We start from the raw sequence: 65402 nt of genomic DNA on the forward strand, positions 1-65402 counted from the left end.
CAACCTATGAAGCTAAATGCAGCATAGTTTAACAATTATGGCCAACATACATGAAATTTTGTCAGGCATGGCACTCATGGAATGAAGGCAGGGGTTCGAAGTTGGTTGATGAAGTATTGGCAGATTCATATTCACCTTCAGAATCTCATGGATTTCTATTTTTGAAACCCAAAGGCATTGCATATGCATGGGTCAAGTTTCATATTGGCAAGCACTTAGAATTGCGTACAATTATATTGGATTTTTGCCTCAGTTTAGGTGCACATTGATGTGCCCATTTTTTTTCACAAACATGATCCAATTGGTATTTGGTATAACAAACACAAGCAACATATACAAGTTTTGGCATGCAGCTAGCATACTAAATTCACAAAACGTAAGTGGGGATAAGGGAACCAAGGTCCCAAGAAGGAGTTGTCCAAAAGATGCAACTCCCCACACAAAACTCTTGTCTGGGGACTTGGGGGATTTCTATTTGTGTGGTAAAATACCTCTTGGTCGAGCTGGGCTAAAGTACAAAATGACCGAGCTAAGCTCGGGTCCAGGTGGTCGGGTTGAGCTCTATATCAACGGACAAGCTTGGCTTGAGCCTTGGGCGGGATGTCTCCGAAATATGGGTGCATGATAACTTTTTTAGAGTTCCAATTGTTCACTTTTTAAAAAATAAAAATAAAAAATTTCAGAGAAATATTTATCTCAATGACTCTCACATAAGGAATAGGCCAGGAGATTGTATAAATTTCGGTTTGTGTTCAGGTTCAAAGTATTAATAGAACATGTCGAGGCAATATGGAGAATTGGAGAAAATTTCAGACCACACCATTTATAAAATGATTCATATTCCTCCTAAAAAAAATATATAGTCTATCATGAAATATATAATTTTTTCTTTTATTAAAAAGAAATTAACTACATATGACTTTATATATAGCCAGTCAATGAATTGGTAATTGCGTAGGCAAGAACCTAAGGTATATAAACCCTAATATCCCCTCAACAAGAGCCTTGATTAACTGACCGAGAGGAGAAAAGTATCCTAAACGTGAAGGGAATGGTAAAAGTTAAAGTTTATCGTTTTCATTCGACTCGTTGTTTACATTTTTAATCAAGGCTCATAATTGTCTTCCTATTTTTAAGAATAAGGGCATAAGGAGAATTGCTGATGATCCTGCAAAAACATAAGTCATGTGTAAAGTGCTATGTAAATTGATCAATTATAATTAAATATCTTATGTGTTTTGAAAAAAATCAAATATTTTGTGCCTTAAGAATAAAGAAATAGAACCCATGTTAATCTTAAATTTTTCTAGTCCTACAATGAAAGGGCAAACTCTAGCTATTGATGCCAATCAATTTGCTCATTATACGGTTAAAAAAAAACTGGATCTCCTTTCATATTTTTTTTCCTTTCTTTTCTTCTATTATTTTTTCTTTTGTCAAACAGTAAAAAAAATTGTTGACCATCAATTATTTAGGCAGGTATAGTGAGCAAATTTATGGGTACCAACATCATTTTCTCTATGAAAATAGATATGATCTTCTTGGCATGTATGGATTTTGTTTATAAAGTATGATTTTGGCACTGTAGTTTGGATGAAGTTCCAATTTGGTAAAAGTTTCCGTTCTCGTGATATAACACTGTAGTTTTTTACAGTCTACGTACAAACAAAGACATCTTTACCTGCCACGGCACTTTTCAAGAAAACACTGCAAGGAATATCTTCATGCCGTTGGAAGTCCTGAAATAGGTAAAGGAAAAAACTAGTTAGCGAAGATCTGTTAAAGAAAAACTAGAGCAAATGTGATTAACATTATTCCTTTTGGGAAGACTAAAGATCAACTAGTAGTCGTTTAAATATATATATATATATATATATATATATATATATATATATATATATATACAGTTATTCTCTTATCCGGATGTCCGCACGTTATTATCGTGCGGATCCTATTGTAAACAGGCAGGAAAACAAAAAGGGTTAGTACAAAATACACTGCGTCCGCACGATAATAACGTCCGGATGTCCGCATAAGAGAATTTCTGTATATATATATATATATATATATATCAACTAGCAGACTAAGGACAAGGATGATTTTCCTGGGGCGGGTAAAGTTAGGAAAATGGGGTATTCATTGTAAATTGTTCTCCTTTAACCTATATTTATGGCAAACCAAAAATCACCTGATATATGAGCAATGCTGAATATTTCAATAAACAAAAAATTCGGGTATATGGTGAATGCTCTTAACTAGTTGATGTACAAGTCGAAATGAACTACTCATACCTGCTCTTATCTTGGAATCTGATAGTGATTTGGGTTTGAGAGGTGGTTTTTGCCTATCTGTTTTTAACCTTTCTACAACAAGAGGTTTGGCCAATGAGTTTTCACTGGCACGACGCATAATCGCTTGAGCCTACAATGACAATATCTATGGAAATCAATATAGCAAATGATTTTACATAATTATTCACAATTTGGTAAGATATAACATTATAATAAATTGTTTGAGAAAATTATTTTTAGGAAAAAGAAGTTGAACAGTCAAATATGGCAGTCACAACATAGACATCATGGATTTCAAGCTTTGGGCACATTATTATTTCCTGAAAATTAAAAATTTAGGTTCATTTCTTTAAACTATTCACCTTAGCAGGAATATTGTCATAGACATTGATAATCCCATCATAAAGTATTGTAAGTTGTTTTGAAGTCCTGTTGGCACTACTACAAAAAACACTTTGCGCGACGAATGATTTTTGGTCGCGCAAAGGAAAATTTCGTCGCGCAAAGTTTGCGCGACGAAATTTTGGTCGCGCAAGTTCTGTCGCGCAAAACTCGTAAAGAAAGGGTTTGCGCGACGACGAAAATTCTTCGTCGCACAAAGCCACTTTGCGCGACGAAGGATAACAACTTGCGCGACGAATCATGACGACTTTGCGAGACGAAAATAACAATTTTGCGCGACGGAAAATAACAACTTTGCGCGACGAATACTAATTACTTTACGCGACGAATATTATCTACTTTGCGCGACGAATATTATCAACTTTGAGCGACGAAAGTTAATGTCGCGCAAATGTGCTTTGCGCGACGAATGTTAACATCGCGCAAAGGTTTGCGCGACGAATTATTCATTTTTTTTATTTTTTTATATTTTTATTTTTTGAAAATTTTAAACTAAAATAAACTAATTTAATAGTTTGCGCGACTAAATATTTTGTCGCGCAAGGTTTTTGACATTTTTTATTATTATTTCTCTTATATCAATTTCATTATATTAATTTTTTAAATTTAATTTAACTGTACGATTTTATTTTTCTTAATTACTTTAATTTAAATTGACATATTCAAAATAAAATTACATAAGAAAAATAGTGGTCAAATTATCCAATATACATAATATTCAAAATGTACACTTAAATTAACAAAGTACAATAATAAAATCTACAAGCATCTTATATCAAATCCTCAACTTTAGCCTCAACAATTCCCTACACACAAAAAAAACAAATATTGTCAAATAACAAAACAATAACATAAAATAATGACAAATAATTGGCATAAACTCAAAACTAACTCCAAAAACACATATTAATGAAAAAAAATTAAAATTTACAGAGAAGTGAGTGTGAGAGAATTAGAGAAGATAGTGAGAGAGAGAGATGAGAGAGTGAGTGAGAGTGAGAGATGATGAAAAGAGAGATGAGAGAGTGAGTGAGAGAGAGAGAGAGAGAGAGATAGTGAAGAGAGAGATGAGAGATTAAGTGAGAGGAGTGAGTGTGAGAGAAATGGTAGGATTTGGGGAGTGGGAAAGAGAGAGAAATGGTAGGATTTAGAAGACATTGAGAAAATGATGGAGGAGTTATTTTGCTTTTAAAGAACGTATCACTTTGCGCGACGAAATAATATATTCGTCGCGCAAAGTGTTTAAAAAAAAAATTTAAAAAAAATTCCCATTTTCGGTGCCCGCCAAATTTTTTCAGTTTTGGGCGACGAATTTCTGGTCGCCCAAACTTTTGCGCGACCAAAATATTCCCGCATCCCATTTTTGGTGCCCGCCAATTTTTTAGAGAATACTTTGCGCGACGAATACTTATATATTGGTCGCGCAAAGTCGAAATTTTTTTTAAAAATCCTATATTTTGTGCCCGCCAAATTTTTAGAATATATACTTTGCGCGACAAATAATTATATATTGGTCGCACAAAGTCGAAATTTTTTTTTTTTTTTTATTCCCATTTTTGGTACCCGCCCAAATTTTTAGAGCAAACTTTGCGCGACGAAAAACATATATTGGTCGCGCAAAGTCGTAAATTTTTTTTAAAAAAAATTTCCCATTTTTGGTACCCGCCCAAATTTTTAGAGTATACTTTGCGAAACGAAAAACATATATTGGTCGCGCAAAGTCTTAAATTTTTTTTTTTTAATTTCCCATTTTTGGTACCCGCCAAATTTTTAGAGAATACTTTGCGCGACGAATAATTATATATTGGTCGCGCAAAGTCGAAATTTTTTTTTTTCATTCCCATTTTTGGTACCCGCACAAATTTTTAGAGTATACTTTGCGCGACGAAATATTATATATTGGTCGCACAAAGTTGTAAATTTTTTAAAAAAAAATTCCCATTTTTTTGCCCGCCCAAATTTTTTAAAAAAATTTAAAGCTACTAATAAATATATATACTATTCAATTTCTTAAGTGTTATACGTTCAAAATAAACAAATTTAAAGCTACTCAACGATCCAACCGTCAAACTTGTTTGTTTATACTTCGAGATCATATACGCCAAAATTCAGAAAAAATAAACATTAAGAGATCAATTAATGGGACAAAACATTTCGACGGTTATAAAAGAAAAATCAAGATTTAACGGTTATTTCAACTCTGATTTTGATGATTTTTTACAGCTACACTTCTTGACCCTATATGAATACAATGACTGCATTCGATCGTCAATTTAAAGTATTTACACTAATAGATACCACAAAATCTTATGTTATATTTAATAAAAGTATAAATAAACTCTTAATTGTTAGTGAATATATTGTTTTGATGGGATATGTATTCTATGAAACTAGTTTCAACGATCCAACCGTCAAATTTGTTTGTTTATACTTCGAGATCGTATACCCCAAAAATCAGAAAAAGTAAATATTCAGAGATCACGTAATGGGACAAAACTTTTCGATGGTTATAAACAAAAATCACGATTTAACGGTTATTTTAACTTCGATTTTGATGATTTTTACAACTACACTCCTTGACCCTATATGAATACAATGACTCAATTTGATCTTCAATTTAAAATATTTACACTAGTGGATACCACAAAATCTTATGTTGTATTTAATGAAAGTATAAATAAACTCTTAATTGTTAGTGAATATATTGTTTTGATGGCATACGCATTCTACGAAACTAGTTTCAACGATCCAACCGTCAAACTTGTTTGTTTACACTTCGAGATCATATACGCCAAAAATCGGAAAAAATAAACATTCAAAGATCAAGTAATAGGACAAAACTTTTCGATGGATATAAACGAAAAATCATGATTTAACGGTTATTTCAACTCTGATTTTGATGATTTTTTTATAGCTACACTCCTTGACCCTATATGAATACAATGAATCAATTCGATCGTCAATTTAAAATATTTACACTAGTGGATACCACAAAATCTTATGTTACATTTAACAAAAGTATAAATAAACTCTTAATTGTTAGTGAATATATTGTTTTGATGGCATATGTATTCTATGAAACTATTTTCAACGATCCAACCGTCAAACTTGTTTGTTTATACTTCGAGATCATATACGCCCAAAATCGGAAAAAATCAACATTCAAAGATCAAGTAATAGTACAAAATTTTTCGACGGTTATAAACGAAAATTCACAATTTAACCGTTATTTCAATTTCGATTTTGATGATTTTTTACAGCTACACTCCTTGACCCTATATGAATACAATGAACCAATTTGATCGTCAATTTAAAATATATATTTTCTAACAAAAACCCAATCCGAACTACAATAATATATGTTTCTAACAAAATAATTTTTTTATTTTATTTATTTTTGTACAGACTTTGCGAGACGAAGATTATTATTTGTCGCGCAAAGTCATCCAAAATATTTTAAAAATAATTTTTTATTTTATTTATTTTTGTAAACACTTTGCGAGACGAAGATTATTATTTCGTCGCGCAAAGTCATCCAAAAATTTTTAAAAATAATTTTTTATTTTATTTATTTTTGTAAAGACTTTGCGAGACGAATGACACTTCGTCGCGCAAGACTTTGTGCACCGAATTATTGTCTTTCGTCGCGCAAAGTCATGCATAGATTTTTAAAAATAATTTTTTATTTAATTTATTTTTGAAAAGACTTTACGAGACGAACCACATTCGTCGCGCAAGACTTTGCGCGACGAATTTAAGTGTTTCGTCGCGCAAAGTTACTTTTCGCGACGATGCTTTGTCGTCGCGCAAAGTGACTTTGTGCGACGATTTGTATTTCGTTGCGCAAAATTTAGTCGCGTAAGACTTTGTGTGACAAAGTTTAATTTTCGTCTCGCAAAGTCACTTTGTGCGACAAATTGTGTTTCGTCGCGCAAAGTTTGGTCGCGCGAGGGGTTTTTTTTACTAGTGTGGATTGATCATCACATCTGTGTGTGTACACACACAACAAAAATTGAAGTGGACTAACTTCAAAAGGGAAACTAATGTTATAACACAAGAAATAATTAGGGTAACGATTTTGGCACTCCTAATTTAGCTTATAGAAATTCAATTTAATTCCTTTTAAAGACTCTCAGTGGACGTTCCAAAAGCATAAACGGAGAGTGCCAACATCGCTACCCAAACATAATAAGCATATATATAATGACGAACGTAAGGAAAACATACCGCAATCGAGGAAGCAACCGTTGCTCTAGCAAAGACAGCCGGTGTCCTGGGAAATTATTACTACCAAGAAATTTAGGTGGTAATAAAGGGCGGGGTGATGAAAGCCTTTTGATAATTTCTTATTCAAATTCAGCTTCCATGCTGGTTTTAGCCACGTTATTTTGACTTCTTGTAAGAAGATACTTTCTGAAGAACCAAACACTTTGAGACATATTATTCTCTTCATCCATTGATCTTAAGCTGATGTCTCTTTGCTGGTCATCTGGGGTCCTTGTAACTCTTTCAAAACCAGAACTATTTTTATTTTCATCTTCTCCATACAGTTCTTGGTCTGTTTTCATGAAGAAGTCCTTTGGTATAATTGGAGTGCTACAAGCCATGATATATATATGTTGCTCTCCCAACTTATTCCCAAGAAGTGAACAGAAGACTTCAAACATATCTATATATATACACACTTGAGAAAGAAAAACAAAATTTCTGAACATCGAACCCATATAAAGGAAATGAAAATTTTATATATATAGCCAAATTCCCATCATCCCATGACAAGCACAAAACTGAAATGGTATACAGGAAACCCCTCAAATATTACTCTGTGTCTGTGTCGAGGACAAAGATTGGTTGTTTGAAGCAGAACAAGTTCAAGGTAACTTAACCTGCATGGTGCTCATCGACAGTTTGGCAGCATCCGCTGTGATGTAAGTCCCTGCCAATATCTTTGTTAGTAGAGGAGTCAGGGCTACTGCCCCAAGAGTTGTGCATACCGTCATTACAATAGATAGAGTAACATCCCCTTGAGCAATTAAGGTCACCTGAAAGGCTATTTCATAAAAAAGCATTGAATGGAGTTGAATAAATGGCCTTGGCAGGCGCTAGGCGGGGGCTGGGCGGGCGCTAGGCGGTCTCTAGGTGGGCGCTGGAGAGAGAGAGAGAGAGAGAGAGAGAGAGAGAGAGAGAGAGAGAGAGAAACGAGGATGACGATGGTGCTATGAGGCGAGAGAGACAGGAACGAGGATGACGATGGAGTTATGTTTAGGGTTTATAAATGGGCCTGGGCTTCATAAAATACAACATTAAATGGATTTTGCATTATGAAATCACTAAAGTAACCACTAACAAGTAACAAATAACGTAGCAAACTTGCGCAAAATACCATAGCAAACTGCCGCAAAATATTTAAGGGCTCTATCAACTATGCCTGGACAACAATTCCTGCATATGCAAGGCAAGAGGTCCTTTGCAATTAGAACTTCGCAGGTTATTTTATGCTATTGCTGATGCAGTTCATGATGAATCTCTTTTTCAGTGGGATAATCAGGTTCATGCTGTGCGCCACCGAAGGGCCACCGGTCCACTTTAAACATCCCATCAATCCGTTAAACCCGGAGAAGCACGGTGTGGCTAAAGGACCTCCAAAATTCTACAACGCACAAGTACTGCTAATTTCTTCTTTCCATAACTATTTTTTTAGTCTATTCTCTGTTGTTTTTTATGCTTTATTGCCCCCCTAATGGATCTGCTTTCCTCTGTTTTCACTCTTGCAGATGCACAATGCTGCCTTTCAACTACCTTGTTTTGCAGAGAAGGCTATATCTGTTTCAAAAGATGCCATGAACATCGTTTAGAATGGTGCTAGGAAATCAAGGATAGCTTATGTATATCGTCTGTGATGCAGGCGCATCTGCCGTGCAAAGTGAAGGAAGACCCACAAGGACATCTAATCCCCCCAATTTATTAGCATATTATTATTATGGGAGCATTTTTGCTCACCCACATTAACCATAGGTATGTTCTGTTAGAAGTTGTCATATGTTGAATTTGTCTATGTTAATTATGTTGTCTAGTAGTCAATTAATGTGGCTAGTAATAGTCAATTAATGTTTGGCACCTACTATGTTTGGCACCTACAATATTTGGGGGGCTTGACTAGTTTGGTTGCCTAATTAGTTTGGTTGCCTAACTTGGTTGGTTGCCTAACTTGGGGGGCTTGACTAATGTCTTAGGAACTTGTATATATATGTGTTGATTGTAAGTAATGAACATAAGTGAAAATCAGAAAATATTCAACAACTCTCATTCTCTCTACTCTTTCCACTTTCTTCTCTCAATATTCTCTATGTTTTGACCTGGTATCAGAGCAGCGATCTTGCTGACTCTAGTCTTGAATTGTTGTTTCCATCATGGGAGAAGATGATTTTTCCCATGTTGAAAGTAGCACCACCGATCCTACTACTTTCACCGAATTTGCTGCTCAAATGGCTGAGTTGATGAAGATACAAGCATCAACATCGAATACGACCCCGACCCCGACCCCGACTATTACCTACGAAACCTCTCCTGCACAAATTGGCATTAAGTTGGATGGCTCCAACTATGCCTTATGGTCTCAAGTTATTGAGATGTATGTTGCTGGCAAGGATAAGCTGGGATATCTCACTGGTGAACTCCCAGCACCTTCTCAGACGGACTCGACATTCAACCGATGGCGAACAGAAAATGCAATCGTGAAAGGGTGGCTAATCAACTCCATGGAGCCAAGGTTAATTGGCAACTTCATTAGATTCTCGACGGCCAAAGGAGTTTGGGACGCAATAGCCACAACTTACTTTGATGGCTCTGACACCTCCCAGGTGTATGATCTTAAAAGGCGAATCTCCCGTATGCGACAAGGGGGAGGTTCGATTGAAGCTTACTACAATGATCTCCAAGGCTTATGGCGAGAAATCGATTTTCGCCGTCCAAATGAGATGAAGTGCGAGTTGGATATCAAAAAATACTATGATATCATCCAAGAAGATCGAGTTTATATTTTCTTGGATGGTTTGGATGATCGACTAGACAAAGCCCGAAGTGATGTGCTCCAAATGAGTCCATTTCCTACAGTAGAGCAAGCTTATGCTCATGTTCGACGAGAAGATATCCGACAAACTGTGATGTTAGGAGCTCCAACACCAACCGGAGTAGGATTGGTAACAAAAGGAACATACCGACCCTCTCGCCCAATTCCAACTGCTCATCTCCAGCTACAGACAGCTGCCAATAAGACTACTCCACCTTCTCGACCCAAGGCTCCCACAGATGGGAGTGGTTGCACTCACTGCGGGAATCCAAAGCACACTCGAGAAACTTGTTTTAAACTACATGGTTATCCAGATTGGTGGGATGGTCTCAAGGCTCGTAAACTTGCTGCTGGAGGAACGGGTCGTGCTGCCCTTGTCACCTCGGATCCTCTGGTAACGTTAATTCCTCATGAAGAGTCTACCTCAACATCAGAAAAGGACTCTTCATCTTTCAGTAACTCAGGTAACTGTGGATATGTATTTCATACATCATATACAAGTGACTCCACAGGTTGGATTATTGATTCAGGAGCCACAGATCATATGACGTTTGATCCAACCGATTTTCTAAGCACAACCACACCACAACGAACAAGTATTGCCAACGCAAATGGTGTTACCTCTCCTGTGATTGGTGCTGGAACCATTGGCCTCTCTCCATCCCTTACTCTTCAAAATACTTTGCTTGTCCCATCGTTGTCTAATAAATTGATATCTGTTGGCCAAGCTACTGAGCAACTAAATTGTTGTGTACTTATGTATCCCGATTTTTGTTTATTTCAGGATATTCTCACCAAGGAGATCATTGGTCGTGGTACTAAGAGAGGGGGGTTGTACTATGTGGATGATTTCAGTATGGGAAGGGCACATAGTGTGAAGCACTCATCGACTTGGAAGGATCGACAACTTTGGTTATGGCACCGGCGTTTGGGGCATCCGTCTTTTGGCTATATGAGACATCTATTTCCAGATTTGTTTTCGAATTCCTGTACCACTGATTTCCAATGTGATACTTGTATCTTAGCCAAGAGTCACAGAGTCTCTTATCCATCAAGTACAAATAAAAGTGTTGCTCCATTTGCTTTGATACATTCTGATGTTTGGGGTCCTTCACCTATCTCTACAACTTCTGGCTTCCGGTGGTTTATCACCTTTGTAGATGATTGTACCCGCATGACTTGGCTCTTCATGATGAAAAATAAAACTGATGTGTTCCCTATATTCCAGTCATTTCACAAGCAAATTGAAACTCAATTCTCTACCAAGATTCAAGTCCTTCGTTCTGACAATGGGGGTGAATATATCAACCATGATTTTCAGACTTACTTCCAGATACATGGCATCATCCATGAGACCACTTGTCCTCAAACTCCCCAACAGAATGGTGTTGCGGAACGAAAAAACCGACACCTCCTTGAAACAGCACGAGCTCTTTTGATTGGCGCTCATGTTCCTCGCCACCATTGGGATGATGCTATAGTCACCGCAGTGTACCTCATCAATCGAATGCCTTCCAAAGTTTTAGACTTCCGGACTCCATTACAAGCACTTGCCCAACATGGGCCCTTGCCCTCCGTTCAGATGCTTCCGCCCCGAGTTTTTGGTTGTGTAGCATTCGTCCACCTCCATAAGAATCAACGTGGCAAACTTGATCCATGTGCTCTCAGATGTGTGTTTGTAGGCTATGCTGCCCATCAGAAGGGATACCGATGCTATCACCCCTCCAGTCGTCGTACATATGTCACTTTGGATGTCACTTTTATGGAATCGGAAATGTTTTTTCATGATCCGATGTCCAACTCTCCGCCTCACAGAGACATACAAAGAGAACCACTGGGCAAGGAGGCCCTGGAAATTCAAGAACTTGAAGATTGGAGCAAAACGGATCCCAAAAGTCCAGAAGAAAATGTAACCTGCCCAAAAGCGACCGGTCGCCAGGAGCCTAGCGACCGGTCGCATAGAAGTTCTGAAGGTGAAATTCGAACCTGTACAAAAACGACCGGTCGCCAGGAGCCCAGCGACCGGTCGCTTCCAAGCGCTGAAACTGAGTTTCGAATCTGTCCAGAAACGACCGGTCGCCAGGAGCCCAGCGACCGGTCGCTTCCAAGCGCTGAAGCTGAAATTCGAATCTGTACAAAAACGACCGGTCGCCAGGAGCCCAGCGACCGGTCGCTCCACAGCAGAGAGCACAATATTTTTTCCTACTTCGCCGACGATAATGATGAAGACCCCCCTCACATCTCAGTACCAGCTGATCAATCTCCTGAGAATACTCCTGAGGTACGTGATTCTACTACATCTACTGTTTTAGTTGATGAAACTGTTAGTTATAAATTACCTGATAGACAGAATCGTGGAAAACCGCCAATTCGGTATTCACCGGATAATGGCAAGGTATCAAAGTATCCAATTGCAAACTATGTTTCTGCGGAAAAATTATCTGCACCCCTCCAAGGCTTTGTACACCAGTTATCCGCAATTCATATTCCAACCAAAGTGAGTGAGGCATTGAAGGATCCAAAATGGGTTCAAGCAATGAGGGAGGAGATGCATGCTCTGGAGAAAAATCACACATGGACACTGGAGAATTTACCTCAAGGAAAACGGACTGTCGGATGCAGATGGGTTTACACTTTGAAATACAATGCTGATGGGTCAATTGAACGATACAAAGCACGACTTGTGGCAAAGGGATACACGCAGACATATGGTATTGACTATGAAGAAACATTTGCCCCAGTTGCAAAACTTAACACCGTTCGTGTGCTATTGTCCATTGCAGCAAATCTCGATTGGCCTCTCCACCAATTTGATGTGAAGAATGCCTTTCTCCATGGAGAACTCACAGAAGAAGTCTACATGGATATCCCACCAGGATACGTTACATCTACTCCTGCTAATGTGGTGTGCAGATTGCGAAAGGCATTATATGGATTGAAACAGTCTCCCCGAGCATGGTTTGGGCGTTTTACCGTGGCAATGAAGACTTATGGTTTTAAGCAGAGTAATTCTGACCATACTCTGTTCTTAAAACACAAGGGAGGAAAGGTAACTGCTCTCATCATTTATGTTGATGATATGATTATTACTGGGAATGATAAGCAGGAAATTTCTCAACTACAAAAATGTTTGGCAAAGGAGTTTGAAATGAAAAATCTTGGTGGACTCAAGTACTTCTTGGGCATTGAAGTTGCTCGATCAAAGCAAGGCATATTCCTCTCACAAAGGAAGTATGTTCTAGATTTATTGGCAGAAACTGGAATGTTAGATTGCAAACCTGTGGACACTCCAATTGTTCAGAATCACCGCCTTGGGGAATATCCCAATCAAGTACCCACTAACAAAGAAAGATATCAAAGATTGGTGGGACGACTGATCTACCTATCCCATACCCGACCCGACATCGCGTATGCTGTAAGTGTTGCTAGTCAGTTTATGCATTGTCCAAGTGAAGATCATATGGATGCGGTTCTTCGGATTCTTAAATATTTGAAGTCCGCACCAGGAAAAGGACTTATGTTCTCTAAGAATGGTCATCTGAATATCAGTGGCTATACAGATGCAGATTGGGCAGGGAATGTCACTGATAGACGATCAACATCAGGGTATTTCACATTTGTGGGAGGTAACTTGGTTACTTGGAGGAGCAAGAAACAGAATGTTGTTGCTTTGTCTAGTGCAGAAGCGGAATTCAGAGGAATGACCAAAGGAATTTGCGAACTTCTTTGGTTGAGAAAATTGCTTACAGAGATTGGATATGCACCTACATTAGGAATGCATCTACAGTGTGATAACAAGGCTGCAATATCCATTGCACACAATCCAGTTCAACATGATCGCACCAAACATGTTGAAGTGGATCGACACTTCATTAAAGAGAAAGTTGAAAATAAAGAAATTCAGCTTCCGTTTGTCAAGTCCGAAGACCAGCTGGCAGATATTTTGACAAAAGCAGTTTCTAGCAGAGTATTCCACAACTCACTGATCAAGTTGGGCATCGGTGATATCTATGCACCAACTTGAGGGGGAATGTTAGAAGTTGTCATATGTTGAATTTGTCTATGTTAATTATGTTGTCTAGTAGTCAATTAATGTGGCTAGTAATAGTCAATTAATGTTTGGCACCTACTATGTTTGGCACCTACAATATTTGGGGGGCTTGACTAGTTTGGTTGCCTAATTAGTTTGGTTGCCTAACTTGGTTGGTTGCCTAACTTGGGGGGCTTGACTAATGTCTTAGGAACTTGTATATATATGTGTTGATTGTAAGTAATGAACATAAGTGAAAATCAGAAAATATTCAACAACTCTCATTCTCTCTACTCTTTCCACTTTCTTCTCTCAATATTCTCTATGTTTTGACATGTTCACCACCACTCTTGAAAGGTGACATCTATTCAATGGTTAATTTTAGTTAGCTTTTATGCAAGAATAAAAAAATAAATATTAAAAAGGGGCCCACAACCTTAGTTAAATTTTACACCTTTTTTTCTCTTTTTCTTTTCTTTCTTTCCTCCCCCTCCCCCTCCCCCTCCCCCTCCCTCTCCCTCTCTATCCTCTTCCCAACAACTCTCTCCTTCCCTCTGTATCTCTCCCTCACTCCATTCTTTGCATCAACAACTATATAATCTTTCAATAAAAGAGGGAAAACAAAAGAACATTCAAATAAATTTTTCATAACAAAAAAAGAAAGATAAGAAAGCCAATTTTTTTTTTTTGGCTTAATCAAGAGCATCTTACTAATGACATCTTTCAACGAAATCATATATGACAGATAAATAATCCAGAAAGAGAAAAAAAAAAATAAGAAGAAGGAAAGACACCCCCACTAAATTAAACTTGTACTTTAAGACAATTATGTTTTGGGACCTTTTGAATCCCACAATTTTAGGTCTCGATAAGAAGGGTGATTGATTTGCGTGAGTAATGTTTTTAATTTCAAATTAATTTTCTCTTCCTGTTGAAAAGAGATGAATTTGAAAAAGAAAACGAGGAACAGTCACATCTTATCCTTATGCGCATAAGCAACGGCATGTCGACGTTCCTCGAACGACCAAAGTGGTGGTTGTGGTGGAGTTGTTGTTGTGGGTTGTTGTTGTAAAGAGTGTTAGAGAGGGAGAGGGTTGCAGGGAAGAGGAGAGAGAAGAGCGAGGGAGAGGGAGGAAAGAAAGAAAAGAAAAAGAAAGGGGTAAAGGAGGAAAAATGCGGAGTGTGATGGTCTGTGGGCCCCTTTTTATTTTTTTATTTTTAATTTTCATATGAAATTTAACTAAGGTTTACCATAGTATATGTGTCACTTTTAAAGGGTGATGGTGAGCATACACCTATGGTTAATGTGGTGAGCAAAAATACTCCCAATTTTTTTAAGTAAAAACCTATAACTAGGATCTAACTCATCAAGTTACCTTATCAAGCTCATGATCTGATTTATTATAATTTTTAGATTCCCAAAATACCCCTATTTAAAATTCAACACAACAATGTGGTAGTGTTTTAATTTTGATTCCCCAATTTATTGTGGTGATTCCCTTCAAAAATTTTGTTTGTAAATCAATCATCATTTATTGTCCATTTGTAATAGGGTTGATTTGCATATTTTTTATTATAGGTTTTGATTATGGGTTTAACCGTTTGGGTTATGCTGGCAAAAATATTTCCCCAAAAAAGAAGAAACGTTTGGATCATATTCATATGTTCTTATATTCAATGTACCTATTTTTTAATGTAGTATTAATGAATGAGGGCAGGCAGATCGGTGGCACCATATTTTGTACATAATTGTTGACACATCTTTTGAACTATTAGATTACTCCACTTTTAATGGATGAGATTAAACCTTTTGACATAAGAGATTATTTAAAGTTTTTTTCTCTCTCATCTATCTATTATCTCGAAAAGGTAAATTTCTCTCACCAAAGTAATGTTTTTCTCTCTCCTCGTTTCATTCCCTTCCCCGTGTCAGTAGCCACTGAGAATGAAAAAAATATCATCGATGACCATCTTATTTCTATTCCACAATTCATTAGTGGATGCATAATTTATGAGGATTTCTTGATTTTCAGGTACCACTGCCACTTCAGGGGCATTTGAATCATGAATTGTCCATTCTCCATTCACTTCATTTGTATTCATTTTGGTCATTGACTTCCTCTTTCGAAAAAATGAATCCTTTGAGCCTAGTGGCCTGCCATACTTCAGGAGTGCGATAGATGAATCATTTGCTGGAACATTGATTCCATCATGGACATCAATCCTTGCATTTGCAGCTGGGATATGTGATTTTGTCACTTTTGTTGCATTATTAAATGCATCTGATATTTGATTGGCAATACTTTGAAGGATACTGCTTGCCTCCTTCCATATAAGGAGATACTCCTCCTTATACACTGAAGACGAAATAGAGACCGACCAATCCTTCACAATTTCGCTCTAAGTTTTTGTGAATATTGTGTAGGCTCGTCAATGTGTCTTATAGCACAAAAAAGAGAGGTATTTATAGGCTATCAAAACCTCCAAGGTCTGCAAGTATGAATCCCTCTTCAAATATGATTTGTTTCATTTTCCTTTTTTTTTAAAAAACTAAGTAATCCTTATTTGAGAAGGAGATTGACTTATTCAACTTTCTAATTCTGACCAAGACACACCCATTCCATTGGGCTCCTCTAGAATCTTCTAATAAGCCTTATATTCTTCTTGGAATATAGATTAAGACCCAATTAACTGTTGGATTTTTGTGTTTATACAATATGTGGGAATGGCTTAATGGAAGAAGTGTTTAAGGCAGAATGATAATGAGAGGATGAAAAATTTGCTTCAAGGCACGTAAATGTTATCTTCAAGGCAAAAGTGTTCTTGATGTTTTAATATGGTTTCCTAATCCCAAGAGACAATTCCAAAGACGTTAAACATCTGCAGAAAGTCGCACCTAGCAGCGCGAACGACCGATCGTTTTCCCTGACGACCGGTCACTTTGCACAAAAACTAAAACAAAAGTTTTTTTGTTGTGAACATTATCCTATATATTGAAAATCTCCAACATTAATTCCCGCGTAGAAATTCCAGCTCTAAACAGCAATCACTCAAAACGTGATATCTTCCTCTTCAGACTTCAGGACCACAAACCGTAAAATTCTGTAGAAACTAGACATCTAGGGATTTCCAACAATATAAGGATTGTAACTTGATTCATCCTAAGCAAGTATACACACTTCCGTACAACCGACTAATCAACACTGAGAAAATGTGCATAATGCATCAATGATTTTAAAAATCTCCAAATTAATTCCTTTGTTTAACTTTACCTACAAAAGAAGAAAACAAGGTAAATAACTAATAAACAAGATAAACTAAGCATAAAAACTAAGAAAAGGAGTATTCAAATAACATATAACTATGAGCTTATCAACAGTAAAGTAACTAAATTAAATGACATATGAATAAAATATTATATATCGAATTTACCACTTCACACACTGGTAGTTAGAGATGCTTAATTGTATCATCCAAGTTATGTGTATCATTGTGGCTTTTATATATCTGGTATATAATAAACTATTAAAATAAATGAACATAAATGTTAGTAGCAGAAAAGAAATCATATATTTTACTAAGGGTCAACCTTAAGTAATGGTTATTACTATGGCAATCCCACTAGTAAGAATTATTGACAAATAAATATATATTACCATTAGGAGGGCCGTAGAACCGGCATTGTCCCATTATATAAGTTATTATATTGTGGGCAATATAATTGTGCTACTATTCAAGATATAATAGGGTGGGTTTTAAAATCGCACCACCATTTTTATTACAATAATATATGTTACAACGTGATGGGCAATGGAACTACACCACCATAAAATAATAGGATGGGGGATAATACCGCACCATTCCAAATTACAGTACGAAAAAATAAATGAAACAATATTAAAATTGTGATAATACAAAACAAAAAAGTCTGCATGTCGTCGTAGTAGTAAAGTGAGAGTAGACATATGACGGAGAGAAGACAAAGAAATAACCACATAGTGTTTGGCTGACAAAATTTAGAGGTAAAAAAAGAGACTATCATGTTGATAACATGATATAAAATAGACAGAGTATGAAAGTACCACTAAAAGTTGGAGTGGAATTTGTATTTGCTCTTGTGTCATTACACTGACAGAATTTTCTCTCAGATTTCTCTAACTCTCTGTTTATCACTTTTCTCTCTTTTGATTAGTGTGTCTTTCTTTCTTACTGAGACCTCCTTTTATAGGCGGAGGCTTACAACAGATTTCCCTTTAAGAGTAAATGTTACAACCACATTTGTTGCACCTATCCGTACACAAGTCTTCACCTTTCATTTACTTTTTTTCATTTCACCTCTTACTTGTGGGCTCCACACAATTTACAACATTTAATCATTTTTAAGATAAAAATTTTAAAAATTTCAATGTTGGGTGTAATGGTCAAATTAATGGGTGCATTCAAAGGCCACTTATATCAACCCTTCAATACCTGCAATGGGCCAAATTCTGGTGGATGAAAGGCTTCTCAACAGCCTTGGGCAGTCCAGAGGCATTACCCAACTTAAAACCCTTCTCATATTTTGGAGGGTGTATTTAATTGCGATTTTAATAGATTTTAATGTAATGGATCTCTTTATCATTTGATAAATGGTGAGATTCTCAATTGGACTGCCTTAATCATGCCCAATTACCAAATTTTTATGTTTTATTATTATTATTATTATTATTTTGATCAAATAGAAACTTCATTAGGTAAATTTCAACAATACAATTAAAGATATCATCATGATATCTAAAGAATTAATCCCAAGACGGCAACAAACTAACATGCTGAAAACAAAACTAAAGCGGACAAAAGCCACACTAAAACTACTAGCTCACATCACCATAATTAAGCATAATCCCAAACAAAGCCTATAAACTCAAAATAGACAAAACCTTAAACCAACCCAGGAGACTAAATCAAACCTACCACCATCACCTGAAGAAGTGTTGTTACGACCACACCCACTATCGCATAAAAACTTAAAGCGAGAATATCCATAACAGATCAATCTGGGGAAAATATGGTTAGAGCGAAACAATAAACCAAAACAACAAACAACAACTCTGACAAATAACAATTGGGTGACCTCTCTACCCCTATCAAGCTACTCTTTGATCCCAAATCTGCAACTGTTGGATTTTGCTGTTTTTGGACCTACGCCTATCAATTGCTACTCTTTGATCATCTCTGCCATGTGGTCTACATCATCCACTTACTTCTTTCTTAAGATTAGTTCACATTGAATTTTCTTTTGGTCAAATTAAATCCACTCACAAATGGCATGGATTGATATTCTAGGGAGTTTTCATATTAAAATTAGAAAGACCTTCTTGGAAGTCGGTTATTGTTATTAACAATCTTTTTGAGTCTCTAATTATAAAATACCGTAATTAGGTAGAGAAAGCGTGTGCTCTGTGCAAGAAAAGCATGAATGCGTATGTGAGAGTGGTGGTCACTTAATTCATATCATATCTTTTTGACAACTTTGTTCTATACCCCACTAGAAATCTAATGTTCTTGACAATGATGTTGTCTTTGATTTCAATGAACAGCGTTTTTATCATTGTCAAGAATAATGTATGAGAAACTGAAAACATGTGTGAATGGAATTATACAAGACATATATAATAGTGGGGGCTGGAGCAAAGGGTCCTAAAAGGCATCATTGAAATGGAGTCAATAGATGAAATGACCTGCTCAACTCATCTGCTGTAATAGTCAATACTCAAAATCTTTCCATGAAGATTGCAAGCAACAGAGAGCATGTTGACGCGCAAAGACCTAAAGCAAGAAGCTTCTAGTGGAGATACTGTGGTGGAGTTATCTGTTAAATTTCAGAGGGTGGACTCACGGCCCACTACTAATAACATTGATATTGTTCTCAACTTGACCACCTATAAAACCCAATAGGTGTGTAGTTTTATCAAAAAAGACTTCGATGATATTAGTGTAGTGGAACCATTCATTATATGTTGTAATTTATTTAGTTAAAGTTTCCAACGTGGAACTTCAATATTCTTTAACACCGTAAACAAACCAACACGCTAAATTGGGACTTGAACTTGTTCAAAATGCATTAAATATTTGTGTTTTCAAAAAGATCCAATCCCAAACATCATTGCTCATAAGAAAGCAACCCTTTGAAACTCTGACCAATGGAGCTTTCAAACCCAATTATTTATGCAAAAGCGAGTATAAGTAAGTGGGAGGTCGGTTTAAATTCAAGGACTTGGTAAAATGGCATATAGTATAATCATTAGAACCAGCACTTCGAGAGCTGAGGCTGATCTCAGTCGTTTGAATGCATGAGGCGGAATTTGACAACATATTTATCAGATTTTGTGCCCTTGCGGCTAATGATGAAAGCAACTTGTGGTGCTAGACTTGTAGAAGAGATGTCACATTTCTGTTTGACGATCATGCAGCCAATCCTATAACATTATTGAGATTGGAAACCCATCACAAAAGCATCCTTCCAGTAACAATAATCCTCTTTTCTGGACACTTCAATGCATATCTCATACTTTCTAAATCTCAAATTATGGCAGAATTTCATTTGTTTTTTTTTTTTTTTGAACCATTATGAAATCGTTTATTTACAATTAGGAAGCTACATAATGTTATGTAACACATCAGTTGGCGGTAGTAAAAAATTTGAATACTTTGATGCTTGTACTAAATAAAGAGAGCTGTTATTGGTACTCGAAATATAGTGGGGTATTGGAGTTTAGTGGAGTCCGATGGTAGCTCCCTTAATAGATATGGTGAATTCTTAACACTTTTTGGAGTTTAATGGTTGTCTAAGTCGACATTGAAATTTGAAACTCTAGGTGTAAGAGGTTTCTCGGTCCGAAACTTTCAAGCTCTTCATCAACTGTAGTTAATTATGTCATGATGAAAGGTAAGAACTTGATTTATATATATACATTGTAAAAGTGTTCTTTTTGTGTGTACGGGTAAAAATGTAAATATGTAGCTTACTAATTTGAGAATTTGAGAGCCATCATATTCACACAGAAAATGGAAAAAGGGACTATCAAAACAAAAGCAATCACTTCATGTGGCTTGGAGTTCCTTGTTTGTTGCTGTTGTATTTCTTCTGGATCTGGCTTCTTGGCTGCTTCCCTCTGGAATGAAAGCACTGTTTCTGACAAAAACAAAAACAAAAACAAAAGCAATCACTTCATGGTGCAGGTACTATTAATTTAGCTATGGGTTAATCGATTTATGATGGCTATAGACTATGGGCGTTGTTTTATAAGGCTTCAATTGTTTTTTTCCCAGATACATAGTCATTCCAAGCATGCAACAAGGTATCGTTATTAACTATAAAATATTATAATCCCAAAATGCAGAAGATTTTAGAATTTGAGCATCTAATAAAAAAGAGAGGTCCGACATCTTTTAAATTATTAGGCGAAACTTTAATTTGTCAATATAGAATGCACACTCTTAACATGTCTTCTCACTTATAGTTTCATTTAAATTTAACATGTGGACAACATATATTGTGTGACGTGAAAGCACGTAAGTGGTTGAGCTCAACACGTGGATAACATGCTCTGATACCATATTAGAATTTGTCAATGGATAAAGAAACTCAAGATTTTTTAAACTATTAAGCAAGGCTTCAACAGAAAATTCATATTTTGCCTGCCAAATCTGGAATGCAATTAATTGGAAGAAATGTGCTTTTTTTTAAACCCAATAAAAAAAAACCTACAAATATGGTTCTAATTAAGACAAAGAACAAGGCGGCTTACTATAAATAAGACAGTACCATTGTCTAGTGCTTCATTACGATTTCATTGGCTAAAATAAAGATCGATTGATCTGAAACAATAACTAATAGGAATTGAGTGATTCACTTTTTTTTTTTTTCTGTTTTTTTTTATCATTTTCACTCCATGGATAATGAATGTCATGATGTGATGTATATTGACCCAAAAAAAAGTAGGGGTTCAAATCTCTCTCTGTCTTCCAAATCGAGGATTTTGGGGTCATTGTCAAAAGGTCCACTTTTGCAAGACCTATACTATCTATGGAACTATGACAAATGATTCACACTGCCATCACAATGATAAATGATAGAATTGTAACCGCCCATGCAATCATATGCAAAATAAAGGAGGAAAAGGAATGGGAAAAATTGATAACTAGGTGCTTTAAGAAGTATATATTCAGAGAATTATAGTGTAAGAAATCTTGAATGTGGATCCCTAAATATAATGATTTTTATGGATTTGATTTTTGTTGAAACTTTATATGAATTTGTTCACATGAAAATAGAAACTGACTAATTGATATCATATACCGTGTTAGATATTTGGCAAAAATATGTGTTTTATTATAACTAGTAAAGAATTTATTTTATACAAGCGATATTGGGGAAGGAGGGTTTTCTCACACACACTATCAAGGTTTCATCATGGGGTCAAATTTGAGACCACTGATCTACAAGTCAAGGGACCTTTTTCCATTGGGGTAGGCCCGTTGACAACTCAACCAAAAAAAAACATTCGATCAACATTTAACCAATTAACTTATTGGATTAATTCATAAAAACTTGAGTATCTACAATAATGATGTCCATTAATCTTATATGGGCAATGACTGATTACCACACGTGAGAAATATGTTGCCTAGTAAAACTGTGTCTATCTCCTATGGATAATTATGTTTAAACCCTTGAATCTACTCTACACACCAATAAAATTCTTAATCATTCATTCTACCCATACTACAATGTTTAAAAACTTTTTAAAAAATCATTGATCTTCCCCCTTCCGTCCTCCACTAGGTCATGAGTCATGAGACCAATGAAAATAAAATTGAAAACTTACGAAACTCATGCATGGTTTCATTTCATGTGGGTTTTTTTTTCTTCAACGGAACTATTTACACTTAAAGGGATTAGATTATTAATATTACAAAATAAGCAACAAACAATGTAAGTGTTTGTTTATCAACTAAAAAGAAAAAGTTTAGGGTCCTCTCAAAAGGAGAGCAAGAAAAAAAACCCTAGGGTTAGGTTTTCTAGCCACCACCTCTTTTGGGAGAGAAACTCTCATGTAACGGAAATAACACTTTTTGCTATGCTCGATTAATAACGCAATGACACGTAGGATAACTTTTCCACGTGTCATTGTGTTATTGGTCGGGGATAGCAGAACACTGCTATCCCCGTTCCATGTAAGTTTTTTTGCCCTTTTGGGGTTGGTAGCCTCCCTCTTTCCCCCTTTCTTTTCCTTCCCTCACCTCTCGTTTCCTCCCACTCTCCTTCTACTCGCCCCTTTCCCTTTTTGCTTTGTTTGTTTTGATTTTTTTGTTCTTTTGTTTTGCAGGTTGGAGCCTCTAGATTTGTTGTGGTGTTTCCTTCTGTCTTCTGACTCTTTGCATACTCAACAACTCTTGCGTTGTCCAAAGAACTATGGTTTTTCTCATATGACGTTTTCTTTGACAGTTTTGGGAAGCGTTGGTGTGCTCTTTGAGAGTTTCTCTTCATTTGTCTTCTTTAATTTGCTTGTAATGATTCTTGTCTTGCCGTTGACTCTTTGCGTGCTGATTAATTCCTACGTTGTACGAATGACTATGATTGTCATCATATGAGGTTTTCTTTGGCAGCATCTGGGTTGAGTTAGTGTGCTTTTATGAGTTCCTTCTTTGTTGCCTCCTTTGCGTTCTCTTCTTGGTGTATTCTCGTGTCTCTGACCGTTCGGGTGCTAAACAACTTTTGCGATGTACAAAGGACAATGATTGTTCTCATAGAAGGCCTTTCTTTGACAGTTTGGGATACGGGGTCTCTTATGTTAGTTTTTTAGTAGTATGGTAGTTAATTATGTTCATTGTAGTGGTCTTTGTTTATGAAATTGGACCTATATCTAATTGTATGTAATTATTTTCACCATCACATACCCTTGTGATTCTCATTCACACATGCTTTACATCTGGAGCCCTTTTGTGCTTCTAATCAAATTGATTTGTTTAAGCCATATCAATTCATAGCTTAGCCAACACAGTGTTGACGTGAGTCTCCTAATTAATCAAGGAGATTTATTTCCTTGATTAATTAAGGGCTCCTTGATTAATTAAGGGATTTACTTTCCTATTTTATATAATTGATTAATCATTGTATAATTAGGAGATACTTTCCTAATTCTTTACTGTATCTAATTCCTTGTAAAGCACTCACGTAAACTCTTATATATACCTCCTTATAGAGAAGAACAAAGTTAACCTAATACATTCAAACGATATTCATATTTTTTACTTTAGAGGAGTGATCTTTCATTGATATGTGACATGTGATAAAGACCTACAATGTGTATATTAATATAGACAAATTATACGAAAGTCGTGTGCTTATAATATCAAACAAAAAATGAATGGAAAAGTGGGCAACTCACGGATCCAATAACTTTGGTCTCCAAATGGATGGAGACAATAATTCTAAGAATCACGTTGTATACATGTATTTTGATTTGAGCATTTCACATGGTTTGAATTTGGAGAATATCTTGATCATCTCTTTGTCTTGACAGAAGATTTGACCATAGATTATAGACAACTTCTGAGAAGGACCATCAACGTATATCAACAAAATCTTGCTAGAAATAGTTTTCACCATTTTGGTGCTAAACAAATCTAACATGGACCGAGATGAGTACAATTACGAATAACCCTAATTAACATCAATATTGTAATATTTGTAGGAGCTTTTAGTTTAAGTGGTACATGAGTAATATCGAGTACGTCTCATCTTTCCTTATTCTTAAATCCAAAAATAACAAATTCCATATTCTATATTTGAATAAAATTTTGTGATGAATTTCATACAATTTAAAGATTATCAATTATAGAGACCAAATTCGAATATTATTTTTTCTCTTTTCTGAATCGATATCTATAAATAAGTCACGTCGTATATTTAAGTAAAACTTTGTAATTGTGTAAATGTCATAATTCTGAACAATAAATAAATAAAGAAGTAAAAGTCACAATTAACTTATTGGGTGAAAAACATATATACGCTTGAAATAATGTTAGCTATGAATTAACATGAAAATGACTTCCAAAAAGCAGAGCTGCAGAGGCCAACAATAGTGAGACAAGGAACACATGAATGTCCCTGTCGAGGGAGGAAGAAGGCGGCAAATCTGATCTTCAACAACGACATATATATTTGTCTTTAATGGGGTCCTCATCACCAATATGTCATGCATAGACAACAATATTGACTCTTTTTACAAATTACAACCTCATATATATGACATTTTTATTCGATTAGTTCATATGACGTTTTCTTGGGTTTGAAAAAAAAAAAAAGTGCTCATATGACATTTAACTTTATGTAATTTTTTTCCTCCTACATATACAACACCAGAAATAAGTTAAATATTGGCATTAGGGCCAAAAAAAAAAATTGCATTGATTAAACATTTTTAATATATAATAGTGCTAATATCATTTTACCCCCTCAAGGTTTGGGGTCATTCTTGAAATGGGTCACGGGGTTTTAATTTTGTTAATTTATGCTATAACGTTTCAAAATTCGACCACTTTACACGTTCCGTCAATTTGACCATTTGGTCTTGTGTTAAGTGATGATGTGGCAAATATAGGGTCCACTTTTTTAGCTTGGGTGTAATTAAACATTAAAAAATAATATTAAAAATTTAAAAATTTGACTGATATTAAAATTAAAATAAAACCTATATTCTACACTCGTGATTGCGTTTCCTAAAATATGATGAAAACAAAAAAATTGAAAACAAGAGAAAATCAAGAATGGATGTTTTTCAAGAACGAAGCAAAAATAGTGTGTTGAAGTTGCAGAGCGAGCGAGTCTCCTCATTTGCTATGCCCCCTCTCTCTCTCTCTAAAATTCCAGAATCTCCACCTGCGTTTCGATGTCGGATTTCTACCACCATCATTTTTTAGGGTTCTTCATGTTTGGATAAGTCGTAGACACTCCTTAGGTTTTATGTGCAGTTTTCACCTCTTGTTTTGTGAGAGCTTTCCCCATCTCTTCTGTGAGAGTTTTATTTGTATTGTTATGGCTTAATTTTTTCAAGCTTTTATCTCTTTTTGGTTGTTTAGAGTTTGCATTTTTAGTTGGGATGAATATGCCAGAGTTTCTTTGATTTTACGTGATGGTTAGTTGAGGAGCCCCAGATTTTCTTAATTTTGATGTTAGATCTCTCCATTATTGTAATGGCTCTTTGTGGCTAGTTTGTATTGGTCATTTGTGGCTAGTAGCTTTTTGACTGAATTATGAATGCGATCACAGAATTTCTATAAAATAAAAAATAAAAAATCTAATTTAGTTAAAAGCCCCCCTTGCATGTGCATGATGTTTTTAGCATTAGCTACCCCCGAGCAAGAATTTTCTAACATTTATTATTTATATACCATGTTTAGAGTATATGTAATAGTAAGGAAAAATATATAATAATATAAACACAATTTTTTTTTAAGGACCTTTCCTATTGAGAGAGACGATAATATACTAAATTCACACACTACACGGATAATAAGACTCAAACCCAAAATCTTTCCTAGGAGAACAAATGCTCCAAACCACTACACTACTAAGTCCTTTGCAACACAATTTGATCTTAAGCATAAGGGAAAGTTGTAAAGATTTAAAGGGAAGTTCATTGGGTTCTATAGTCAAAGAGATCGGGAATGATGTTTCTTAGGCTCAAACTCTTGAAGGTTTTAAGGACGCTTTTCGGGGAGTGAAGATTCAACTTTAAAATCTACATGTTTATATTAGTCACTTAATTACTAACTTCTTTTTTCTTTTAAAATACGAATCAAGGAGGCCCGATAAGTTGATATTTAACTCCATAATTTTTGGGTTACCTTGATTACCATCTTTATCCTTTAAGCTGCCATGGCTTTCTATGTGGACAAAGTGGAGAAGAGAATATGTTGCTGGTTGGCTAGGCAGCTAGAGATTTAGTTTTTATTTTTTGGGGTTGGGCTAACATATCTACCTTTTTTTTTTTCTGAAAATTTTCGAATGAGCGCCCGCCTAGCCAATATGGAATTAGTTAGATTGGCTTAGGCCTTTAATGTGCTCTCAAGTGGTCCTGGGTTTAAATCTCTATGGTACCCGTCTTTGTGAGTTTTCCCTCCTCCCCCTTCCTAACATTGGCAACAAAAAAATGTTATTCTCCAAGAAAATCAATAAATTATGTAAAACTATAAACTTAGTAAAGCTCAAAAATAGGAATAGTGTCCTTAAAGTCAGAAATACGTAAAATGTAAGACTATGAGTTGATATTTCGTCACACTCAGACCATTCATGTTCAACTTTCTTCTTTTCTTTTTCTTGGGTCAAATTATTCAACAACAGCAAATACTTCGCATTGACGTAATGTATGGTTTTTGAACCAAACCAACCCAAGACTGAGGTTTATAAGTGCCCTAAACACAAACCTAGTTCATTCCCCCAATGAGTGGAACAACTACATTTTCTTCCCAATATTGACTTTGGGATGTTGCTCAGTAATGTCCTACCGTCAATTTTGTTATCTTTTATGTTAAATATAGGGACAAAATGATCTTTTTGTATATTTTTAATTTCCACAATCTGAATATTCCTTTCACCCAAAAAAATAAAAAAAACTAAAAAAACTTCTTGAATATTCCTTTCACCATCTGAATAATTTTAATTAACCTAAGGAGTGAAGCAATTTTTTATTTTTACCCTCAATAGTACACCATGTGCCATGCACATGCTCAAATTTAACAAGAAAAGTTCATAAAATTAATAGCATGACCATTTGTCATAACAAAACTGAAGTTGAAGGACCATGGGAACGATTTTGGAAATTGAGGGACCAAAATATCAATCGGGTCAAAGTTTAGGACCATTGAACCTAAAAACCCATATTGTAACGTTTAAATATCGCAAGTTTTGTAGAGACCATTGTCCTTATTTTCAAAATTTAGTCCTTTATATTTATGACAATCATTTTTCTTGTATTTATTATTATTATTATTTTAATACAAACGATAAGGGATGGATGGTTTCTCATACACATTACCGAAGTGCCATGGAGTTCTCCACTTGATTTGCTATCAAAGGTTTATTTCAATCACATTCAAATGGTTCTAGATGGCCAACTTTGAATTTTGTTCTTGAATACTTGATTGTATGCAACAATCTTCTTTTTCGTAAGAAACTTGTCGCTCCTCCACTGGCCAATCTGATCTTTTGGCTTTTCAACTTGGGCATATCCTGTGTGTTCTTTTCTCTGTGTATTTGCTAGCCATTTTCTCCACTTTCTACACATATAGCACAAATTCCAAATTCTGTGTTCAAAGAAACATTATTAATACTGTACTCCCTTGAAAAAGTTGAAACAAAAGAAGGAAGAACAATTTTCTTTTTTGGTTTGAGTGGGGAGGGGCCAAAGCCCAATGGAAGAAGAATTTTCCAATTTGCAATGGAACATGAAATGAGATAGAGGTAAAGTTATTAATTAAACAGCATATACCACCACATAGTTGAGAGAGATAGTGGCAATGGTGGCACAAGAAAGAAAGAAGAATACCAAAATTCGCATATTTTTTTGTATGGTTGTGGAAACCTAAAAAAAGCTAGAGCCAAGTGGCCTAGATCACATGAAAATGTATAACAAGTTGTGTGATGTTTTTTTATTTTTTTGGTTGTTGAAACCTATCTAGAGTGCATTATTCTCATCAGCCCCAGTGCTTCCAATTTCTAATCATAACTATTTTTTAAATCAAATTTGATTAGAGAAGGGGGAAAAAAAACCTTATTTTGAGAGAGATAATGACATTGAGTGTGGAAACTAGCTTCTATATATGGATATTTTTTTGGGTACAAATCTCAAGGATAAGTTGACTCTGCCAAGACGCGATTTAATGCACAAAAAAGACAAACAAAGAATTTAATCATTTCCAACATTTTTGTTTTGACCCAAAGTCAAAATAAAAAGAAATAAAACATGATAAACAATAAATGGGAATTGGATTAACTATCTGTTGGCGTGCTTTGCAGATCATGTTGAACTTCTATGCACGTCAAGAATTTCTGTATTTAATATAATTGATTTTCTAATGTAAATCAAGTTGGCTTTGCGTGACTTTAAGCGGAGGTGTACCATATAAGTTTGATGTTGTGATTAGATCTCTTCGTGTTTGGTGTAGACCTTCGGGGGCGTTTGTTCTAGTCCTAGAAGCTTTTGTATTTATATTGCGCTTTTGGTGTAATTTATAAATGCAATTTCTCTAACATTTGGCAAAAAAAATTATAAAAATTGGAGAAGGAAATAAATAAATAAATTTAATACAAAATATAGGATATTTACAAAATACCTTTTATAATGGGTCAAATATGTAATGTTGGAAATATGTCCGAAATTTAATGTCTTGCTAGTGATTCGAAAATATAAAATCCATTATTTCAACATAGTTTAATCTAAAACATTTGACGTAAGTGATGAATCGCATTTATGGAATTGAATTCCGATGTTTTTATGTCAAATAAAGTCTTCATCGTCTTCTTACCATTGTTCTAGTCCTCTTTCATTGAGGGACACCATTTAGGGTCCCTTATGAATTTTTTTCTCCACGATTCAAACCGTCTATTTTTTTTAAGTGTTCAACCATAGATTATCCTTGCAAAAAATCAGGATAATTGAAAATTATTAAGGCATCTAATTGGGACCAACAAAATAGACGACCACGATGCTTTAAGAAACGAGTATAATAACAACAATCTAGGGGTCACTCTCTTGCTACATGAGAAGAGCAGTGCGTCAAATATTAGGGTTTAGATTCTTTATGTTCAACCGTCATCCCCTCCTCAGCCTAACGTTTGTTTTCATCCACATTCAACCACTGTCGTCGCCCTCCTCGACTTGACAGCGTCGAGTCACTTTTCTTCCACATCGAGTCGTTGCCATTTTTCTTCCCCATCGAGTCGCTGCCATCACTCCTTCCTTCGACTCTGGGGTGCTAGCCTCATTGTTGTCTCTCTCATATCTTGGGTGTTGCTTTCGTCATTCTCTTTCTCATCGGTGCGTCAGCGTCTCTGGTAGTTGCCTTGGTGTCACATCCCGGGATCGGCTCCGCCGTAGCACGATATTGTCCACTTTGGGCCCCCCTCTCTGCCCTCACGGTTTTGTTTCTGGGAGCTCACGAGCAACTTCTCAGTGGGTCACTCATCTTGAGATTGCTCTAGCCCCAACTCGCTTAACTTTGGAGTTTCCATGACTCCGACGCCAGTGAGCTCTCAAAAGGCCTCATGCTAGATAGAGGCAAACATGTACATATAAGGCACATCACTCACTCTCCGTTGGTCGATGTGGGATCTTACAATCCACCCCCCTTAGGGGCCCAACGTCCTCGTCGGCACACTTGCACCACACGGCAGACTGGCTTTGATACCAAATTGTCACATCCCGGGATCGGCTTCGCTGTAGCACGATATTGTCCGCTTTGGGCCCCCCTCTCTGCCCTCACGATTTTATTTCTGGGAGCTCACGAGCAACTTCTCAATGGGTCACCCATCCTGGGATTGCTCTAGCCCCAACTCGCTTAACTTTGGAGTTTCCATGACTCCGAAGCCAGTGAGCTCCCAAAAGGCCTCGTGCTAGATGGAGGCGAATATGTACATATAAGGCACATCACTCACTTTTCATTGGTCGATGTGGGATCTTACACTTGGTATGGTGGTTTCAGGGAGTTAACTCATGCTATTGTGCCGACAGTCTCCAAGTCAACAATGATCATGGTGTAAGTTGCTTCGTTGGGGTCAGCGGTCACGATAGAGATGGCTTTCCTCATGCCCCGTCCGTCGTCTGATTTGCGATCTCAAGTCTTACCTTTAGGAGAAGACGACCATTGTCCAAAGATTTGGCGTGAGTGGCTCTTCACTTATGGTCCATAGCTTTGATCCTTCTTTTCATGGTGTTGGGCTAGATTTTGGCAACTAGGGTTGTTGTGTACCATCCTTTTACCCATCTTTACTGGTTTGGCTGGTTACTCTACAATGGAAACTGCGAATTCGGGTGCTGTTGGTGACTGGCCCAGAGGAGTCTCCTGGACGCCTTCCTTAATGTGTTCTTAGAGCATTCGTGGGCTTGGCATCCAACGAATGCTCTTATACCTGATCCTCGTGTTCAGGTTAAGTGGCTAGGCCAGTTTTGTTATTGTTGCATGATGTTTTCTTCATTCTCCCCTTAATTGATCTTTGATTCTCTGCATGTCTTAAGGGCTATGTTTTCACAGGAGCTTTCTTTGTCAGTGTTGAGATGATACGACATGTTTGGGGGCTTTTTTATTTATTTTCTTTCCTAGCCTATTTGCGGTTAGTCTCTTCTTTGTGTTGCTCCTTGTAGATTTCTCTTCTTTCATCGCCAATTGCTATTGGAGGTGGCTGCTGATGGTGTGATTAGTGGTTGTTTTCTTTCTTCTTGGCTTGTTGTGTTCTCTGTCGAATATTCTCACTGTTTTGTGGCTGTGCAAAGGACTTTGATTTCATAGTAGTACTCTTTTGATAGTTGGATTATGTTGTAGTGTTCTCATCAGAGGTCTTTGAGTCAAAGGTCTATGTGTCAATTTGCTCTTGCTCTAGCATTAGTCTACGTGACTATTTCATTCTCTCTTGTTAGCTTATGACATGTGTGGTACTCTGTCCTACCCTGTGGTTTGTCTCTCGCGAAGGTTTTAATGAGGCCACACTTTCGTGTTGTTCTATGTACGCTACTTTGATTCTATGAATGAATTCCATTTCTTAAAATAAAATAAAACAACAATCTAATTGAGGGGTCAAATGGTTTTGGATTCAAGTGACTTTTGGCAAAAATGATTTTTGAGGGAATATCTGAAAACTAGAGAATTCAAATCATTGAAATACAATACATGGAAGGATGTCCCCTCAATTGAAGCTCTCTGACGCTTATTCATCCTAAATTCCGGTTGAACTCATAACATATTTCCTTTTTTAAAATAAAAAAAATTTATATATAGTTAGAAATGGAGAGATGATAAGTATGAATGGGGAAAGAGAAAATATATTTATAAAATAAAAATATATATTTTTAAAGCAATATTTTTACAAATTTTGAGTGTTTTGTAAACTCTTTAATTGCTTGCTCAAAAAATTTGAAAATCAAAGACAAAAATACTATGGATGGGAGGGCCCTTTTTAAAAAAAAAATTTGATACCCGCATCAATTTCATTAATGAAAGGAAAATACAAGAACATAGCCCCACAAGGGGCTCTTGCTTGCAAACAATAGAAAGATAAAAACAATAAACACAATTATTGCAAGACAATAAGCAAAAATAATTTTATATCGTAAAGCTACTACATCTGGTGAAGTGGAAAATAAAATCCTGCTCAACTTCCACAAGGACACATGGTCACAACATTTTCCAAACACCCTTAAACTCAAAATACCAATTGATAATAGATCCACAAAATCAACAACTCCACCCCTCAACATAGAGATCTAATGAATATCCATCTCATCGGCCCCAAAACTCCAAGGTCAACACATAACAAGCCAAAAAAGATAGATTTACACAAATCTGCAAAAGATCCAACCAAAAAGGTTGGTTTGAAGACCCTAGAACAACCAGGGGTGAGACAAACCTTGCAAAACACAAGAAAGACAAAAGGCTAACATGAAATCGGCTAGGAAAAAAATCCCTCCACAAGTATAGGGGTAAATAACCCTGTGTATTCGTACGATAAGATGATTCCAATAGGAGGAAAGAGAGAGAATATGAGAGTAGAGAGACAAGGAGGAGGAGCAGGAGGAGTGACCTTCCCCACCCAAACACCAAAATTCTGTATGCGGCCAAAATTCACGTTTTGCTTTCATGGATGAGAGGGCGCTTAAAATTCACGTTTAGAAAATTGTTGATTAGCCCCCACTAAATAAATTAAGAGAAATAATATTATAATTCTACAACATATCATAATTAATTAAATAATTTCCTTCCTGCAAATATTTGTTAAAGTATTGGCTTGTCGTGATAGAATCAACTTATTGATGCTTGACATTAATTTATTGTTCTTGTAACGTTGTCATATCATTCACTAATTCAGTTAAAGAATGGTCAACCTAACTTGTGAATTTCATGGGTTGAAAATAGCCGCCCTGCTCAATAATACTCGTACTGAACTCACTTTTTAAGCACCAATTAACTATCAGTCATTAAACTTTCAATTCCAATTCAAGAGAATTTAGTAAACAACTTATAAAGAATCATTACTATTTCAACTCCGAACTCAGATAGTTTAGTAAACAACTTTAATGGAATTCAGATTTTGACTCCTCAATTCAATTCCTCCTCATCCGATTACGTATTAGTAAACATGTCATTAGTATAGTGGTATTTGTCTTTAATAGGTTGAACGAGGTCTTAAGTTCGATTTACATGAATGATGAAAACAATGTATATTTATAATGAGTTCGATACCTAATTGTCGTGTGGCTTTGTTGTGGGTGTATCGATTCGTTGTGTGGGTGTATTGGCCTATTATAAAGGTATAATTGAAAAATAAAACTAATGAGGTGTTCACTAAATATCCTATGGATATGACAGCGATTTTATATCCTATCATAATTTTCTTTATTTTAAACTCAATTTATTTTTCTTTTGTTAAAAGATAAGGAGATCGCATTCATAAATTACGCCACGACTATTTCTTAATTTATCGAAAGTTGGGAACGATTGTGTTTTCGTTTGCCACACACAAGTGCAATAGGGCTGCACACGCCGTTGCATCTTTTGTAGCTAGCAAGAATTAGAGACGGTATCTGGGAATGTTTGAAGATGTTGGTCTTTGGCTTGTTTTTTTTTTTAGATATAGAATATTGTTAATTTATTATATTATTCTCATTTAATAAATATGTTTATTTTAAAATATTTTTCTTTAATTAAGAGCATTTTTCTAGTATTTTAAATATTTTACCATTATTTACCTTGTATGTATCTATATCTATATAAAACATTCAAAATTCCAAAAAATACTCTTGATTAACAAAAGTGCTAAAAGACTGCAAATGAATATAATAAGGGTAAAATGGTAAAACACTAATTTGCTCAATTATAAAATAAAAAATAAATTCCACCTAAGTAATTATATGGAGGAAGTTACTCCCCTACTCCATCGACATTCCTCTTTTTACTCCCCACTCCACTTCAACCATATATATATATATATATATATATTTTGGTTTTCTTTTCATTTTTATTTATTTATAATTTTAAATATCTATACCTGATGTAAAGAAGAAATGATATTGCATACCCAAAAAAAATTAATAAAAAAAAGAGAAAAAAAAAGACCAATTGACACAAGCGTGACAAGAGGCTAGTATAGATGATGTAAACTTATCTATTCGGCTTGAATAAAATTTGTTGTGTTTGGCAAAAAAAAAGCTACTCATTAATAATTTTGTTTGTTGAAAGACGAAAACACCCTCATAAATTTTACAACTAGAAAGAGTCTTACAGTTAAACATCACGAGTAACGCGTGAGTGATTACCGCGTCGACGCGTCAATGCCCGTCAAACCAGAGAGAGACATGGAAAAGACAAAAGTACTCTCATTTCTTCGTGTACAACTCAAAATCTCTCTCCTCTCTGTCTCTACCTGAAGAATCCCATCCCCGGACCCCTACCCACAAAAAAAAAACTATATAAACCGACTCCCGCTATTTCTGCTTCTCTAGCCAACAATACACAAATACACAAATACACAACACACACACCTCTCTCTTTCTCTCTCTGATTCTCATTCTCATGGAGTCCCCTTCTCGCTCCTCCGTCATCATCGTCGGTGCCGGAGTCTCCGGTGAGATTCATCGCCACCGTCGATTTTGATTACTTTGACTCTCATTTCTCTCTCGTCCTTATCATTTTTTCTCTCTTTTTCTGAAGGTTTATCGGCGGCGAAAGTTTTGATCGAGAACGGCGTGGAGGACGTAGTGATTCTGGAAGCTTCGGACCGTATCGGCGGCAGGATCCGAAAACAAGATTTCGGAGGCTTGTCGGTGGAGCTCGGCGCCGGCTGGATAGTCGGCGTCGGAGGAAGAGAGTCGAACCCGGTCTGGGAGCTTGCCCAGAAATCGAATCTCCGCACTTTCTTCTCCGATTACAGCAATGCTCGCTTCAACATCTACGATCAAAGGTCCGTATTCGGTTTCTTTCATTTTAGTGAATTCCTTGCTTAAAGTGCACCGTGTGCGCATTGCGCTTACCTAACGGCTTGCCCCTCGCATTTATTTATGCGTCTTGCGCCGTTGGTGAACGAACGAGTTAGCGTTTAAACTTCGCCGCGGCGTTTTGTTTCGGCATCTTCGTCTTAACAGCGCACTTTAGATTTTTCTGTTTTTGTTGCTATTATGCGCCGGTGTTGAACTGCCTGCTTTGGGCTTTGGCGCTGCATTTTAGCTCCATCAGCGTAAATTAGCACCATTTCATCAATATAAATAACTCGCCGAGTAAAATTTGTTTGTGTACTGCAGTGGGAAGATATTTCCGAGTGGAATCGCCGCGGACTCGTACAAGAAGGCCGTGGAGTCGGCGATGCAGAAGCTGAAGAAGTTTGAAGCCGACTCTTGCTATGGCGGTGGCGACGTCACCAAAGCCGCCGAATCGTCTTCGTATGTCTCCTTCTCTCTTTCATTATAATGTCTCGATCGCTTTGTCTTCTTCTTATTACTATTTTATATATAGTTTTATTTTCCTATTTGGTTTTTTTTATTGTTGGGTTTTTTCCGCGAAATTTACCTGAATGTGTTGGTTTTTTCCGCGAAATTATTTTATTTTACTTTTGGGGAATTTGGGTTTTGATTCTGTTTTTTTCTTCTAATTATAGTCGCGGTTTGTGTGTTTTTTTTGAATAAAAATTTTGTTTTCTAGTACGCCGAAAACGCCGATAGAGCTGGCTATTGATTTCATCCTGCACGATTTTGAGATGCCAGGTCAGTTTTCACACCTCATTCCGCGGGCAAATTTCTGTTTGGTTGCTGAGATTTTCTAGTCGTCGTTTGAAAATGCCAGATGAAATTTTGTTCCTAAATTCTGAATGAATTACTTTCTGACTTTGATTATTATCGAAATGTGTTTTGTGTGCAGAAGGTGAGCCCATATCAACATTCCAAGACTTTGGAGAACGAGAGTTTTTAGTGGCGGATGAAAGAGGGTACGAGCATCTGCTATACAAAATGGCTGGAGATTTTCTTTTCACCTCTGAGGGTAAACTGTTGGACAATCGTCTCAAGTTCAACAAGGTACAAGAATCTGATCCTTCTCGTTTTATGTTATTATCATTTTACTATTATTCTAACAATTTTTCAAAGGAAAGGTGTCTTCCTTTTTGCTGTTTTTTAGTTACCCAATCATAGGGACAGAATATGAGTAAAAAATTACAGATAAAAGAACAGAAAGTGTGAGGTGAAAAAGCTGATTTTCTGTTTTGTTTGTTTCTGTGCGCTGATTTCCTTTTTGCTGTTGAGATTGATTGACCCAGCTTTGGAGTTTGCAGATAATGACGTTTCTGAAAGCTGTTTTTCTCTTATGATATAATAACTATCATTATTCTATTGCAAATTACACCTTCTTTCTTAAAGGGTCAACTAATATTTTTGTTTCAGACCAAAAAAATAAACTAATATTTTTGTTTTGGTTTATACGGAATTGGATCTTGTTATCTTTATTTCATCATTCTGATAGTAAAGTCGAGCAGTTCATAAACACGTCTTAGAAACAAATTTTGAGGTTTCCAAGAAAATATTTGGTGGCGTCTTTTTATTAGGGAGCTGATTTTCCCATTCTTTTTTTGTCTGAGAAGTACTTGTGTGAAATAGGAATAATACTTTTTTGCTATACCTAATCAATCAGGGCATGTTAGGCACGATAACTTTTCCACTTCACAATTTATGATTGGTTGGAGATAACAAAACAGTTCTATATCTATTCATACAAATTTTTCTACTTTTATCCACTTACATTTCCTTTTATTATTAATAGATAATAAGTGGTAGATAAGTATCTTCGACCCAAAACATAAAAAGTAAAGAAAAGCTAACAGGCCAATGGAGATGGCCAAGGACTCCATTGGTCTTTTGTTTCAATGTGACATTACTTACCACTTTCCTATCAAGTTTTCCAAAGACTTTATTTCTTTAGTTTTGCTACTAACATCAATGATGATATCCAATACTGGGTTTGTTTTTTCTCGTAATGAATGATATTGTGGCTTCTTTGACCTTCGTTATATATTTTGAAGTGTTTATACCAAAGCTGGGACTCAACTTTTCTTTTCTTTTCTTTCTTTTATCTTGAGTGCCATTCATTTGACTCTGCAACAATAATTTCTGATTTCAATCGTACAACCATGAAGAGCCATGATCCTTGTGACCTTTTGAGAGCTCTTTTTATCACTCATAAATTAGTAGGGCCCAAAGTGCGAGTTTCCATTGCGCTGCACAGTGCCCATTATTGAGTTTATGACCCATGAACAATAAACGTTGAGTTGAAATGTCAAGTCTGCTCAAATAAGATCATGAAAATAGGAGGTGTGGTCACTTTTCTCCAGTTAATGGGGCTTGTTGTCTTTACTTTTCCCAAATAAGAAATAAGAATACTGTATGAGTTTAATGTTGTCGATAAATTCTTCCGTATTTGTTGAGTTGTTGTATTTGTATTATACTCGTAGTGTAATTATGAGTGCAACGTCTCTACCGTTTAAAAAAAAAAAAAAAAGAGGGACTGTTGTGTTCACCTCCTTTGAGAAACTATAAATTCATTGTGAGATAAATAGGTCTGAATTTCAGATTGCACAGTTTTTCTTAGTTTGACTGCCCAGGATCTTATGGGGTTGTTGCCTTGGGCTCTTCACAAGTTGATTTTGTTTTATGGCAGATTATTTTATTTTATTTTATTTACTGTTAATACATTTATGAAGATGATTCCATGCTTGATTTTGGGCAGGTTGTTCGGGAATTGCAGCACTCGAGAAACGGCGTTACGGTAATGACGGAGGATGGTTACGTCTACGAAGCAAATTACGTGATTTTGTCTGTTAGCATTGGCGTTCTCCAAAGCGAGCTCATTGCCTTCAATCCACCCTTGCCCGTACGTCTCTTCTCTTCTCGTAGTTTATTTCATTTCATTCATGTCACTAGGCTCACTATCCAATTGCCATAACAGACAACTTTTCTTTACATAAGATGTGGATGTGTCTTTCAGCTATTGGACCATGAATTTCTGTGTGCATATAATATCCCTCTCTTTCTTTCATCATGCATTTCACACTGATCTTGCCCATTCACTTTGCTTGGTCCAATATATATAGTGGAATCTGAAGGGCTAGGTGCCTAGCATATGGGTCCCTGTAGATGGGAGTTTACTATTTGTTTATTGGTATTTATTAAGGTGGAGTTGGTCCACCGTATTAAATGCAATTTAGTGGGAAGAAAGTCAGAATTTATGGATAGCTGGGCTCATTAAATAAGGCTCACGGGTTGATGACGCATGAGGAAGATGGGCGAGCAGCTGTAGCCTGTTTCTTATATGCCAATACCATGGATTATACGATCCATAGAATTTTAACCCATTGGCTTGCCGATAGGTTAAATAAATGTAGGTGGCCTTGGCCTTGCTGCTTGGTTTACTAAATGCAGGTGTTGAATGCGGATCAGTATTTGCCTTACTATATTAGTTGGTGCCTTCATTCCCTTCCAAAACAAGAAAAAAAAAATTAGCTAGTGCCTTCATTGCGTAAACTATTAGACCCAAAAACGGTGTGTATTTTCAGTCTCGAAGCCTGGCTCAATTATGGACTGCATGTTTTTAACGTACATTTTAGCAGCTTCTTTGAAAGGAGTTGGTAGTACAAAATATGCTGTAAAGTCATCTCATCGTTTAGTTGTGGTCTGTTCATGTTTTGTCGCTGGTGTATAAGACCTACAATTATCTCATGATATGGCTTTGTCTGCTTAGGTAGGCCAATACTCTTGGTGACAACTTGACAAGGATGTAATTTTTGTTTTAACGTAACAAAACTAGTCAATGTTTGCTCTCTATGACTGAAAGCCATCTCATTCAAAGTCTCATTTGATATAGTTCAATACTTTGCTTGAAATTATGTCACAGAGGTGGAAAACTGAGGCTATACAGAAATGTGATGTGATAGTGTACACAAAGATCTTTCTCAAGTTCACCTATAAGTTCTGGCCTTGTGGGCCAGGAAAAGAGTTCTTCATCTATGCCCATGAGCGGAGAGGCTACTACACATTTTGGCAGGTTGGTTAAATATTTTTGTCATTCTTGACGCCAGCTAACTTATATATGAAATTTCCATGTTGCTTCCAGCAGATCAACAGATTCAATAAGTTTGTTGTGCACAGACTTGCCTGTCATATTTTAAAGCCATTATTACTTATTTAATTTATTCGATAAATGACAACATTTTAATTTTCATTTCAAGTGTTGTGGTTCATGCATCTTGGAAAAAAACATTTAAAATTTAGGATTGCTCACTACAAGAGCTTTGAACGCAACCTTCAATATGTAAAATCATAGGTGGGAGGGCTTGTAACTCAAGTAGTTAAGAACATTTACCCATGCACCCGAGGTCCTAGGTTCTATTCCCTCCTCCCCCAATATCGTTTGTATTAAAAAAATATATATCATGTTATGAGGAATAACCAAGCTGTCATTTTAGTTTTGGTTGATAAGAATCTTGCTGCTTCCCCAGTCTGGGTACATACAAATTGCTAAATGAGTTAGTACATAAACTCCGCACCTCTTTCTTTTTAGATAACCTCAGTATTTAGTTTTGAAACTTGAAAACGACCTTGTCCTTTATATTGCGTGTTTTTCAGAGCTAGGTTGTAACTACCACCATTTACAATATTATGGTAATAAATATTGATTTCTTTTCTTGTTCTGATCAACAAACAAGAGTCACTTGCAATATTAGTTTGAATGGTTCTTCCTTTCATGCATTGATATCTCTGTCACTTTCTTAGAGCTGGCAATATTGCTTTCGCTTTGAGCTCAATTCGTATCCGAACTATTGTTCATTTGCTTTAGTATTTGAATACTGTACATTATGATCAAATCTCAAACCTCTATTATATTAAAATCATCTTCTTTCGTTTTATTAGGAAAAATCCCGTATATTGTAAGGACAACACGTGGCTAGTTGTGAGATGTCACTGTCTTTTTCATTTACAAAACTATTTATTTGACAGATATATGGATACAGATTCTAAACTTATATTATGACAAATAAAATATGTGAGATTGATACATATAGTATATTTTAAGTTTAGAATTGGATTATCAAGTCATCCTTAACTCATCATATTCTCTCCAAGCTGACTGCTAATCTGTTGCCGTGTCATCAGCACATGGAGAATGCATATCCTGGATCCAATATACTGGTCGTGACGTTGACGAATGAGGAATCAAAGCGTGTGGAAGCTCAGTCTGATGAGGAAACATTGAAAGAAGCCATGGGGGCTCTTAGGGACATGTTTGGACCCAACATTCCTGAAGCTACTGATATATTTGTACCTCGGTGGTGGAACAATAGGTTCCAGCGAGGCAGCTATAGCAACTACCCAGTAATCTCTAATGGCCAAGTTGTTCGTGACATCAAGGTTTGCCTTCTCTCTTTGATCTTCTATCTCACCATTAATAGATCAAATTTTACTTCACATATCTGGTAGCATACGTAAAGATGATTGATTGAATCGTTACGCTCTAATTACCAATATTCAGCGTCCTTCATCTTTGGTAAGTCCTAAAGTGAGATAATTAAATAGAGTATAGCTGGTTGCGTTAAGGAGAATGATCTCATGGGGCTACAACTTACAAACTGAGCCTTTAGATGTATTTATAGGCATATGATGACCTGTAACTGTAAGATTCTTAAATGTGAGTAGGAATATGCTAACTTTGACAAAACTTTTACTCTATGATATCATTGCTAATGTGGCTTGTCACACTTATCATTTTGATCCACATGGTATGTGACATCGTGCACTCCGTGGAGTAAGAAAATTTTGTACAAAAATATAAGAAAAATGGTAAAATAAAATTGTAGCGATAGCATTGCTCGCTAAAGTTTATGTATCTCCCCTTAGAAGTTTTAGTATTTGGGTTGCAACAGATATGAAGAACATGTACCTTTTTCTCTGATCTGCTATCTTTTTAACCTGAGTTCCTTGATCAATGAAAAGAAAATAGATCACAGATTAATAAAAAGCTCTGTAATGAACTGACATTACTTTTCTTCGTGTTTTATGTTTATGTCCAGGCCCCATTAGGCTGCATCTTCTTCAGTGGAGAACACACAAGCGAGAGATATAGCGGCTATGTCCATGGCGGATACCTTGCAGGTGAGCAATTATTCTGAGAGTTATTTGGGAGATTAAAGGCCTCCAATTATAAACATAAACTCTAATGTGATCTTGTATGTGTTGTGGCATTGGTGTTTGATGAGTTTTATGATCAATAGGTATTGAGACGGGTAAAGCTTTGCTGGAAGAAATAGAAAAGGAAAAAGAAAGGAGTATTGAGAGTGAGAATCAAACATTTTTGTTAGAACCCTTGCTTGCATTGACTGGTTCATTAAGTTTGACGCAAAACGATGCTGTATCGAGTCTCAAATGCGATATTCCTAGACAATTGTATCTAAGTGGCAAAGTTGGCGTCCCGGAACTATATTATGACTACGTGGACCTATAGAAAAACCTCAGTATGATGATGATGATGTTAAAAACATGAGCATTGAGAAAGATCTCACACGACGGAGTTGAAATAATTTCTGTTTAAATCCGTGATGCCGTTTACGAAGTTGAATGAAGTGAGAGATACATGAGCAAGCTAGCTGGGAAAGATGTAAGAGTCTGTGTAGTAGTATGATTCATAATGGTATACTTGGGGGATGAAGTCAATGAAGTTGCAATGGTTTTGGTTCCAATGGAACTGGTATTTGGGAGAGTATACATAATGTAATAGTCGATTCGTGTAGTCAGTTGTTTAGAAGGAGGGGGGGAGAGGAGAAGGCTGTAGTTTAGGCTCTAATTGTACTGCTGATGAATGTTAAGTTCACAAGAAAGTAGTCTTTCTCATTTTCTTCTAGGTTATTGACCGTAATGGTCACTCAACTTTTGCTCCAGTCTCATTTTGGTCCACCAATTAAAATTTTCATTTCATAGTCTTCACTCTCCTTTTAGTATCAAATTGGTCTTACAGTCAAAGTCAGTCAATTTTGCCGTTAAATTTAGAGGTAAAATCGTCCCTATGGAATAAACATTAATAAAAATTTAATTAAATAAACATTTGAAAATTAAAACGAATACTTCCTTGAAATAAACTTTTTTTTTTCAAATAACTTTTACAATAAAACCATTAGTACTGAAGGAGTTTTTTAAGAAATATTGATAAATCTTTTTCATAATTAATGGACATTCTAAATTCTAAATGATTGAAAAAGTTAAAATGATTAAAAAAAAAAGAGATTAAAACCCAACCCGTTACCACCATCCCAGCCGCCAATGCCATCACCAACTACCCCAACCCCACCACGCCTCTTTCGGCAAACCCCTACCCAAATTATCATCATTCCTCTCCAATCCAAAACCCCACCATGCACTATGACCTCTCTCTCTCTCTCTCTCTCTCTCTCTCTCTCTCTCTCTCTCTCTCTCTCTCTCTCTCTGAAAGACCAAAACCCCACCACCCTTCCAACACCACCAAAAAAAAAAAAAAGTCTGTTGTAAGAAAATTTGGGGTTAAAAATCTGTTTTATTGATGTTTCACTTTTGATAGAAGAAAAATATATATTTTCCTTCCATCACACCTACGGCCACTCGTGAAGCCCACCTCTCCATATATGGAGCTATGGTTCAAATTTGAGGGAGCTTCTAACATGTGAACGATTTTACTCCTGAATTTAATGGCAAAATTGACAGACTTTGATGGTAGGATCATTTTGATTAATAGACCAAAATGAAGCTGGAGTAAAAATTGGGGGACCATTTTTCGGTCCATAACCATTTTCCTTCTAGTATTTGTATTTTGGCTTAATTATTGATGTGTCCTTGTGCTTTACCGAAAATCTCACTTTACCCAAACTGGGTTAATACTTAATAGGCTTTTTATCACAAATAGTCCTTCACATTTACGAAATTATCACGAATGGTCCTTGAGGTTTTTTTGTGACACTAATAGTCCTTAACGTTTGGGCTTTTTATCACAAATGGTCCATGCAGTTATAAATTCTGTTAAGTGTGACGTGAAAAATAAGTGAAGCCCACCAGTCCAATTACATTGTGACATGTGGATAAAAAATAATTTTTTAATTTTTTAATGAAAATTCCATATTTATTTTTTTTTCTGCGGGAGAGAGAGACGGAGTAAGAAAGCGGGATGAAAAATTGCAGAAAAATAAAAGGAATTTTCATTAAAAATTTATTTAATTATTTTTTTATCCATATGTCACAATGTAATTGGACAGGTGGGCTCCACTTATCATCCACGTCACACTTAACAGAATGTTTTAACGGCAGGGACCATTTGTGATAAAAAAACCTAAACGTTAGGGACTATTAGTGTCACAAAAAAACCTCAAGGACCATTCGTGATAATTTCATAAACGTGAAGGACCATTTGTGATAAAAAGCCTACTTAATATGCTCTATGTGCTTTATTTCCGTATCCCCAACGAATGACCTCGAAATGAAGCAACTACATACAAGTATCTTACAAATAGTTATATTGTTTTAATTTGATCTAGGGTTAATTACTGTAGACGTCCGTGAACTATGGCCCCAGTTGCAATTGGGTCCGCGAACTAATTTTTGTGGCAAAGACATCCTTTAATTAAAAATCCGTTGCAATTAGGTCCTGCCGTCCAACTCTGTCAATTTGTCCATCAAAATGAGGGGTAAAAACGTCATTTCAAGTATGAAGGAAAAAACTGAAGAAAAAAAAAGAAAAAAAGAGAAAAAAAAAAGAAGAAAAAAAGGTCCCTCTCTCTTTCGCTCTATCTCTCCCTCTTTCTCACAACCCATTTCCCCCTCCTTATCCCACCCCTCTCAAGTGTGGGCTTCTGAGCTTGATCAAGATTTCGTCGTCTTCTACGGAGCGGAAGGATGAATTGCTGTTGCCCGGGTTTAGGGTTTCAATTTCGGAGGAGGAAGACGAAGGGGAAGAGTAGCAACTCGGCTGCGTCGAGAAGGGCAGAGGCGGAGTCACCTCGGTACCGGCGTGATTGAAATTCACTTTAGGGGTTTCGTTGACGCCTTGGATCAACAACTCGTTCTCCAAAATTACGAGCTTCTGGAGCTGGGTTTGGTTCTGGGACGCCATGAATGCACGGACAAGCTGATCGCAGAGCTGAAATCTAGGGGCTTGGGAGGGTCTATGGAGGACTTGTGGCACCAGTTGAGAATGACGGATTTGAGAGCGAGGTTGGAGATTACAGAGGAGAAATCGGGTGGGGGAGAGTCCACGAGAGTGGGTGTGAAGTTGAGGGCTTTGCAGACTTGGACGCAGGCACGCTCTAAGGTGTGGCCTAAGGAGACGATAACTGGGTCTTTTGGAGCTTGGGCCTTTGCAGTTTTTTATGGAATGGCCGATGAGGACCTGTGGAAAAGCTTCCATTTGCGCCTGGGGCTGGGACTGCTTATCTTTGTCACTCTGTCGGGGGTTTGGACAAGGATTTCCATAGATTCACCCTTCTAGATGGACAAGGATTTCCATATACTGCAGTGAATAGCCAGGCGGACCCCTCTCTATTTTCAATAAATATAGTCACAGATTGGTCTAGACACTTTATCACCTTGATATTGCATTTATGCTCATCCCATAAAACCCAAATTCCACCAGAAAATCCTACAGCATTGGAGAACCCCAGTTGAGAGATTACCTTTCGAGCTCTATCAGAACTAATTCGTGGTTCACAAATAACCATAATATCCAGCTTATTGCCTTTAAAATCTTGCATATCCAGCAGTGATTTCCTGCTACCTGCCCCTCGAACATTCCAACATCCAATAAACATCACTCTTAACGTCAGAGGAAGGAGTCTTTGAAACCAAAAGCATGGAAGAGAGGTATTCTCAATTTTAGCAGAGATCGGAGGGGTGGGAATGAGATCTGGGCATGTGGTTAGGGGGAGAAAGAGAGGTGGTTGTGGGAGGGTGGGCTGCTGAGGGTGGAGGCGATAGAAGGGAAAGAAGGTGATATTGGGTGGTTAGATCTAATTTCAGGATTCCTAAAATTGGGATCTTTCAAATATACAAAGGTTGAAACGGCTGAAATAAGTTACAAAAACAAAGATTAGACAAACCTGCTAAGACAGAGCTTAGGGAGATCACCAGATCCGGTGAGGGAACTCTCACGGAGGAGAAGGAATTCAGCTTTGCATATGAACGAAAGACACAGAGCATGTGAAAACTCCAATATATCCCTCACAACAAGAGCACGTGCCATTCACATGGTCAAACTCGACGGATTCTGTTACGGCAGGACCTAATTGCAACGGATTTCTAATTAAAGGATGTCTTTGCCACAAAAATTAGTTCGCGGACTCAATTGCAAATGGGGCCATAGTTCACAGACGTCTACAGTAATTAATCCTTTTTTTTTTTTTTTTTGGGACAAACAGTAATTAACCCTTTGATCTATCAGCAACCTATTACTCTTCTTGCAAGTCTTGTCAATTCTTCTTTTGAATATTTGATTTCTTGACCGAGAGCATGAGGTTCTTTAAATGGTCGTACTTTGCTGTGTCGGTGGCTTGCCCAAAAACGTAGAGCTGGCAAACGGGTCATTTTAACGGGTTCCGGGTCGTTAACGGGTTAACCCGTTTTCTTAACGGGTTGACACGAACACGACCCGTTAAGTTAACGGGTGACAAATACTAAACCCAAACACGACCCGTTACAATTCGCGAATATCCGACACGACCCGTTAACCCGTTAAGAATAAAACAGAAAAAAAAAAAAAAAAAAAAAACTATCACAGCTTCTCTACCAACACGCCTTCTCTGTCTTTTTTCCCCCAAACCCCAACCCTAACTTTTCTTCCCTCTTTCCCTCTTCATTTCAGTCCTCTCACCCCAAAACAGTATATATCTCTCTCTCACAGATATCTTAAAAACTCAATAACTAAATAAATTGAGGAAGAAAGAAAATTCAAAATTAACTGAGAGAACCAAAACCAACAACTCTAGAATCAATCACCCTCTGTGGACCGACCTAGATACCTCCTCCTTGATCCCTGGTGGCTGGGTTGGCGAAGTCATCCCTGGTGGCTGGGTTGGCGGAGTCTATTGAGTGGAGAGAAGAAGAGCAGAAGAGAATCTTGACAAAAAGATAGCAGAAGAGAAAAAGAGAAGAACAAAGCAGAAGAGAAGAACGAGAGGAAGAAGAAAAGGAAAAGGGGAAAGAAGAAAAAGACAAAAAGGTAAGAAGAAAAAGACACTGAAAGAAGAAAGAAAAGGGGAAGAAGAAAAGAAAAGAAAAATATTTTGCAAAATTACAAAATTAACCTTCTTAACGGGTGGTAACGGGTTAACCCGTTTTCGACCCGAAACGACCCGTTAGCTTAACGGGTGGCTAACGGGTTCACCCGTTTTCAACCCGACCCAATAAGCTCAACCCAAATACTGATAATTTTGTGCGAATTCGTGTCGTGTTAACGGGTCGTGTGCAATATTGCCGGGTCTACAAAAACGGAAGAAAAATAAAAGATTCTCAGTGACGACGAGTGTAGACTGAAGTATATAGTACAAGTGGCAAAGTAGAGAGCACAGACACAGCTCAGTATTGAATTGAGCTCTCTGAACACGCATTGATCAAACTCTTCAATTCAAACCCATCAATCATCACAGACGTAAAGCCGAGGGATTTGAAACCCTTTTCTAGTTTGATTTTGATTTTAAAGCAGAGCAGTTTTGGATCCAAATGTTGGTCCAAGACCGCTCTACCCCACAACCCTCCAAACCCCAGCAACCCTTTCTCACAGCAAGTCACTTCCCTCAGTCCAAAATCTTCACTTTTCCCCAATGGGTCTCCTTTAATCTGTTCAAGATCACTACCATTTCATTCGTAACCCTCACCATTGCTGCCCTCTTCTTCCTCTACAATGCCAATGACTCTCCCTCCACCTTCCTTTGCTTCAACAAATCCCACCTCAAGATCCCCAAACCCATTGAATTCCCCAAACTTAGCTTCAAGTCAATCAAACCCATTTCAGATAAGTCCTCCAATTACGCTTCTTTCGGATCAGATAGATGGGTTGTGGTCTCTGTTTCGGATTATCCTTCTGATTCACTTCGAAAACTGGTCAAACTCAAGCGCTGGCAAGTCCTTGCAATTGGAAATTCAAGGACCCCAGTGGATTGGAGCCTCAAGGGAGTGATATATTTGTCAATGGATGACCAGGCCAAACTGAATTTTCGAGTTTTGGACTACCTTCCTTATGATTCTTATGTAAGGAAGACTGTTGGGTACCTTTTCGCTATCCAACACGGTGCAAAAATGATATACGACACTGATGATCGTGGGGATGTGGTTGATGGTGATCTTGGTAAGCACTTTGATCTGAAATTGTCAAATGTGGATGTAATGCAGGAGAAAGTTTTGCAGTATAGTAATGAAAATCCGAATAGAACAGTTGTGAATCCATACATTCATTTCGGGCAACGGTCAATTTGGCCTAGGGGATTGCCTTTAGAAAATGTAGGTGAAGTTGGGCATGAGGAGTTCTATAGTGAAGTATTTGGAGGATTGCAATACATTCAGCAAGGTATATCTAATGGCTTACCGGATGTTGATTCAGTTTTTTACTTCACAAGGAGGTCAGGTTCGGAAGCATTTGACATAAGGTTTGATGAGCGTGCTCCAAAAGTTGCTTTACCACAAGGTATGATGGTGCCACTGAATTCTTTTAATACATTGTTTCATTCTAATGCATTTTGGTCTTTGATGCTTCCTGTTTCGGTTAGTACAATGGCTTCTGATGTATTGAGGGGTTATTGGGCGCAAAGACTACTGTGGGAGATTGGTGGTTATGTTGTTGTTTATCCTCCAACTATTTATAGATATGATAAGATTGAGTCATACCCGTTTGTGGAAGAGAAGGATCTTCACATAAATGTGGGTCGATTAATTAAGTTCTTGGTTACTTGGAGATCTACTAAGATTAATTTATTTGAGAAAATTTTGGAATTGAGTTATTTGATGGCGAAAGAAGGGTTTTGGACTGAGAAGGAGGTGAAGTTCACTGCAGCTTGGCTTCAAGACCTGCTTGCTGTCGGGTATATTCAGCCAAAGCAGAAGGCCATAAAGTTAGATCAGCCGAGAACACCCATTGGTCTTGTAGACCGGAAGGAATTTATTCCCCGAAAACTACCTTCTGTGCATCTTGGGGTTAAGGAATCAGAGACAGTAAATTATGAGATAGGGAATTTGATTCGCTGGAGGAAGTTTTTTGGCAATGTTGTTATGATCATGTTTGTCAGTGGGCCAGTGGAGCTGACTGCGTTGGAGTGGAAATTGCTTTATGGCAGGGTATTTAAAAGTGTGGTGATTTTGTCGGACGGTGCTAAAACAGAGTTAGCTGTGGAGCAAGCTACTCTGGACCAAGTATATAAGTAAGTTGTTAATAATGTTCATGGTTTCTTTATTGTCAATGCCAACTTCCACACACATTCATGGGTTTTTCTTTTGGCAGACCAGTTTGGGTTGGATTTTTCTTTGCGTGAGTACGGATATCTGTGTCTTTATTAGATCTGATGATGCATGTTGGATTTTGGGCTGTCTTCTGCTAAGATTTTATCTGATTGGCCCTCCATGTTGTCTTGTTTCTTCTGGTTCATTCAATTTAATCTGCATCGGAACATCCAATTGATATAGAACTATAGCTTTTAAGTTAGTTTAGAGGAATCAACATTATACTTAGAAATTGAGGAAAAGAAACCTATTCAAATTCTTAGAATATTCAGTCTCTTTTTAATCATTGACATGGAAATGACTCAAAGTCAAAGTTACATCCTATGCACCAACTAATTCAGGTTGTAATTATAGGCGATCTTCTAATATGGTAAATCGTTAGCAGAATTTGAACAGTCTTTGCTTTGATTTTCATCATTTTTAATGTATATTATGCTGTCCTTACAATTCTGAAATGACATGCAGGCATCTCCCCAAAATATTTGACAGGTTTACCAGTGCGGAAGGGTTCTTGTTCCTGCAGGACAATACCATTCTCAACTACTGGAATTTACTGCAAGCAGACAAGACTAAGCTGTGGATCACTGACAAGGTAATGTAAATTCCCAAGTACAACACCCTGGGTTTTGGACAAACACCGACTGATTCGTTCATTCCCTATCTCTTCCAGGTTCCTCAGTCTTGGACTACAGCCTCAATCTATGGTAAAGACTCGGAATGGTTTTCAAAACAAGCAGATATGGTAAAGAAAGTTGTCAGCACTATGCCAGTTCATTTGCAGGTCAGTTACAAGGAGAGTAGCACGAGGGAGCAGGGTCTCAATATCTGCAGCTCCGAGGTATTCTATATTCCTCGACAATTTGTTGGGGACTTTGTAGATCTTGTAGGACTTGTGGGAAAATTTGAAATCCATAATAAGGTAGCAGTTCCCCTGTTTTTCATGGCGATGGATTTACCTCATAAATATGACTCTGTGCTCAATACAATGATTTATAAGCCAGAGACATCATCTAGCAACTCTTCAAATATGTATTCTGCTCAAGCCCCAGCCGTACACCCATGGACCGTTTCCAGTGAGTCAGATTTCATCGAACTTATGAGATTCATGGCAACAGGTGACCCTCTACTAATGGAGCTATTTTGAAGTACGGAAAAGTTAAACTTTGTACCATTCCCATTATATACGAGGCTCTCCAAAGAAATTGACACTTGAAGGGTAGAAAAATACTTAATACTTTATCCAACTTGGGTATTTACTTTTCGGCTTTATATGTTGTGGAAATTTTGAGGTAAGGGGAAAGGATGTCATGCAGTTTGTTCAGGTAGGTTTCTTCTGCTTTTGCTTTCCTTTTCTGTACAGAATTTTCTTTCATCTGTATGATTCAGTCATTGTATTTGAGCTGTGGATATATCAAATGAGAACCATTTATTAGAAGAATCATTACTCTACTGCTTCATAGTTTTCCGACAACAGCCTTGGAAGTTGATCAAGTAGCCTTTTTATAGTGAAATTTTTCAGTGTCTGTACTCTCCAGTTTACAACACCTGATTGTATCCTAGAGAATTTGAGATATGTGAAGAGTCATCCCTGGATTATGTAAAGATTCAAGAAAACAAAGGTTAATTCCTGAACACAGTTGGAAACGTGAAATAAGTATTTAGGAATTGAGATATGATGAAGGGAACCGAGTATAGAAAGGGAAGCCCCTCTCTTGTAATCAATTCATTTTGGGTGATTCTATGAACATCAATGGACATTCTTGGTTTTCCGTAAGCAATTCTTGGGTGTCCAGAAAAAAGTTATTGGGTATCCAAAGAATCACCTGTCATTTTCTCATGATCCAATAATTGTTCAATTGTCGAGTTCGGGAGTAAGAATCGCTTTCGTTCGGTAAAACTTTGTTTACAAAAACATGAGAATGCTTCCTTCCTAGGCAAGCACATAACCCCAAACAGCACTTTTTACATTTCAACCAGCTTTTGGCACTGTAAAAATCACTCTCAAACACAGCCTTAATTGCTAATAGCTAGCTGCTAATATTAAGGTTTTTCTTCCAGATTTTCCAGTGCTGATTGATGTAAGCGGTTTTGATATATTTGCCTCAACTTTTGAGGATCAAAGCCTAGCATTCTTCCTCTAATTTCCACTGTTAATATTGTTACATGGTTGCATAACCTCAATTACATCAATGCTCGAGATAAACAATGACCCTAGTTTATTATTGATGTCTAGCAAAAAAATAAGTTTATTACTGATGCAACATGCAAAGGGAAGGGCTCTTCGAGTAAAGAATACATCTGGGACGGGTTTGGCCACTTTACAACATAACTCCTTCCCTGTCTCATAATAAAACCCCATTTTTCTCAACTGAAATATTTCTTATAAAATGCTCTAGAAATGGCAAGAGCATCTCCTTTTGCTTTCACTGGGTAAAGCTCGGTACCTGCTTGCCAACCGTTTGACAACGATATCCATTCTTTTCTCCATTCCTCCACCTCAAAGTCCTTATTGTCCCTCAAACTTTTTGACAAATAACTAAAATAGGTTGAAGCTCGTGGTAGATAGTAGCTTCCCAATAGCCCACTCCAGAACTTATTTGCTGGTGACAAGGAAAATTTATTTGTTACACATAAGGGGAGAGAGAGAGAGAGAGAGAGAGAGAGAGAGAGGAAAAGAAAAATGTGACAAAGTTTCGAGTTACATCATGTGACATTGAAATTACGAGTACCATAATCATGAAGCTGGCTCTGGTTGGTTTTTGTGTTGTCAAACCACATCGTCACCTGTGTTCTTGCATTCCACTCATACTGAAAAAGAGAAAAAGAATTTTTATCAGTAATTTTTATATTACTTTATGTCTACATACTTTCCTAATGCGCAACTTGGGCTGAATTCTTGATGTTCAGCAGGGCAATAAAATGTTGACAAACCAAGCAGAAAAGACAAGGTGACCCTTCCCCCTTGGTTAAACAGAAGGCATAAGCCTAAAATAGATTTATTCAAAGTGGGAAAAGGAAAACGTGTAGCTTAGCAGACTTCAAACTACTTGAAGGTGTTGTTGCACCATGCTGATATGTCAAAATTAATTGCAGATAGGGTGATATTACCCTCAAGAAAACTCTCATAAGCAAAAAGCAATAGGCCAGAGAGGGACAAGTTTGTTCTCACCTGCCTCCTTTCCGTAGGATTAGCTGCCAGCTTTTTTGCACTTTCGAGCCAGGTACCAAGTAAAAAGTTATCATCCGAAGCAAGAAGTACATCAATATCCTTTATGAGTTGAACAAAATTTTGACTATGGAGACTATATGCTTTCACATCCCTCCCCTGGTAAGCTATCACTGCATCCGCATATACTTGGTTCGCTAGCTTGGACAGTACTTGCCGTGTTAAATCAACCAAGTCATATCTGTCGCAGTGCTCAGAATGGTTAGGAATGATCCAATGCTTTATTTCTTTTGGAAAAATCCAATCATGAACATGATATGTTATATTTGTCAAACGTCTTATTCAGCTAAGTTCCTTTGGCAAAAAGATTAGTTGATAAAGAAATTGTATTTAACAAGCTCTGGAAGGAAGGTGAAATTAAATTGGTTACCAATTTAGTTTAGCATGCATGCTATGAAGTTAAGAAGAACAAAATAAAAACAAATATTTCGACCAGGGAACAAAGGATTCATTCAAAAGAATTAGAGTTATCATGTGATTCATACAGGAAATAAGAGTAGTAGATGGAAAGAAAGCATATCCCAACATAACGATTAGGTTTGCCTTTACCTATATGTTAGGCTTCCAGAAAGATCATTACCACCATCGAGGAATAGTCGTAAAGCATTGACCACCTCTTGTGTAGAATACCACAAATGTGCCTGAGGCAAATGAGCGCTGGTTTCTTGGAGTAAAACTCTTCTCTTTCTATCAAGCACTGAGAGCATTTGCATCTGGTTTTGTTTGGTAACGTTAGATATGGGATTTGACGATGGATCCCAGTCAGGAAATTTGACTATGAAATCAGTGTTATGGTCCTGCGACAAGTTAAAAGTCCATATCATTCATAGTACTTTGGCTCTCGAGCAACAATCAAAACCTGAGGGCATCACCCATATGCAACGTAAAACTGATATGAAAAAGGAAGAATCTCTATCATCAATCCCAAGTTCAAACACATCAGTCATTTAAAACTTTATATAAAACAGTGAAAGATAACAGGGGGACAAAATAGTGTCTATCCAATAACTATATCATAAACCCCCTCTCTCTCGAGCAATAACCTGAGGTAACATAAAACTGATATGAAAAAGGAAGAATCTCTATCATTTAAACACATCAGTCATTTAAAACTTTATGTAAAACAGTGAAGGATAACATGGGGACAAAATAGCGACTATCCAATAACTATATCATAAATGGATAAAAGCATGGCTCCCCTCGCTCACCCCCATTCTGAGCCTGTGTGATGCCATAAAAGTATCAGAATACTTGAGATAACCATTCCCAAAGGGCAGCATAATGATGCATCCCTTTCATAGTTTGACCTGTGTTCCAAGATTATGTTCCTAAGGAAATAAAATTCATATAGGCACGGGATCAATTTTATTGAAAAACTCACAGCAATTCCATCTGTACAATTGTAAATTGTGTGGTGAAGAATTTCCCAAGCTGCCTCAACTTGATGAACTGTTTTTCCATAGCGTCTACGGGAATAGGTTTTTAGCCAATCCTGCAAAGACAAAAGAGTTAATTGCATGTGTACAGAAAATAATTTCAGCAATCATCAATCTGGCATAAGGCTGTTTACTCATCCTAATTACATCATGCACTTGCAGCATGCTGATTGTAGGTGAACATGAGTTGTTACCGTGTACACTATGTCTGGGACTCCAGGTTGTAGTTGCAAATAGCCAATGTGAAACTACTTTATTCTAACTAGCATAGGAAAACTAATATTTAGATTTACCCAATTAAAAGAGGAACTAAAAGCATCCAAAACTAATCGATTTATTGCATAGCATTTAAAAACTCATAATTACCTGAACTTGAACCTTTTCACTGCGAAATGCCATTTCAGATGTCAATTCGTAAATAACTGGATTGTGCTCAATTCCTTCCATGCACATGCCAACACCAACCTATTATAATATCGACAAGTTACTTGAGTGTGCCTCAAAATAAGTAATTTTCTATAAGATAAAAATATCAAATATGATTCTCATTCCCCGTCTTATTTTATAAAAATAAAACTAAAACTAAATAAACATTGGTCAGAGAGTATTATTTATGGAGCGTGGATAGCAAGATACTGGCACTTTGAACTATAATTTTAAAAGAGAAGTCCTTCACGGTAATAGGACATGCGTACAAGGTGTCTGGCATACCATAGTAGAATTTTCACTCGTTCGGGCATCAACTGGACCTGAAGAAACGGCATCCAATATGCCATACATTTCAATGTTTCCACCAAAATTGTGCAAGAGACACCTAATGTACATTAGTAGTTGAGCAAGTAAGAAACATTTTGGCTACAGGTGTTGAAACATAAAGTAAAAGTGGATACTAACAAATGAGTTAAGAGAGATGCATTTTGAGGATTAAACATCTCAATCAAGATGTAAATAACAGTTGACAAATTGAAGAGCCAATTACCAAATATAAGGAGTTCCATAAAACTGAGATGATGTTCTCCATATTGGTTTCACATCCGCAAATAGATCGAGAACTATCATTTTTCCAAACGGCACAGAATGTAGAAGAGCCTGCATTGTTCTTAAGTTGTTAAAGAACAATGGGGATTTTTGTGTGTATATAGTATGATAAAATCTGTATCTTTATTTACAATCTAAATGCCTACTTTCATTTGAGGCGGTTTCCAAAAAGAGGAGTCCGAATAGAAGAGCCAACCCTACAAAATGGCATAACTGTCAACTTTGAATAATTTTATCCATAACTGAGTAAAATTGCTCATATACAAAGTTTACAAACTCAATACACAGCGAACTGAGAATTGTCAAGGTCTGTAACTAATATATTGGTCATGTTAGAAAAATACACACACACACATATATATATATATGTTAACAAATGGAGATAGTGCTGCTTGCATTAGAATTACAGCTGTGGCTAGCAAATCCCTAGAAGGGAATCAAATTTTCAATAAACACTGTATAGCAAATTGACAGGCAAATTTATCAACATGACAAGTACCAGTTGCCAAATTTGTACATCATTGAAATCATTCTGGTCTTTCCGTTCAATATAGGGTTATTAAGTATTAATTAAGTAATGAGTGGATAAGATAGAAACTATTAAATTCATTTTAAGTAGGCTGGGAGCGGGAGGAGTGGTTTGAAGTTAGGAACATACTTGCATTAACCACACAGCATCCTTATCACCTTTGGACATTGCTTTATACACAGCAGCTCCAAGTGATGAGATATATGCTGGATCATTTGTAGGTGGAGAATTTTCATTGAAGGTATCACTGCATTAAGCATAGTATAACGTACATACTTAGTATGCAAGATTTGAACAAACTAATAATATGCAAGGAAGACTTGCACTTGTTTGGAAAGATAAATATAAAAGAAGAGCTCTGTTTCAACTGGTTATAAAGATTAAAAAAGAAACAAACGGCCTGCTTAACACAGGACTGAAATTGCAGAACAGTTAGGCAATGTGGTTCAGAAAGCCCAAGGGATATGGCCTAGGCTTGAAGCTAGAACTTGCCCCTGAAAAGCAGATGCATTACCCTTTACCATGAAGCTGTGCCCAAAGGGGCATTACTAAGAAAAATATAATTCATTGAAAACTACCAACAGCACTAGTTTCTTTAAATGAATAAATACTAGATGCAAAAAGGTAAAGTAGCTTGAGTTGGAAAATGAGATGTTTTAATATAACATACTCCAAGGTAAATAAATAATAAAAAAAGAGGAGAGAAATTACCAGTTATAGATGTCTGTCACATCCCCATATTCTGTAAAAGATAAATATGAAATGTAAACCACGAAAAATTATAATTATGACCAGGCATTAATCCGACATACTAAAAGCAATGTGCTTTACTTTCACACAAACATAAAATAAAACAAGAAACTGGAGACATCATGTTTAGGTCACGTTTGTCAAATCCTGCATAGGCAACTATCTATCTATGCACAAATGAACTTTAACATTAAAATTTTGATCAAGCATAAAAAATAAAGTGCTTTACTTGGAGAACTCAAACAAGTTTGAAAGCAACAGTATGTGTCTTATCTGAAAGGTTGATTGGAAATTATAATAACTCTGAAATTCTAAAAGAAATCCAAGTTTCTCGAATCCTGGATGCCAATAGAGTGCTAAAAATAGAAACGGCAAGATGTGAATTTTTGTGTTTTTTGGAAGTTGAACAGTTTGCCTTTTAGTGACGATCTACTGAGTCACCAGAGATGTACAAGTTGAAAAGAAAAGAAAATACAAGGATACACCTGCCCTCCCTTTTTGTTAAGCTAAATACATAAGATTAGGGTTTTTGTTTTCCACTGTGATAGCTGGGCTGGGGTGAAAAGGCAATAATGCGCCTGCACGCACGCAGCAAACTAACGGAATAACTAATTGGACTTGATTGCTGACGACTTCAAGTGTGATGACGAAATTGAGAAAATTGAAATTGTGGTGACCAAAATTGTTTTCGGGCCTAAACCTAGTGACCAAAAATGTTTTTACCCTATATTCTATGGCAATATGCATCCGCATGTATACACACTTACACTAGCAAGTTTACATAATGTCCATATGTAAGCTGAACATGCATGAACAAGGTTATGTGGAGATCAGATACATGTGTTTTTGCCAATTTTAGTAAACATTTTGATATAGTTCTTTCCTGCTATGAGAAATCCTGCATAACAAGTTAAATATTTAAAGATGCTACAGAAAACGATCCAATATTGGTTGATAATCTAATGGTAAAGAACTGTAGCAATTTTAATTTATAGCTAATGGACATGAAGCACACCTTCAACTTGTCGCCTAATAAAAGCCGTCCCAATTTCAACAAATAAAGTATCAGAAGGATCGAGAAGGTATGTACAGCACCAACGAGGATCGCGGTTAACAGTGTTCCTAATCATAACAAAAAAAGTGGAAAACCTCAACAGAAACATATAGCATATCTTCTTCCAAAATATAGTACATCAAGAATGGGAAGTTTTTCCAACTTCAAACATGGAAGTCAAAATGAGGGTTTTGTATGAAATGCAGATCCTGATGTTAGTTGTTCCAACTATGTCATGTGATGTGATTTGAAGTAATTGTAGGAATTCAGAGACCTTCAAGTCACACAAAGCTATGCAATATGGGGCCTATATAAAGTGACATCATGATAGCACTTGTGTAAAGTAAAACATCGCATACCAGTCTCCAAGTCTGGTTATATTTGCTGAAGGATATATCTTCTTCAATGCCGCTGGAACATTTCCGGAGAAAGATGGTAGCACTGGATCAAAGAAGAGATTACACACGAGTATCCATATTATCTACATGACATTGTGGTCTGTGTCTACATAGACCTCTTTAAACACAATACTTGTTTAAAAGAGACATGTAAAATAGTGTGTTACTGGTGTTGAGAGCATCAATTGAAAAAAATTATCTTTGAGGGTAATTTCCTATTTTCCCATAGAGAATTTTCATCACCTGGAGTCATGCCTAGCTCTAGCATCCTAGTTAGTATCTGTTTCTGCAAAACCAATTGTTGATCTAACCAATTCTGTGATAAAGGCCCGCCCCACCTGTGATAAGAATACTGTCAGCTTTTTTTAACCAAGAACACACGATGAGGTGCACAAGCAACATCCACACGATGAGTAATAGAATCTTATATATATGACAGATTTTAATATCAGCTCCACTTACGCATGTAAATTTCCCATGCGAGCCCACGCAAGGAAGGCAGGTCCACCAAAGAAATCATTCAAATCTTCCTTACTAATATTGAAATCCTACAACAAGAATATTCTAGTCAAAGGTATTTAAGCCTAATGACAGACAAGAATGATGAGCCGACAAAACTGTGTTTATGTACTTGGAAAGCATATGTGCATTGTTTAGACAAGGCAAAAACTTTAACAGAAGATAAAATTAATTCCGAGATCACACAAATATACATCTGCCACTATAGCATATCTGTCATTACAGAGTTAGAAAACTCTGTCAGATAGGAAATTATATTATAATCATCCAAGGGCTTATACAAGGCTATGTTCAGAAACTTAGAACCAGAAATGCTTGTTAGTTTTGGGAGTTCACTTCTGTTTTGTATTCTAGCTGTGATGCAAAAACATTAAGAGCACAGAACAAAAGGAACATATGTGCAATACATTGTAGCTTAACAGACAAACATAAGCTTTCATGTCTCTTGGGCTGAACATTCAAGGTTTTATGTTACATTTTTTTTATAAATGGAAGCCATGTGCTAATTAAGAAACTCATGTACCCATAATCAAGCTATAAAACTCGTAAAAAGTAGCAACATGATGCAAGATATAAAATCTAGAGGCCTAGAATTTGATGAACGCCTTTATGTATGTAAGATCAATTATCATTTACCATGAAAACTTTCTGCCAAATTGATTCTTGCCCTGTGAATGCTAAAGGCAGGTTAATCCCCTGAAGAGCCATCCAGTCTATTTCTTTCTGCCATCTTTCCCAATCCCACCAAACAAAGGAATCTGCAAAAATGTGCAATATCACATAAGGTTATTGATTTGCCAATGCCAAGAACATATCACCTATTTTAGAGTATTACATTTGAAGGCAATTTTTAATGCAAATTAAGTAGACTTTCTTAGTTTCTTAATTCACTTTTCATCACTCTTTTTTTTTGGTTTTATTCTCAAACTCAGTGACGCTTGAGCCATGAAAACAACCTCTCTGGAAACCAGGGTATGGCTGTGTATGTCCTGCCTGCCTAGACTCTACATTAGCAGGAGCCTCGTGCATCAGCTGCCTTTTTTTTACTCTAAATGACCCAAAACCATAGAACAACAATATATAGACAATCTGATTGAAGTGAAAAAAAGATACAAAGAGTCACTACTCACAGCTGGATGTGACAACATTTTGGTAATAGTTCCATGGGATTGGTCGTTGAATTTTCAATCCCTCATCTCTTACACGAGGCAGTGATCCTGGTTTCGGTATGGAAACTACCTGAACACCGCCAGTCTTGTCCCAAGAAACATGAGCACCACACCAATACTTCAAATACCAATGAAGGCCAGATGCAATTTCAACTGCTGTGGTCCCTTTAATCCTAGAAGGGAATCAAACATTTCATAACAGTTACAATTTACGATACAATCATTTTCTCTTTTTTTATCATTCTGTTCTCTTTTATCTTCCTTGATATCTTAATGTCTTTGAGTTTTAAGCTATCTAGCTCTTGAAATCAATCTATCCTCGTACACTTAATAGGATATAAACAATAGATTCATATTGTCAATGCAGCCAATTTAAAATACGACAGCTAAGGAACCAGTGAAAAATGAAAATGTTTAGTCACAAAGTGTTAATCCCATTTGTAATTGGCTCTGATGTATTCTTATGCAAAAGGAAGTAACGGTTGATAAAATTTTAATTTCATAAGAAATTTAAAATAGATAAGATTAAATCAAATTTCAAGCAATGTTGAATCAATATTGAACAAGTTCAGAACAATGTTGAGAGCCAAGTATAACCCGTCCACAATACTTGCTTGTTATGAATTCAAAGAAAGGAATGACAAGAGTTACATTGTTAAACTTTTCCAAGTTCAAAAGTTTTGTTGGTTACAGGTTTTACAACAAATTGAAGACAAAATATAAGCCTAAAATTCATATGCAAGCACATCAGTATAAACCAGAAAATTTTAAGATAAAAATGGGCAAATACTAAGCTTATTTTGTAAAGAAAATTTGAAGAAACATTATAGAAAAAGCATTGTAGGTAATACTCTTCTAAAAGTTTGTTTTAAAACTGAAAAAGAAGAAAAAATTTACTATATTTGGCAAGACTAATATTCAACATACTCTATCTCAGGACCCTGTCTGCCTGACAGTTTGTTATTGTGTAACAAAAAGCAACTCTGTCCACCACAAGCCTCCTGATATTCGAATTTCAAACAGTCAGAATGTTTACTTAGATCAAACATTTTACCAAAGTCAATGATGAATAAAAGGAATGAAGAACAAAAAAAAAATGTAAGACTGCATTTCCAAGCAGATATTGTGGGCAATCAAGCATCAGAACATAGAGCAGTCTAAAGGAGGGCAAGTAGCTATAGAAGTAAACAACCATCAAACACATTATAAATGATAAAAATAATTATATCTACAACAGTCATTTCAACCATGAATGATGAAAACTTTAGTTTATAATTTCATATTTTTCTATCTTTTCTCAACAAGCAAAGATATCGCACCACCATATAGAGATGAATCATAAACTGAACAATGCATACACTGATACACATACTAACTTCTTGAAGACTATGTTTAGCCCCCTTTAACGAAACATCTGAAGTTAAACGTTCTACTTCTTGTTTTCTTTTGCTGCCTTTTCTCAGCAACCAAACAGAGTATCACAAGGAAAGGCCAGAGAAATGGGAAATGTGATAAAGGAACAACCAACCAGTCTAGAATATTTAAAAAGCAACTGGATAAGCAAACAGAAAATAGAGATAAAACCTCATAATTGAAGAAAATCCAGTCGGAAAGAAGAAGTAATTAAGCAGAAAATGAAGTACAAACCAAATTTGATCAAAAATTAAAACACAGAATATATGACTTACCTTGGTGACAATCTTGAATAGAAAGCTGGTAATATAAATTATAGAAAAGCCCAATTGAAATGAGGCAGTTATAAAACAGCACAGAAAGTCAAACCCAGAATCCAATGTTAAACGATTGAAAAATAAATAAACGAAAGAAAAAAGGATGGTACTTTGGTGACAATCTTGAACTCGAAACTGTCTACATGGTTAGGAAGCAATCTTTCGAGAACAGCTTTAGCTGCAGCTTCTTGAACTGAAGCAGACGACCGTTTGGAGTCGAGACGACGCAGCAAAGCCTCAACTGCTTCTGGTTCTGATAGAGATACTATTGGTACAAGTACAAGAATCAAAATCAGCAACTGGGTTTTGAAATTGGGCATGGTTTGGTTGCTCTGGTTGTGCTTCAGAGGATAGAGTGGGTGATCAACGGCTCAATTTTGTAAAATTCATTTTGGTTGCTAAAACCAGAGTAATTTATCGATGTCCATGAATTTACTGCCTAAAATCTACATTCACTCTTTTTTTTTTTGTTGAAATAAGGAAACCCAGAAAACAACTAAGCCCCGCACATGAGTCGAGGCGTAGCAATACCAAGTAAGTCATCCATCTACATTCACTCTTCAGAATCAACTCTACTGATTACATAAGATTTCTTTTAGTCAATATTGTATGCTTCAGCTAACATGGATCATCGTTTATTACAAGGCTCCTTTCGTTTTTTCTTTGTTTCCACATGGAGGTTTCTTTTTTTTTTCTTTTTTTGGTCAGACCACATGGAGGTTTCATGCTGACAGTACTACATCACTTTTTTCAGTATGTAATTTCTCTTTTTCTTTTTTTTTCTTTTTTTTTCTTCCGTCCATTTTTTAAAAGAAATTTTTAGTGTGTGTTATAAAAATAAAACAATCAGAGTATGAAAAGTACCACTGAAAGTTGGTAGTAGAATTATATATGCTCTTGTGATGTTTTGACAAAATTTCCTCTCAGATAGAAACTCACTAACTAACACTTAGATTTCTCACTCTCCTTTCTTTCTTCTCTTCTCTTCTCCGTTGGTATTACCTCTTTGCAAGTACAAGGATTGCCTATTTATAGGCATGGTAAATGCCACCCGTGAGTAAAAGAAGGGACATAATGATGTTTCTACCCAATCATTGCTATTCACCTTTTGACTATGTGGGCTTCACACATTCTACTTTACAACACTCCCCTTGGAGACTACATGTCCCTTAATTGGTTGCCTCTTTAAAACCTTGTTTGGAAAAACCCAGTGGGAAAAAACCTAAGCGAAGGAAAAAGAGTACAACTTTATTTGGTACATAAGAATAATGCACTCATGTTGCCTCGTTAAAACCTTGCTAGGAAAAACCCAGTGGGAAAAACCCTAGTCGAAGGAAAAAGAGTACAACGCGCTTATGTCCTGTGTTAAAGGACTCTTGAGTGCTCCCCCTGATTTTGCATGCTCCAATTTGATTGCTTACAGCGTTGACGTAGTCCGATGCCATGTACTAGCTTTTGGAATGTACATTTTGGCAAAGACTTGGTGAAGAGATCTACTAAGTTATCGTTTGAACGAATTTGTCTGACTTTGATTTCTTGACTCTTCTGAAGCTCATGCGTGTAGAAAAAACTTCGGTGATATGTGCTTGGTCTTGTCACCCTTGATGTATCCTCCTGTGATCTGAGCAATACAAGCTGCATTGTCCTCATTCAGGATAGTTGGAGTGTCCGTTGCTGAGGGTAGGGCACATGTGCTTCGGATGTGATGGATCACTGACCTTAACCAAACGCATTCACCACTGGCTTCATGGAGGGCAAGTATTTATGAGTGATTGGAAGATGTGGCTACCAATGTTTGCTTTGTTGAGCGTCATGAGATTGCAGTTCCTCCATATGTAAACACATACCCAGTTTGTGAGCGTCCTTGATGTGGATCAGAAAGGTACCCTGCATCAGCATATCCAACAATACTTGGAGAATTGGTCGGTTCACTGGAATAAAATAAGCCCATGTCTGTTGTCCAATTTGGCCAAATCTTTCATTTCCTTTCTCCTCCCCTCTTTTGACTCATCTTATTTTGGCAAAATCTTCTTTGTCCAATCTCACAAAATCAGGGATTTTGGGAGCTCAATGCTCTTCCCGCAGCTGCCACAGGGGAGAATGCCCACTTTCAGCTACCTTACTTCCTTCTTTTCTCCCTTGTTTTATGGCTAAATCTGAAAGGGAGAAAAAAATGGGTATGCACGCTGGTTTGAAAGGTGTTTTGCTCAAGTATCCTTTGATTTTTTGGATGGCTTGTGTTGGGATTTGTCTTTGGCCATGTGCTGGAGGCTCCCAGCAGCTTACATACATGGACAGCTTTGGTTTTGTCGTTGTTTTTGTCTCCAGCCATGTGCTGGAGGCTTGTAGATATTTTCTTGGTTTGCTTGGGCTTTCTTAAGGTGATGAGTTGGCCTACTAAGGGGATGGGCCAACTTCCTAAAGTAATGGGCTATTTGTCTAAGGTAGTGGGCTAACATTCTCTCTTTTATGCTCACCCATATATTTGGGCTCAAGAAATGGGCTTGAGTTTTGGGGCTCCCAAGCAGCCCAAAACTTTCACTTCTCGACTCATCAATGGGCCTCATGAATACTCGTAACCATCCATACCACAACCCACTCAGCAAGCCCCGGGTATTCGCGTGGCTTGGGCCCACTTAAGCTTGTAGCGTGGCATGTTGCTTATTTGCTTGGCGTGGCACGTGTGCAAGCGCATATGATGAACTCTTGCGTACCCAAGTTGGGTTTCTTCCCAAGTTAAGTGTCGTACTGGGCTAGAAATATATTTAGGCCCAACCTTGGATTTTTTGGGCCTCAACACTAACATCAAAACATGACTAGAACGACCTAGATGATCGCAGAGAGGTTCTAACCTGGAAAGCCAGGTTGGGTTTGTTCTTCATGGGGCGACATCTTCCTTTCTTCACACCTAGCTAGTTGTAGACCCAAGTTTTTAAATTAGTCAAGTTCATTGTTAAGGTAAGCTCGAACATATGCTATGTAATGCATCCCCATTTCTACTTAATTTTCTGCTTAACAACAGTATAGCACTCCCAAGCTTTTTTCTTTTTTTTTTAAATCACCCTTCACATATCCTACACCAACTTTGGTTAGGAACTTCATCAAGAGCATGTGGCAGACAATAAAGGCTAGGAGAGAACATAGGGCGAGTCGACCTAAAATAACATTATCAGCTGAAGAACATTCAATTATAAAAAAAAGTTGTATATAATGTTACTCGTTGCAATGACATTCCAAGTGACAGAGGCAATGTGATACTTCCCATAGAGTGTGTTGATGCCTAAATGTGGTTCAACAGAAAAAGACCTCTTCGAGATCGAGGTTGGACAATTCTTCCGGACTAGGTCAATGTGACCAACCAGGTCGTCCTCCAAAACCTGCAAAACAAAAAAAGATAACGATGGGTGACACCAGTGTGGTGCTTAAAATTGCATACCTTTGAGGAAAAGTCCCTTCAGCCTTTTACTTCATCCCAGACGACTTAGTCCTTTTTGGAGTATAACTCTAGAACAACCTAGCTACCCTCAAACTAGGACTTCGAAACAACCTAGTCCTCCTCGGCTTAGGACTCCATTTAGGCAGGCGTCTTGGAGAGCTTGAAACATCCTAGCTTCTCTAAGATTAGAAATCATCTTGGTGAACACCATGTAAATTAGGCTGATGCCAGCCTAACTTACATGGGGCCACCACTGGCGGACCAATATGCCTACTAGCCCACTTGAGCTAAGTTAGAGAAAATATATGGTGATCATGCTCAAGCCCTGCTCGACCACTGACATCGAGCTCAACTCGGCCACCTGGATTCGAGCTTAACTCGGTCATTCATGCTTTGGCCCCGCTTAGCCTAGAGGTATCCTACCTCACAAATAGAGTGAATGCTATCTCTTGTGAATTCGAGCAAGGGAGTGGCCACATGCTTGAGTTTCTCTCAGGATATCTATCAGCTCAAAAGCAAGTGCAAAGATTATATTGACTGAGCTACCATGTCGATGAAGATCCTTTTCATGAAACAATTTGCGATCTCAGCTTGAATTATGAATGGGTCATCATTGTTAGAAATATGTCTTAAAGCCAATCATGAGATGTAAAATTTACGGATATTTTTACCTTATTACTTGATATATATATATGGGCATGATGTTGTTTTAAGTAATTGTCGCATTAAATGTTGTTTACTTAATTAACAAGCCCGTAGAGTGTGAGATGAGGAAAGTGACTTAGAGAGGTTAAGTCTAAGAGACCTTTCCCTATAGCTCACACCCTAAAGAGTTTATAGTCATATGTTTGTAACTGAGCATTGACAATCCATAAAGACCGGCATACACTATATCTACTCAACATGAAGGATGACTGGACTCAAGTCATTTGTGTAGATACACTAAGTTGAGTGTATGAGTGTTCATTAGAGAGTGAACGTGATCAACCGAGAGATCTTGTATGGAAGTTTTACTTACATGTCAAACAAGATCTCTATAGTTGCAATAACGTAAGTTAGTGAAGGAATTTCAAAATATTTTTCCAAAGTTCATTTGAATATTAAACATGCATTTAATCAAATTAATCGCAGCGGAAGTCTAAGGTGGTTGTTTAAATTCAAAAACAAAACTTTCTTCCAAGTATCTTAAGCCATGAACATTGATATGTTTTTCATAAATGAAAATTCAAGAGAAAGGATAAGATCTAATTACCCTTGAAGCAATTATATGAACCAATTTGTGTTTGGTCTTCTCTTGATGATTTCCTCTTTGTTGATCTCCTCTTTGATCTTTGATCTTTGCTCCTTGATCTTTCTCCTCCATGTGAGCCACAAAAGTATATGGCCTCTAAGTCTCCACACCAATGGAACCTTGAGATGAGAAGAAGTATCTTGAGAATACTTGGATGCTAGTGCAAGATGCTCAAGATTGGTTTCAATCTAAACCACTTTGAAAGATGAAAGTGTTTCACTCTTGAAAACTCTCTTTTTCTCTC

General features: G+C 36.8%; 3 protein-coding genes and 1 pseudogene across 3 annotated transcripts; 2 read left to right on the forward strand and 2 right to left on the reverse strand.

Moving 5' to 3' along the window:
• Nucleotides 1-1101: 1101 nt before the first annotated feature.
• On the reverse strand, nt 1102-7300 carry LOC148296240 (uncharacterized; annotated as a pseudogene).
• Nucleotides 7301-34489: 27189 nt separating this feature from the next.
• PAO1 (polyamine oxidase 1) lies at nt 34490-42063 on the forward strand. The gene is made up of 10 exons (XM_088249366.1): nt 34490-34673; nt 34760-35009; nt 35347-35484; nt 35744-35805; nt 35960-36114; nt 37817-37960; nt 38981-39130; nt 40240-40494; nt 41154-41235; nt 41355-42063. Exons 1-10 carry the CDS (start codon nt 34622-34624, stop codon nt 41582-41584), a joined length of 1518 nt encoding a protein of 505 aa, XP_088105492.1. The 5' UTR covers nt 34490-34621; the 3' UTR covers nt 41585-42063.
• A 4537-nt stretch (nt 42064-46600) lies between these two features.
• Nucleotides 46601-50047, forward strand: LOC110744596 (putative glycosyltransferase STELLO2). The gene is made up of 3 exons (XM_021944582.2): nt 46601-48503; nt 49048-49174; nt 49253-50047. The coding sequence occupies exons 1-3, from the start codon at nt 46813-46815 to the stop codon at nt 49724-49726; spliced, it is 2292 nt and encodes a 763-aa protein (XP_021800274.2). The 5' UTR covers nt 46601-46812; the 3' UTR covers nt 49727-50047.
• Nucleotides 50048-50655: 608 nt separating this feature from the next.
• On the reverse strand, nt 50656-61030 carry CYL1 (alpha-N-acetylglucosaminidase family / NAGLU family). Its single transcript, XM_021944581.2, has 19 exons — nt 60542-61030; nt 59629-59702; nt 58663-58874; nt 58169-58290; nt 57476-57561; nt 57257-57351; nt 56975-57056; nt 56577-56683; nt 55523-55553; nt 54941-55058; nt 54429-54479; nt 54224-54333; nt 53956-54058; nt 53611-53709; nt 53190-53300; nt 52358-52605; nt 51752-51989; nt 51312-51390; nt 50656-51182 (listed from the first exon to the last, which is right to left on the reverse strand). Exons 1-19 carry the CDS (start codon nt 60749-60751, stop codon nt 50947-50949), a joined length of 2412 nt encoding a protein of 803 aa, XP_021800273.2. The 5' UTR covers nt 60752-61030; the 3' UTR covers nt 50656-50946.
• Between the last annotated feature and the right edge of the window lie 4372 nt (nt 61031-65402).

This window comes from Prunus avium, chromosome 2 (genome assembly GCF_965620075.1).
Source record: "Prunus avium chromosome 2, drPruAviu1.hap1.1, whole genome shotgun sequence".
NCBI classification, from domain to species: Eukaryota; Viridiplantae; Streptophyta; class Magnoliopsida; order Rosales; family Rosaceae; genus Prunus; species Prunus avium.

What these genes read in the sequence shown, in the direction of transcription:
- PAO1 (XM_088249366.1), top strand. Translation starts at nt 34,622, where the DNA reads ATGGAGTCCCCTTCTCGCTCCTCCGTCATCATCGTCGGTGCCGGAGTC. An exon ending in ATCGTCTCAAGTTCAACAAG is followed by an intron (nt 36,115 to 37,816) that starts GTACAAGAATCT and finishes GATTTTGGGCAG; the next exon opens with GTTGTTCGGGAATTGCAGCA. An exon ending in GCTACTACACATTTTGGCAG is followed by an intron (nt 39,131 to 40,239) that starts GTTGGTTAAATA and finishes CCGTGTCATCAG; the next exon opens with CACATGGAGAATGCATATCC.
- CYL1 (XM_021944581.2), bottom strand. Translation starts at nt 60,751, where the DNA reads ATGCCCAATTTCAAAACCCAGTTGCTGATTTTGATTCTTGTACTTGTA. An exon ending in CGCATGGGAAATTTACATGC is followed by an intron (nt 57,352 to 57,475) that starts GTAAGTGGAGCT and finishes TTCTTATCACAG; the next exon opens with GTGGGGCGGGCCTTTATCAC. An exon ending in GTGAAAAGGTTCAAGTTCAG is followed by an intron (nt 53,301 to 53,610) that starts GTAATTATGAGT and finishes TTGTCTTTGCAG; the next exon opens with GATTGGCTAAAAACCTATTC.
- LOC110744596 (XM_021944582.2), top strand. Translation starts at nt 46,813, where the DNA reads ATGTTGGTCCAAGACCGCTCTACCCCACAACCCTCCAAACCCCAGCAA. An exon ending in ACTCTGGACCAAGTATATAA is followed by an intron (nt 48,504 to 49,047) that starts GTAAGTTGTTAA and finishes AATGACATGCAG; the next exon opens with GCATCTCCCCAAAATATTTG. An exon ending in AGCTGTGGATCACTGACAAG is followed by an intron (nt 49,175 to 49,252) that starts GTAATGTAAATT and finishes TATCTCTTCCAG; the next exon opens with GTTCCTCAGTCTTGGACTAC.